General features: G+C 45.0%; 5 protein-coding genes and 1 pseudogene across 17 annotated transcripts in view; 2 read left to right on the top strand and 4 right to left on the bottom strand.

Annotated features, from left to right (window-relative positions):
• Positions 1–1,511, top strand: part of LOC100358478 (uncharacterized) — a 285,002-nt gene extending 283,491 nt beyond the window's left edge. The window contains exon 195 of the mRNA XM_089328728.1: positions 1–1,511. This exon is cut by the window's left edge and continues 1,696 nt beyond it. Within this exon, the coding sequence (XP_089184854.1) occupies positions 1–1,499 (1,499 nt within the window). The 3' untranslated portion in view covers positions 1,500–1,511.
• Positions 1,512–2,021: 510 nt separating this feature from the next.
• LOC138848894 (putative maltase-glucoamylase 2) lies at positions 2,022–3,161 on the top strand (annotated as a pseudogene).
• An 11,877-nt stretch (positions 3,162–15,038) lies between these two features.
• LOC100337852 (putative DBH-like monooxygenase protein 2) lies at positions 15,039–27,920 on the bottom strand. Of its 13 annotated transcripts, XM_089329633.1 has the most exons (18): positions 27,770–27,920; positions 27,101–27,177; positions 26,835–26,908; positions 25,559–25,618; positions 24,101–24,251; positions 23,658–23,844; positions 22,513–22,659; positions 21,828–21,989; positions 21,510–21,593; positions 19,846–20,013; positions 19,582–19,684; positions 19,233–19,399; positions 18,450–18,541; positions 18,078–18,174; positions 17,880–17,939; positions 16,944–17,074; positions 16,085–16,199; positions 15,039–15,789 (listed from the first exon to the last, which is right to left on the bottom strand). In XM_089329633.1, coding segments are annotated over exons 5-18 (1,758 nt in total). In that variant the 5' UTR covers positions 24,103–24,251; positions 25,559–25,618; positions 26,835–26,908; positions 27,101–27,177; positions 27,770–27,920; the 3' UTR covers positions 15,039–15,546. The 13 variants fall into 13 exon arrangements, 12 of the variants coding, with proteins under 12 accessions (XP_089185759.1, XP_089185757.1, XP_089185758.1 ...); XR_016231826.1 differs by lacking the exons at positions 26,835–26,908; positions 27,101–27,177; positions 27,770–27,920 and adding an exon at positions 26,148–26,284 and having other exon boundaries at positions 16,085–16,336; positions 24,101–24,243; XM_089329631.1 differs by lacking the exons at positions 27,101–27,177; positions 27,770–27,920 and having other exon boundaries at positions 26,835–26,966.
• A 2,534-nt stretch (positions 27,921–30,454) lies between these two features.
• Positions 30,455–39,667, bottom strand: PRSS58 (serine protease 58). The gene is made up of 5 exons (XM_008248866.5): positions 39,436–39,667; positions 38,285–38,423; positions 37,820–38,076; positions 33,922–34,061; positions 30,455–33,837 (listed from the first exon to the last, which is right to left on the bottom strand). Exons 1-5 carry the CDS (start codon positions 39,473–39,475, stop codon positions 33,688–33,690), a joined length of 726 nt encoding a protein of 241 aa, XP_008247088.2. The 5' UTR covers positions 39,476–39,667; the 3' UTR covers positions 30,455–33,687.
• Positions 39,668–48,102: 8,435 nt separating this feature from the next.
• On the bottom strand, positions 48,103–56,134 carry LOC100338357 (putative inactive serine protease 58). Its single transcript, XM_089328727.1, has 6 exons — positions 56,123–56,134; positions 55,458–55,491; positions 54,611–54,761; positions 52,914–53,164; positions 48,904–49,049; positions 48,103–48,462 (listed from the first exon to the last, which is right to left on the bottom strand). The coding sequence occupies exons 1-6, from the start codon at positions 56,132–56,134 to the stop codon at positions 48,313–48,315; spliced, it is 744 nt and encodes a 247-aa protein (XP_089184853.1). The 3' UTR covers positions 48,103–48,312.
• Positions 56,135–63,562: 7,428 nt separating this feature from the next.
• On the bottom strand, positions 63,563–68,003 carry LOC100339353 (serine protease 1). Its single transcript, XM_002721843.6, has 5 exons — positions 67,935–68,003; positions 65,972–66,140; positions 65,031–65,284; positions 64,326–64,462; positions 63,563–63,797 (listed from the first exon to the last, which is right to left on the bottom strand). Exons 1-5 carry the CDS (start codon positions 67,972–67,974, stop codon positions 63,648–63,650), a joined length of 750 nt encoding a protein of 249 aa, XP_002721889.2. The 5' UTR covers positions 67,975–68,003; the 3' UTR covers positions 63,563–63,647.
• Positions 68,004–69,675: the final 1,672 nt, after the last annotated feature.

The following is a 69,675-nucleotide window of genomic DNA, read 5'->3' as shown; positions in this document are numbered from 1 at the left end:
GTGATGGTACCACTAGTCCTTCCTCCATGAGTCCTACTAATGAAAGCACAAGTACTGCTGCATCCAATGTGACTACCTCTTCTATAAGTACTACCAGCATTAACACGAATGCTACTACTCCAGTCACAGACCTTCCTTTCCCAACAAGTACTATTGATGAAACAACTAACATTACTGTCCCTGATACATCTGTGCCTTTGGATTCAAGTACTACTCCTCTGATCAGTTATACCACCACTGCTGTCACAGCCACACCATTGACCAGTACTGCTGAGGCTACCACTAGCATTACTGCTGCAGGTACAATTCTGCCTTCCACAACAAGTATTTCTACTGCTAGCTCAAGTGATACTGTTCCTATTACAACCGCTCCTTTCGTGACCAATATGACTGCAGTTAGCAACATTACTGCTGTACTTGTGACCTCAACTGTAGCCCCAACAAATCCCACTGAGTTTACCACAAGTACCTTTACTCCTAACATAACTACTTCTTTCCCAACAAGTGCCACTAACATTAGCTCTAGCACAGTAAATCCTAATGCAACCATTCCCTCCTTTACAAGTACTGCTGTTCCTCTGACAACCAGTTCATCACCTCCACCTCCTAGTGATGGTACCACTAGTCCTGTGATTCCTGATATCACTACTCCTTCCTCCATGAGTCCTACTAATGATAGCACAAGTACTGCTGCATCCAATGTGACTACCTCTTCTATAAGTACTACCAGCATTAACACGAATGCTACTACTCCAGTCACAGACCTTCCTTTCCCAACAAGTACTATTGATGAAACAACTAACATTACTGTCCCTGATACATCTGCGCCTTTGGATTCAAGTACTACTCCTCTGATCAGTTATACCACCACTGCTGTCACAGCCACACCATTCTCAACCAGTATTACTGAGGCTACCACTAGTATTACTGCTGCAGGTACAATTCTGCCTTCCACAACAAGTATTACTACTGCTAGCTCAAGTGATACTGTTCCTATTACAACTGCTCCTTTCGTGACCAATATGACTGCAGTTAGCAACATTACTGCTGTACTTGTCACCTCAACTGTAGCCCCAACAAATCCCACTGAGTTTACCACAAGTACCTTTACTCCTAACATAACTACTTCTTTCCCAACAAGTGCCACTAACATTAGCTCTAGTGCAGTAATTCCTAATGCAACCATTGTCTCCCTTACAAGTACTGCTGATGCTACTACTAGTACTAATGTCGCTATGACAATCAATTCATTATCAACTCCACCTTCTTATGGTGGCACTAATCCTGTTATTACTAATATCACCACTCCTTCCTCCACAAGCCCTAGTAATGATAGCACAAGTACTGTTTTATCCAATGTGACTGCTTCTTACTCTACAGTTACTACCAATATTAATACTAATGCTACTACTCCAGTCACAGTCCTTCCTTTTCCAACAAGTACTACTGATGCAGCAACTAACATCACTGTCCCTGATACATCTGTTCCCTCTGCCTGAAGTACTTCATCCCTACCAACACTACTGAGGCTAGCATTACTATTACTATTACAAATATAACTGTACCTTTCCCTACATGTTTTATTACTAGTAACTCTAATGATACTGTTACAATCTCAGCTACTTTTTTGTGGCAAATAGTTCTGATCCTATCAAAAGTACTGCTGTTGAATTTACCACTACTTCCCCTATAACAAGTCTCAATGATGTTAGCATTAATGTTATTACTTCTAATTTAACTATTTCTTTCTCTATAAGTACTACTAATGTTAGGACCTGTACTATTACTATTCCTAATGTAAGTGCTTATTCTATAAGTACTGGTTATGTTAGTATTAGTACTACTGTTCTTAAAGCTAATACTCCTTTTATAACAAACACTGCTGATTTTAGCCTTAGTTCTGGTTTTCCTGTTATAACTACACCTTCGCCTATGATTCTAGCATTACCACTCCCTCTGATCTGAGTACTTATGGTACTAGCCCTAATGCTACTCTTCGAATTACGGCTACACCTTCTACAATGACTGGTGCTCATGCTACTAGCCCTAGATTCTCTATTAGGACTATTTCTTTCTCTTAAAGTACTGATGCTGTGAATGGTACTGTTGTTATGATAACTACTTCTCCTCTAAGCATTGATGTTACTAGTACTACTACTGATGCTTCTATTACAAATACACGACTCCCTATAGTGTCTGGTAATGATTGCACTAGTAATATTATTTCTATAGTGACAACTCCTTCTCCTACTAATACTCGTGCTGCTAGCACTGATCCTCTTTCTGGTGTGACTAATCCTTTTTCTACAAGTACAAGTGCTGCTAGCATTGGCAATATTGATCCTGTTGTGACTACTCCTTCTTCTATTGATACAAATAATACTGTGTCTGATATGACTACTCATTATCAAACTCCTCCCACCACTCCTACTCCTATTCTTACTTCTATCCTCTTTTCTACTGCCCCAATTTTGAGCACATTTCCAACAACAAAAGTACATTTGCTACTTATATAATCACTAATTTTACTACATCTACTAATGAAAATAGCACTAATTTTAACACTCCAGATACAAAAACTACCATGATAATAGATGCTGTAGTTGCTGCTACCAGCAACAAATATATTACCATGAGTCCAGATACGGCAGTTACTTCTACAGCCAAATTCACCACACATACACTTCCCAATCCACGTCAATGAATTCTGTAAGCACTTTCTTACCAGAAGGAATAAGTGCTACCTACCTGAGCAGTGTTATAGTGCAGTAATACCTCTACAGATCTGGGCCATGACACCTCTCCCATCATAACAATCTCAACAGACAGCCTCAGTCTAGCAAGAACAACTACTGGTACCCTTAGCCCCACAGATACTATCTTTGTTGTGGCAACTACTGCAAACACATTAATACCTACTACTCAAGACTTTATTTCCTCTCCCCCTACCACTGCTGATGCTAAAACTGCCACAACAGACATGACACCATTCACTATTCCACATTCTGCTACTGCTAAAAACACCATCCTTAGATCACACCACATTGACTCCCACAAATTGTTCTAATCTAGGTACCAATAATAATACTATCACAAGTACTGCAGCCACTGCTATGCATTCAGTTACCACAAATATTAACAATATTGCCACTGGAAGAAGCACAAATACAGCTGCAGGATTAATTATAGTTTTTATGATTACAAATTCTACTTCTATAGAAACTACCACTCAACTCATTTCAGCTCCACCTCCTATAGGCACCCCTGGTGACACAACCACAGCTAATGCATCTCCAACTGCACTTCCCAGAAACATTTCCACTCTTTGTTCTACAGATACCCCTACCCATGCTTTAAATGCCGCCTTCACAGGCACTTGAGATACCACCACACCAGTCACTGCCAATACAAGTATTAGTCGTGCAATAGCAATTGTTTCAGATATTAAAGGTACCCACTAAAGACAATCAGTTTATGTTATGTCATCATCACAACTCTTTTCTGTTGTGAATACTTTTTGTATCACTGAGAGTACAATTGTAGTTAGTTCCTAAGACTTTGTCACTCCTCTTGTATAACCACTATAGACACTATTAAAGTTACTCTTGTAACACCATTACAGCACATACCATCACTAGAGCTACACATGGTTTCAACAAAAATTCACAAATTCAATAACAGCTTTTGATAGAGTCCCTATAAACCCTTACCCTTCAGGTACTACAGCTATTCCTACCACCAATACTATAAGCAGTAAAGGACACAGAGTAAATATTACTGATATGGGTGACTCTAGCAGTATTATAGGTAACACTGTACACACTTATATTCCAAATATCACAATAGCTTCAGACAAGATATCAGCTACTGTTCTAGATAAAGAAACTCACCATCTGATACCTCTAAGTTATAGAGGTATAACAGTTGTTATATCTGTAAATGCTGCATTGTGAGAATATATTCCTTAGTTCCTACCATTCCTGTTAGAACAATATGGGATGCTACTCCATCTACTTATATTGTAAATGCCATAAATGATACTCTTTAACCATTAGAGAAAACCAGTAGATATGGAATTTCATGATACCTATGTTTTTGCAAATATAAGTACTCTAACCATAACATTTATGGCTACTCTAAGCTCTGCAGAATTGTAGATAATTGAGATTGCATCAGTTGCATGTTTTTAAGTTTCTTAATCAAAACTTCTTCAGTAAACTCTTAGTTAAAACCAGATCTGGTGGATTGTGAAAGTTCAGCCCCGGGACAGTATTCCCAAATGTGATCCCAGGACATTTTCCAGGAAGCATAAGGTCAAATATATGTTCATAATAACACTAAGCTGTTATTTGCCTTTTATGTCTGTCCTCCCATTGGTATACAGTGGCATTTTCCAGGGACTCTATGCTGTGTGGTGTCACAGTAGATGAATATTGAAACAGATACAAGAGTCTAGCTGTCTTCTATTAAACCAAACATTAAACGGATTTCTTTTAAAATATTATTTAAGTTATACAAGCTTCATATATTTCACATATATAGATTTAGGAACATAGTGACACTCCCCCCCACCCCAGCCCCAACCCTTCTTCCTCCTCCCTCTCACATGCCTTAATTTTTACAAAGGTCTATTTACAGTTTACTTAATGATAAAAGTGTGAGACAAGTCCATTCTTACTGATTGCTTTTTGTTTTGTAAAATGTTTATTTTTCACAAGATATATTATTTATGTTAACACATAATAGGTATATTGTTATTTTCAATTAATTAAAAATAAATATTTTACAGATGACTTCATTTAAATTTCTTTGAAGTTTTATTTTTAAAAGAGAAATACGTAATCGTTGGGTATAACATGGTAGCTTTTTGCATGTATAGTTTGCTTAATGGTCAAATCAGGATAATTAGCTCATCCATCACCTCAATATTTATGATTTCTTGGTAGTAAGAACATTCAAAGTCTTCTCTCCTATCTATATTGATATGTATAACAGAATGTGTAACAGAGTTCCAGAGCTGATTCTTCTTGAACATTGTACCTGTTGTCCAACATTGCCACCTCCCCTCCTCAGCCTCTGGTAACCACCGTTCTATTCTCTATCTATGTTTTTAGATTTCACAAGTGATAAGATCATGCTGTATTTGGCTTATTTCACTTAACACAGCACCTTCCACGTTCATCCATAGCATTGCAAATGACAGAATTTCCCCAATTTTTATGGTTGAATAGTATTCTTTTATGTACATATACCACATTTTCTTTATCCATTCGTCTATGAGAACTTAAAATTTATTTGAAAGGCAGAGACAGGCAGACAGAGAGAGAGAGAGGAGTCCACCCATTAGTTTACTCCCCAAATGCCCATTACAACCAGAGCTAGGCCAGGCCAAAGCCAGGAACCTGGAAATCCATCTGGGTCTCCCTCATGGATGGTGGGAACCCAAATGCTTGAGACATGATCTGCTGTCTCCCAGGGTGTGCATTACCAGGAAGCTGGATTGGAAGCAAAGGCAAGACCCAAACTCAAGAACTCTGATATAGAATACACATGTGCCAAGCAGGGACTTAACCCTCTGTGCCACAATGCCCACCTTATTACGTTACCCTTCGAGGGTCTCCTAACCACTAACTGGCACTTCTCTGTCACAGTAGCCTAGATAAGCATGAAGCTTTTGGACTTTCAGTTTGTGGTGGAATATGGATTCCATGACACTGTGTGGGAAAAGATGATGTAAGTAAAAATCATCCTGATAGCTTTCATTTATGTGACGTCACTGTGCTTAATGTCTTACATGTATTATCTAAGTAAATATGTAAAAATAATCCTATTAGAAATATAAAGGACAGCACTGTGACATAGCAGGTTAGGCTCCCCGCTGGTGCGCCTGAGTGGGGAGAAGAGGATGGCCTGGTGCTTGGTCCCCTGCACCCACGCAGGAGACCCACAAGAAGCTCCTGGCTCCTGGCTTCAGCCTGACCCAGGCCTTGCTGTTGCAGCCATTTGGAGAGTGAATCAGTGGATGGAAGACCTCTCTCTGTGTGTATCTCTCTCTCTCTCTCTCCCTCCCTCTCTTTCTCTCTCTGTCTCTGTCTCTGTCTCCCTCTCACTTTGTAACTTTGTCTTTCAAAGTAATGAAACAAATCTTTATAAAAATAAATATAAAGAAATACTAGGGGCTAGTGCCGTGGCGCAGTAAGTTAATCCTCCACCCGTGGAGCCAGCATCCCATATGGGCGCCAGTTCTAGTCCCAATCGCCCCTCTTGCAGTTTAGCTCTCTGCTGTGGCCTGGGAAAGCAGTAGAAGATGGCCCAAGTCCTTGGGCCCCTGCACCCACATGGGAGACCCAGAAGAAGCTCCTGGCTTCTGGCTTCGGATCAGCGCAGCTCCAGCCATTGCAGCCATTTGGGGAGTGAACCAACGGAAGGAAGACCTTTCTTTCTGTTCTTTCTGTCTCTCCCTTTCACTGTCTGTAGCTCTAACTCTCAAATAAAATACAGAAAATTAAAAAATACTATTGTATTTCCATTTTTAAAGGTAATTGAATCCTAGAGAAGTTAAATTATCAGCTCAGATTTATAAATAAATAAATAGAAGAGATGAGAGACAAAACCATCTCATCTAAAGGGAGACCCAACACTATTGGATGTTATGTCATAGAGTTTTCCCTATATCTGGTAAGATTCCACAGAAGCCAAGCCCAACCAAGTGAAAAAATCCATGGATGTAGGGTTAGCAGCCTGAGTCAACACTGAACTTTGCTTTAAGGAGTCCTCTTTTTAGGTGGCAAGTCAGAAATTTGCCTGTGTGTGTGTGTGTGTGAGTGTGTGTGTGTGTGTGAGGCCTGAAGACCAGCACCTGCTGAGAAAGCTCCAGAGCCCAGCATCTGCACTTCAAAGTCCTGCTCAGACCCTGATGACCTCCCAGGTGGTCCCAGCCCTGCCCCCAAGGAAAGCTCCCAGGAGAATTCTCTCTCCTCAGGACCAAATGGGTTACCTGATAACAAGGGGCAATAAAACCTCCTCAGATGCCCTAAGGGAAGCCCCCCTACTCTGCCCAGCAAATCTGGGGAGGAATTTACTAATTTTCACCCAAGAAGCCCTTCTGCCAGGATTCTCCATCCTTTATCCTGGAGGAGAGGGGGAGGTGGGTAAACAGACTCCCTTAAAAACCTAGGGAGTCCAGATGGACTACGTGCTCAGCCCTCTGCTCTCTGCTGAGCCACCTGCCTGGCCTGCCCAGGTGTATTCTCTCCACTCAACCATGTAACCTCGCTCTCCCCTGGTCCAAGCAACTGGGCAGAGGCCCTCTCTCTGTCCCTTCTGTCCTGAGGGATGCCCTATCCCCAATTAAGCCTTATCACTGGGCTCTCTGTCTCATGCCTGAGTTTCTTTCTTTCTTTCTTTCTTTCTTTCTTTCTTTCTTTCTTCCTAGGCAGAGTGGACAGTGAGAGAGAGAGAGAAAGGTCTTCCATTGCTGTTGGTTCACCCTCCAATGGCCGCCGCGGCCAGCACACCGCGCTGATCCAAAGCCAGGAACCAGGTGCTTCCTCCTGGTCTCCCATGGGGTGCAAGGCCCAAGTACTTGGGCCATCTTCCACTGCACTCCCTGGCCACAGCAGAGAGCTGGCCTGGAAGAGGGGCAACAGGGACAGAATCCAGCACCCCGACCGGGACTAGAACCCGGTGTGCTGGCGCCGCTAGGTGGAGGATTAGCCTATTGAGCCGTGGCACTGGCCCTGAATTCTTTCTTGCATGCAGACAAGAACCCCACGGCTCCCATAGTGACACTTTTACTGTGGGAGGGTCATTGGTTAGAGCTAATCTCATTTCTTCTGCTCACAACCTCTGTCCCTCAACTCTTCTTTCTTATTTTTAAGAGAGCTCTTAGACCTTCAGGAAACTCCGTCTCCAGTGTATTGGAAAGTGCCTCTAGTTCTCCACACCTGACCACTCCTCCCTTCTGCTCCAAACATTGTATGGAAATTATTAAATGTAGCATTTGGCTGATTGGAAATGAGAAAATGAATAACGAATCTACTCTTCAAGAGAGGAGAGTACTTAGTCTTGGAAGTAGACAGAAGTCCTGGAGTGGAAGGCAGGGGCTTGGAATAAATCCTATTTCCACTGGAAAGAGAGCTAACATTACAGTACAAGTCAGGACAATGCCATGGGAATGGAGCCCACCTGGTGCCTGGATAGAAGCGTGTAGGGCCACACATCTGCCTGTGCCAGGAGGCACCGGGAGGGCATGGGCAGTCTCCATTCAGTCCAGGGGGGAAGAGTAGCAGTAGGCATCAGCTTGCTGCTGCTGAGCCTCTTATCAGACCTCATCCGTACAGTAGACTCCGTTGGACCAGATCTAAGAGTTCCATCTGCAGGCACTGTTCCTTTAGACGCACTCCCTCCAGTTTCTGCCTAGGACTGGATAAACATCTGAAACCACACCATGTATTTTCAGTCTGCAAAACACTACACAAAGGATAATTACAACTATTATGTCATTCCCTGGGCGTGCGGATGTCTCTTTCAGCTTTTTTCCTTCTCCTGCCACTCGAATCTCCTTGGGGCAGAGCAGTCTTTCCTTAGTGCTGGTACTTCGTAACTAAGACCATGCTGAGAGTCTTTTTCCAAGCTCAAGTTTTGTAAGGGAAAGTTGTTCTAAGTGGTGTCTCTAATGTGTCTCAAATTGTGCTTCGGGGGAAAAATGAGCTTTTTTTTTTTTAATATGGAACAGAGTGTTTCATTGCTAAATTAAATAACAACCGTCTCGCCTCACTTTACAAAACAGTTAATGGATGTAATTATTCCAATTTTCTATTATTTTTAAATGTTTTGTTCTTCAGCTATTTATGTTCGCTGCTATTCCCATGTTACCTTCTAGGGTGCTCTAGCTGAGAACACACTTTCTGACAAACAACAGACACAAAAGATTCTTAAAGAGCCAACGGAGTTCACGTTGCCAGTGTGCATGTTTGTGATGGACAGCATTTTATATGGAAGACGTATTTTGTCCTTGTAATATTTTCTCTGGTTTGTGTGATGAAATTAAATACATCAGAGATTCATCCTGCTCTTCTTTGTTTTTAAGATTTTATTTATTTGGGAGAGAGAGTTACAGACAGAGAAAGGGAGAAACAGAGAGAAAGGTTTTTCACCCACTGGTTCACTCCCCAAATGACCGCAATGGCCTGAGCTGGGCCCATCTGAAGCCAGGAGCCAGGAGCTTTTTCTAGTCTCCCATGTGGGTGCAGGGGCCCAGGCACTTGGGCCATCTTCTGCTGCTTTCTCAGGCCATAGAAGAGAGCTGGGTCGGTAGTGGAGCAGGTGGGACATGAACCTGTGGCCATATGGGATGCCGGTGCTGCAGGCAGAGGCTTAGCCCAGTAAGCCACAGTGCGGGCCCATCATCATGCTCTTCTAAGGCCACTGTAATTTGGTGGTGACTCATTGAATGAAGGTAGCATGAGTTCTTGGAGAGCTCTTGGTTTGTCTCCTGCCCAGCTGAGATGTGTTGCGATCCACAGTGTTCTTCCAAAGCGTCTGTCTTCAGCACTGAGGTGAGAACAGGATGCCATCTGGGCTTCAACTGCCCTGCCTCTGGCTGTATTTCTGCTCACTTATGTTTTATCAAAATATTATACAAATATTGAGATAACTGTTGGTCTAAATCATAAACACTGCATATCTATAGGGATAATTCTCATTTAAAGTATGAAAAACTGCTGGTGCTGCGGCTCACTAGGCTAATCCTCCGCCTTGCAGAGCTGGCACACCGGGTTCTAGTCCTGGTTGGGGCGCCGAATTCTGTCCCGGTTGCCCCTCTTCCAGGCCAGCTCTCTGCTGTGGCCAGGGAGTGCAGTGGAGGATGGCCCAAGTGTTTGGGCCCTGCACCCCATGGCAGACCAGGAAAAGCACCTGGCTCCTGCCATCGGATCAGCACGGTGCGCCGGCCACAGCGTGCCAGCTGTGGAGGCCATTGGAGGGTGAACCAACGGCAAAAGGAAGACCTTTCTCTCTGTCTCTCTCTCTCACTGTCCACTCTGCCTGTAAAAAAAAAAGTATGAAAAACTAAGAAAAACATCATGGTGTTTTCCAATATATTATATTTAACATTGCAGTTTAAATATTTCAATGATTGTCCCTTCTGTTGAATCTAATATTCTTCATAAAAAAATTAAAAAAATAAGAACCTGTAATCCATGCCGTGACCCATAAGCCATGCTGGATTTACTCCTTGCTTGCTTTTCTCATCTCTACCATGTCCCATCCCATTCCTGTGCATTTCTTGCCTCACACGCTATCTGTCTGTCCCCTGCATGCACTCAGCTTGCCCTATTCTGTCTCTTCCTTTCTAAAGTTTTATATAAGGCAACTAATTTCCTGCATTCGTATATACAGATTCAGGAGCACAGTGACTTTCCCACCCCACCCTCCTCCTGCCTGTGCTCCCATCCTTCTTCCTCCTTCCTCTCTTACTCCCTCTCTTAATTGTTACAATGATCTATTTTACTTCATACTCGTAACGTTAACTCTACACTAAGAGTTCAAGGAATAGTGAGAAAGAAAAAAATAGTGTTCCTTAACTGTGGAGACAGGGGATGCACACAGTCACTGAATCCTCACCAGAATTTATTTTATAAATAAAATAAAATAAAATAAAAATAATTGTTTGCTGATTTCATTCTAACTGGGGTGAGGTGAAACCTCCCTGTGGCTTTGATTTGCCTTCCCCTGATGGCTAGTGATCCTGACCATTTTTCACGTGTCTGTCATTTGAATTTCCTCTTTTGAAAAATGCCTGTTGGAGTCCTTTGCCCATTTCTTAACTGGATTGCTTGTTTTGTTGTTGTTGAACTCTCTGTAGATATTGGATATTAATCCTTTATCAGCTTCGTAGTTTGAAAATATCTTCTCCCATTCTGTTGGTTGCCTCTTCACTTTTCAGAGTGTCTCCTTTGCAGTGCAGAAGCTTCTCAGCTTGATGCAGTCCCATTTGTCAGTTTTGGCTTTGACTGCCTGTGCTTCTGGGGTCTTTTCCAAGAAGTCTTTGCCTGTGCCAATGCCTTGAGTTTCCCCAATGCTCTCCTCTGTTAATTTGATGGCATCAGGTCACAGATTGAGATTCTTGATCCATTTTGAGTTCATGTTTATATGAGATGTAATGTAGGGGCCTTGTTTTTTAACTCCATATTTCTTCCACCTTTGGCTTTGGAAGGGCTTTCCTTTCTCTGCTACTTACTTATTGACTGGCTACTTATTGCAAGTAGCCGCTTCCCTGAGACCCCTACATGTGACCTTCTCTGAGGTCCTCACACATCCCTGCCTAACCATAAGAAACAAAGTATCTCCAGAGCACTTCCCACTGCTGTCCACTCTGACTGACCAGTGGCTTTTCTATGGCTTAACCGTGTGAAACCAGAATGTGACTCCTGTTCCACCCAGGAAACAAGATTTTCAAGAAATCTGATTCTCAATCTTGAATGCATATTGGTAACATTAATAACCCACTAATGCCTAGGAACTGCCCTTGTCACCTGATATTTTTTGAAGATTTATTTATTGGAAAGGCAGAACAATACAGAGAGAGGGGAGAGAGAGCTTCTTCTTGCTGATCCACTCCCAAAATGGCTGCAACTTCCAGGTGTAGGACATGCCAAAGCTGGGAGCCAGGAACACCATTCTGGTGTCCCACATGACTGGGAGGGGACCAAGTACTTGGACCAACTTTTGCTGCCTTCCCCAGTGCACTAAAGCTGGTTTAGGAGCAAAGAAGCTGGGCCTTGAACTGGCATTCAGTAAGGGATGCAAGAATTGCCAATGGCAGCTTAAACTGTTGTGCCAAAATGCCAGTCCATCACCTGGTGATTCTAACGTTAGAGTCCTGAGTTAGTGGACTTGGACACCTTCATGCTCAGGATCAGCTACTAAACCCTGGCAGAAATTTAGATACTGCTTACAACTCTACAAAAGAGGGAGAAGAGACAGTCATCAGTTTCATGAAGGGGAAAGAAAGAGAGAGAAAGAAGTGGAGAGGGAGGTGTGGAGGAGGAAGGAGATTGAGGAAGAGAAAGGGGAGGGGACGGGAGGGGAGGGGAGGGAAGAGAAATGGGGCAAAATAGATGAGGGGTGGTCAAACATTTTGTGGAAAATTCCTATTATGAAAAACCTATGTAAGGATTTCCAATTCGTTTTTAAAATATTTATTTACTTATTCAAAAGAAGAATGACATAAGGAGAGATGGGTAGACAAGGACAGAGAGATATCTTCCATTCGCTGGCTAACTCTCCAGATGGTCACAACAGTCAGAGCTGGGTCAAGCCACAGTGAGGAATCAGGAAGTCCATCCAGGTCTCCCATGTGGGTGCAGAATTTGGGCATGATCTGCTGTTTTTCCAGGCACACTAACATGGAACTGGATTGGAACTGGAGCAAGTGAGACTCAAACCAGCATTCACGTATGGGATGCCAGCTTCTCACGCAGTGGCTTAGCCCGCTGGACCACAACTCTGACCCCAGGGATTTTAAATTCTCTTTGCATCAAAATATATCTCTTCCAAATTTTCATCTGCTTATTTATTTGCAAAACAGGGAGAGGGAGAGAGGACTCCCATTTCCTGGGATGCTCACAATGGCCAGACTTGGGCCAGAGTCCTAAACTGGGAGCCAGGAAGTCCATCCAGGTCTCCCACATGGGTGGTAGGAGCTGGGTTAGTTGATCCATCACTGCTGTCTCCTGAGGTCTGCACTGAGAGACGCTAGACTCAGGAACTGGAGCTCGAGACAGAAACCCAGTATTCCAATGTAGGACACACGTGTCTTAACTGCTAGGCTAAATGCCCACTCCTATACTTTCATTAATTCCATTTCTCATAAAGTCTTAAAAACATTATTTGAAAGACAAAGCTAGAGAGAGAGAGAGGGTGGATGGGGGGAGATGAAGGAAAAAGAGAGGGAGGAACAGAGAGGTCTCCCGTGTGCTGGATCATTCCCCGAAATGGCCTCAGTGAGCAGGGCCTCTGCCTCTGCCTCTCTAACTCTGCCTTTCAAATAAGTAAATAAATCTTTAAAAATAAATAAATCCAGCTGGCGCCGCGGCTCAATAGGCTAATCCTCCGCCCAGCGGCTCCAGCACACCGGGTTCTAGTCCCGGTCAGGGCGCCGGATTCTGTCCCGGTTGCCCCTCTTCCAGTCCAGCTCTCTGCTGTGGCCCAGGAGTGCAGTGGAGGATGGCCCAAGTCCTTGGGCCCTGCACCCGCATGGGAGACCAGGAGAAGCACCTGGCTCCTGCCTTCGGATCAGCACGGTGCGCCAGCCACGGTGCCCCGGCCGCAGCGGCCATTGGAGGGTGAACCAATGGCAAAGGAAGACCTTTCTCTCTGCCTCTCTCTCTCACTGTCCACTCTGCCTGTCAAAAAATAAACAAATATAAATAAATAAATAAATCCATGCATAGTTTTTTCCATAACATGCATTTTCCATGAACTTCTGGAGAAGATTTAAATTATTTTGCCTCGACAAGACATATTTTAGTTCCATTTCCCACAAATTCCTTGAAGTATTCTTGTATAAATGCACCCCTTAGAACTACAGACGTGTGTCATTCCCTGTAAGTTGGGGTAAATTTAAGTCCTTTCCTAATGTTTATGTCCAGACCTCATTTTCATCTGTACTTTGATTGCCTCAGATATCAGGCAGGTGCCTTCAGTCTATTTCCTCAAAGGGACATCTGCATTTCCCTTGCCTGGTGACAACAGAGAAGGCCAACAGTGACATGAATGCCTTGTGAATCAGGTGAAGCCAATTTTTCATAATCAAGAGCTTGGAAAAGCTTCCTTGATTTAAGGACAGCAAGCACCTCTACTTACACGCCATCAGACCTGGAAGTGGCGCCAGTCATTGAGAAGATACAACACAGGGATGGCAGGACTGAACGTGAACACTGAGGGGTTTGCCTAACCTCAGAACGGAGCGTCCAGAATCCTCCAGGGGGAGTGGCTGTCAGGATAACAGGTGTATTGCCTCCCTCATCCCCAGTGCACCTCACCAATCCAGAGGATGGAGATTTCAGGCTAAGGTGACATTAGATCAACGCTTGGCTCCTTAAGAATGACACCGTTTTCTAAGGCCATCCCTCTAAAGGCCTTGGGACATTCAAAATAGAGATCCCTTCGGGAGGGCATGAACAACAAGCAAGGTAACCCATGGTGTAGCTTGGTGACTTTATTTATTTATTTATTTTTGACAGGCAGAGTGGACAGTGAGAGAGAGAGAGACAGAGAGAAAGGTCTTCCTTTTGCCGTTGGTTCACCCTCCAATGGCCGCCACGACTGGCGCACCGTGCTGATCTGAAGGCAGGAGCCAGGTGCTCCTCCTGGTCTCCCATGGGGTGCAGGGCCCAAGTACTCCGGCCATCCTCCACTGCACTCCCTGGCCACAGCAGAGAGCTGGCCTGGAAGAGGGACAACCGGGACAGAACCCGGCGCCCTGACCGAGACTAGAACCCGGTGTGCCGGCGCCGCTAGGTGGAGGATTAGCCTAGTGAGCTGCGGCACCGGCCGCTTGGTGACTTTAAATCCTGAAGGAGAAGATGGTGCTGAGCTTCTCAAGGTGCATAATAAATACAGAAACGCCCCCAGAAGCTCTCCGAGAAGCCACTGCCCTTAACCCTTCCTGGAAACCGTGGTGCAGAATTTCAGCTCCCACAAATCGCTGTACTTGGTTGCTGCTCTGGGAACTTTCTGGACAAGCCTGGGCTCCAGAGGACCACCTCTCTCATGGCCATTCTCCTGCTCTCCGAGGTCAGTCCAGGCCGCTATGCATGATAGGCTCTTCACACCTGGTGGCCTGAGTTCGAGCCGTGACATTCGAGGGGGTAAGCAGGTCTTCTCACAGTAGAGACACAGGGGAGGAGAGCAGGGCTGTGTATTAAATGTTGAATTTGGGATGACTAGGTCCTTAGACTGACAAATCAAGAAAGTACCCAGTCGCCTCCCCTGAACCAAAGGCTGCAAGGAAAGAGATGGCAACAGGAAGCAAATAGAGTTCTATTTAATGTGATGTCTTGAGTATTGTTCCTACACAGGAAGTCCCTCCCTTGACCATCACCCTTCTCCCTGCACTGCACACGTGGGGCCCACAAGGAGGGCTGGGCATGCATGTCAGAAGCAGAGACAAAGAAAGCTTCCCCAAGGGCAGGTGCAGACTAAGGAGGGTTTGGCGTGCTTTCCCTCTGCTCAAGCCCATCCCTTACGGCATCGTCCTAAGGGAACTGGGCACTGGACTTCCTAAAGACTGGACTCACTGCCGCACGCTCAGCCCTGGGCTGGACTGTCAGAACACGTGTGTTCCACAAGTGCTTTTGTGGATGACTTCATCCTGTGTCACCGGCAAGCCTTTAGGGAACATTGCAATGCTCAGGCTGCAGGTTCATGGCCTGGGTCACGGGAAGGAGCACACAGACGGGGACCTAAGAGGAGTTTCTGGTTTGATGATAGGAGAGGGCTGAGAAGAGGGGCCCTGCTAAGTGACGGCAGGAAAGAGCATCAGCCCCTGGTCTGCAGTGTGCCAAGGAGCCGGGAGAGGGCACCCTGCACAAACAAGAGGGCGGTCAGGGGAAGGCACCTCAGGGTGGTAGCACTGGAGCTGGGCAAGGCCATTGGTGCTGCCCTGAAGCCCGCAGGCTTCTTGTCCTGGGGCTCCACTTTGCCTCCAGAGGACTCCAAGCAGGGCCCCCGAGGAGTGGGAGTGATGTCTGGAATCCAGCCTGTTGTGTTTTCCACAACCTCCTGCAAAACAAGGGAAAAAGTGCATAAAGCCAGAAGCCTCCCTGTCTCCTTTCGTTTCCTGAGTCCGGCCTTGGTTAGAGGCCAGAATGCTGACAGAGCTCACAGTCTAACTGGGGGGCTCTGGCCAAATCCACAGCCAAGAGCGGCAACAACCCATCTACCTCCTCAGTCCCCCTTCCCTGACAGGTGTACCCCCAACTGCTATTTGCTCATCTCATTCTGCTCTTTGCCTGTCCTTGTCTGAGACCATGCAACGCCCCTCGACCTAGAGAATGGTACCTCCTGGGACACTCACATCAATGGTCTTGATTAACACTGTCTGCTGGGCCTCCTTGCAGGCCTTCTCAGCCTTCTTAATATTCTCTGGGGTCCACTCAACGTTGTTCATAGCCATCATACCCTCCATGGGACTGCAGAGGGTAAGGATCAGGGCAGCAGAGTACAATAGCTTAGCGTTGACTTGCAGCTTTGACAAAACTTGCATCAAGTACCTCATTTGTGGCAGCCTCCATGCTATGTGGCACAAACCATAAGGGATGTCTTACAGCTTGATGAGACAACCATAATTAATTTGAGAGAAAAGAAATACTGTTAGAACTCAGAGAGGAAAATTAAAGGTAATAAGCGTGGGGTCTTCTGACTCTTTAAGGGAGTGATTCTTCATCTGCGGGCCGTGGAGTCCGAAGGGTGGGCGGAGTGATTGCAGAGATGCTGTAGTTGCCTTGAGGTTTTGTGTAAATGAAATGTGCTGCACAGACAGACGTTTTTCTTAGGAAGTCATCTCAGTGGTCTGCCAGAGTCTCAGAATCCTTACTCCCAGATGATTAAAGAGTCATGATTTGAACGGAAACACTGTCACTTCACACGTGAAAATGGCAGACCGAAAAAAAATACACCAGGACCTGACTTTCAGGGATCTGCTTATCTGCTCCCCTGAATGACCGTGGCTGTGTGGAAAGATTCCTGCAGAACTCCTGTCTTGGGTCAGAACTTGGAGAGCCAGACAGTGACAGGGACACATGTGAAGAAGGCAGGGCTGGCTAGGGTTTCCACTGAGCAATCCTGGCTCACCGGCCCGGCACTTGGTGGTTAGGTCTCCTTTTCTACACCCCACCCCCACCCCAGGATCCCTCCCGCACACCAGGATAACTTACTCTGACACCTCTTCCCCCAGCTCATGGGCCACAAAGATGATGTCAGGGTACCCGTGGCAGCTGGAGATGTTATTCCGGGGATAGTAGAAGAGGAAGATGAGGCACATCTCATTGACAGTGCTGGGACCTCCCTGAAGAAGAGCAGAAAGACGGACAAACTAATACACAAAGGCACACAGAGAAAAGAGCAGGCAGGAAGAAAGTAGTTTAGGAAGCCATTCTATCTGAGAAGTCTTTCTTTTAAAATACGGAGCCAACTCAATACTAATTACCACACTTCAGGCTTTCTCCTCTGTTCCCAGTGAGAGGACAATTATTGGCGTTATTTCCAAAGAAACATCCCATATTTCTGCCCTGTCCTCTGCATCTCCCCTGTCCTTGTCCCGTTCTGGGAAGGACTATCTGTCTCCCCACTAACATCAGTCACCCGTCTGTCCCAGTTGCACTCTGGTCTCCTGTTCCTGACACACAAATTGGGTCCCTTTTTAACAAAGCGACAACAGTTAGTTCTAAGTGAGCCTCCGTTACAAATCCAGGCGTGACTGGGTGTTTCATGTATTGACCAATCTTGTGCGACAGGAAATGGTATTTGTTTTCTTATGAATTAGGAAACTGAGCTGCAACGTTCCGAAGGTTGGAAGGCTACTAACTGCTTGTGCTGACACTCAGACCCAGGCAGCGAGAGCCCAGCTTCCATGGTCTCAGCCACATATAACACATGCATGGTCTTAGTGGCTCATTGACACAGAATTTGGGAATCCCTGTACCCATGTGAGAACATGAAAAAACTTGTGTGAATGGATAAATAGTGATGCCAGTGAAGGAAAGGAGGGGATCCAGCTGGAATAACTAGAGCCACCTAGTAGCCAAATGCAGAGGCGGGGTTCTCTTCTGGGGCTGCGGTCAAGGTGAGCTGATGGCTAGAGGGGTACTCACGAAAGTCATGGAGTCACGGTCCAGGGTCTGGTAGTGACATTCTACCAGCAGTTCATCTCCCTGGTCATTGTAAAAGAAGACAGAGTAAGGAACAGAGTTACGGGCACAATCTCAGAACTTCCCTGGTTATGGTTAACAGTGATGAGCTCTGATCCTGCCTGTCCCTCAGTTCTACTCATTCCTCCCCCAGGACCCCACCGGCTTGATCTCCACTCGAGCAGGTAAATCTCGGGTCTCCTGCAGATTGAAGTCGTAGGAATCATCTTTACAGATTGTTCGGAGTTGTGTTCCATTTCTGGAGGGAAACAAGGGTAGAAGACGTAGATGGGACGGTGAAGTCAGGAGGGGTCTACCAATAAAGACGCAGTGTGCATCATCCAATGGCGTAATTGCCCACATAAATAAACCAAAACAGTTCTTTCTTCCACAGCCCCGCTCCGTCATCTCTACTGTAGGGATAGTTCCAGCTCTTCCTGATTCTCAGCCAAACATAACCTCATGATGCAGAGTAAATAACTCTTCCTCTAACTTATACCCACACACAGAAGGCAAACCAAGGTCTTCCCTCACCTGTATTGCACAGCCTGCAGAGCCCGCCCAGCCAAGTGGGTGTGGAGCAGGTAGCCATACACCTGTATGTCAGGCACCGGGGCCCCATTCATCTGTAACAGGGAGAGGGCACACCCCACTGGGTAAGAATGTGGTCTTTTTTTTTTTTTTTTTTTGACAGGCAGAGTGGACAGTGAGAGAGAGAGACAGAGAGAAGGTCTTCCTTTGCCGTTGGTTCACCCTTCAATGGCCGCCGCGGCCAGTGCGCTGCGGCCGGCGCACCGCGCTGATCCGATGGCAGGAGCCGGGTACTTATCCTGGTCTCCCATGGGGTGCAGGGCCCAAGGACTTGGGCCATCCTCCACTGCCTTCCCTGGCCACAGCAGATAGCTGGCCTGGAAGAGGGGCAACCGGGACAGAATCCGGCGCCCTGACCGGGACTAGAACCCGGTGTGCCAGCGCCGCAGGGCGGAGGATTAGCCTAGTGAGCTGCGGCGCCAGCCTAAGAATGTGGTCTTTACCTGTTCCTCAATTTTCCTCCTTTTCAGCTTTTCCCTCTTATGACTGACGCTCACCCCCTTAATTCTTATTGAACTCTCCTGGCACTATTCCCTACCTCTGTCCTCTTGCCCACAGAGTCCTAACTCATTTTCTTCCCTGCATGACCCATGCTGGGGAATTTTCCTGAGCTCCAGATTTTAATTATTCTCAAAGTCCGGGGCTCAGGTTGTGTGGGCTTCAGGGTTAACCTGGACCTGCGATAGGGAACACGGACCTTCAGGAAGGGTGTACTTCCAGCCTCACCTCTTCAAACTTCTCTGTTTTGCACAGCCCATAGGACATGAATGACTCGGCTCCTGGGGGTATGAAGTGGATGGGGAAGGTGAAGAAGCCCAGCTGGAGGACCCCCATGTCGTATTTGCGCAACTGAGAAGTGTAGTACACGCGGATCCCCGAGGAGTCGTACAAACCTGGTGCAGAAAGTAGCAATGTCAGAAGACAAGGGAGTGGCTCGCAATGCAGACAGAGGCTTGGAAAGGCCTGGGTGGGGCTGTGAGCACCAGCAGCCAGCATCGTCTCACAACATGACCTTAACTACCGAAGGAAGCAGCCAGCCCAACAGCTGCCCTGCCATGGTCCTCTGCAGGCTCACCAGGAAGGTTGTGAAAATTGCTGTAGTGAATCTCCAGCCGGATCCACTGAGGGTCCAAGGGGGTCCCAATAGAGATGCCCACATCATCTGGAAACTGGTAACTCTGGTGGAGGGAGGGGGATTTGGCAGCATGAGAGGTCCAGGCCTCCTCCTAGGTCTCATTGTGCACCTGTCCTCTACTCCAGGCTCCCACAAGCCCAGAAATCCCTGTTACCCAGTCACGTGTATTCCCTTCACCATGCACTTTCCTATCGCAGGACTCACGGTGCCTCCAACAGCCCAGCCGGCGATGACTTGTGAGCAGAGGGAGAAGGCAGGATCTGCCCCGTAGCAGTCGCTGATGCCGGTGGGGAGCACACTGGCATTGCCACAGGCATACAGCAGGATGTGATGCACCATTGTCTCATTGTGGGGTGCCAGCTTGGGCTCAAACTGGGCAGAGAAAGGAGGGTAGAGTGTGGTCAAGACCTCCTTGTCAAATTCTACTTTCCAAGTGCAATATATTCCCAGATAAAACTAGGCTCATTTCCCACCTCTCTCTGTTTCCGTCTCTTTCATTTTTGTCTCCGTTTTCTTCCTGGATTATTGTTGTCCCCAGCTTTGACTCTTTCAACACCTGCTCCTTTAAACCTGTTCCCTGGGGGCACAGCTCCTGGACTCCCTCTGGGGACGCTCCTGGATTCCCGACTGTCTTCCTGGGTGACCAGTCACTGTGTCTAAGCAGGGTAGCCTTCATCTTTGCATTCTTCATAAAGAAAAAATGGCTCCCACACATTTGACACTTATTGTAATGTTATCTTTTTATTTATTTGATCAAACAAATCACTCAGTTGTGGAGTTAGGTGATCGGTTTCAGTCCACTCTAGACAGGCTTTGCTGACTTTCTGACAGTCCTTGACTGCAGTCTCTCCCTGCCTTTACCTTCTCCTGAGCCAAGAGAGCTCAATTCTGGCTTAACTTCTGTTTCTTACAAACAGTTACGGATCAATAACTTTTATGAAAACTTCTGCTGCATTGTGAGGTTTGAACAAAATACTGCTATGAGGTGGTCATTTGGCACAGAAGTCACGATGCTGCTTGGGATACCTGTATCCCATATGGGAGTGCTAGATCTGAATCCCAGCTGCAGTACCAATTCCAGTTTCCTGACGATGTGCTCCCTGGGAGGCAACAGGTGATGGCTCAAGAACTTGGGTACCTAGGCAGGCGCCGTGGCTCACTAGGCTAATCCTCCGCCTGCAGCACCGGCACACTGAGTTCTAGTCCCGGTCGGGGTGCCGGATTCTGTCCCTGTTGCCCCTCTTCCAGGCCAGCTCTCTGCTGTGGCCAGGGAGTGCAGTGGAGGATGGCCCAAGTGCTTGGGCCCTGCACCCCATGGGAGACCAGGATAAGTACCTGGCTCCTGCCATCGGATCAGTGTGGTGCGCCAGCCGCAGCTGAACCAACAGCAAAAGGAAGACCTTTCTCTCTGTCTCTCTCTCTCTCTCACTGTCCACTCTGCCTGTCAAAAAAATAAAAAATAAAATAATAATAATAATAATAAAAAAGAACTTGGGTCCCTGCCACCCATGTTGGAGACCTGGATGGAGTTTGCAGTTTCTGGCTTCAGCCTGGCCCCAGTGCCTACTGGTGCAGGCATTTGGAGAGTGAACAAGCATTTGAATGATATCTCTGTCTCCATTTCTTTCTCTATGTCTCTGCCTCTCAGGCAAATAAATAACAGCACTTCAAGTTCTACTTCCCTGTTCCAGAAATTCTGTAACTACCGCCTCCCCCGAGCCCTTCCTCCCCCCGATCTCCCAGCTACTTCCCTATTACTTCCTGCCAGCCATTCTCCATACATGATTCCTTTATGGTCAGCCATACCCACTGCTCGGTTCAAGCATCTCCCTCCTCCTTGACCCCCCACCCCGTATGGTTCACTGTACCTTGTAGATGTGATGCTTCTTGCTGACAATTGGGAGAGGAAGAAAGGTGCAGGCATATGTGGTGTCATCTTCTGGAATGAGGAACTGGGATAGGGAGGACCAGACTCAATGGGATGAGAGTGAGGCTCTCCAAGAAGCAGGAAGGGACAAGCCAGGAAAGTGGATTCATGCTAGACCAGCTTGGCAGACCTCACAAGACAAGAGGAGAATCAGAGTAACCTCAAGCCAAGGCTCACCAGCAGGTGGAAGAGGAGGGTTTGGCTTGTGAGGGGACAGGGGTAGGGAGCGGGGTGGCTGGGTGAGGCAGAGGAATCTTACATCAATGATCTCCAAGTCATGAATGATGGTGTCCTCGGGGACTTCCAGGTCATCAGGGTGGACTATTTGTAGCAGGAAGATGGACTTGACAAAAGTGCGCTCCCGATCCAGTTCCACAGTGTCGTTCAGACCATAGGCAGCCAGTACCCTTACGGTGTCACCCTGAGGCACAGGAGCATTGAGGCACTGGGACCCAGGAACATCGCCTTGCACCTACGCTCAGTGGTCTGTGCAAGCCACTCACTCACTCCTGGCTGCACGGAGGATGGAGAAAGCTACAGACTGGCGTCAGCATTACTCTCTTCTAGTTGTGCCCCCAAACCTGCTTTCTAGTGTTGTTGGGCAGGTCCTGTTCCCCCTCACAGTCGTTATGCCTATGTCCACATCTGTGAAATGGAAGGGTTGATCTAAACTGAGATCCCAACAATCTAAGGTGCAGTGAGGTCGGGTGGTATTCTTCAGGATGGGAGTATTGGAGAGGGTGGGGTGAGCGCGGAATTGGTGAGAGGTCCTCCTGCAGAGGACTTGTGGGTCACCAGAGGTGGAAGTCTCAGGCAGACTCTGGGAAAGCTGGGTGGGCTAAGGGTCTGAGGCACGGTGCACTGGTGCCTGATGGGAGTAAGTGCACCTCCCCAAGAAGGAAAAACTGCTGTGACAGAATGATTTTGGACCTTCCTTATTTTACCATAATGTCTTGGTCATGAGGGTCACAGGAGCGGAAGGGCCTGGAGAAGCGCATGGTGGTATAGATTCCATCTTCTGTTAGTCCCTGCAGCTCAGCATCCTGGCTCCCGTCTTCCTCCAGGGTGTCTTCATCCACCAGGTGCTGATCCTGGGATCCAGCAGAAGTCAAGGAGGAAGGGCCAGGAAGCCCAAATGGTCAGTCTAGGTGGAATTGGCTGTCCCTTTGGGTCCAGTAGAAGTCAAGGAGTAAGGGCCAGGAAGCCCAAATGGTCAGTCTAGGTGGAATTGGCTGTCCCTTTCCCTCCCCCAGGATACTAAAGCAGCAGAACGTCAGTCCACTGTATTAGGTCACTTCCTCCTGGGCAGAGCATGGCATCAGCGGGTGTTTCCTCAGGAAGAGGGATGATCCCTGTTGGTGGAGCTTCAGCACCTGACCTACCTTCACCTCACCTGTTTCAAATCTCCCCTCTGAAAACCCTAAACTTCAGTGTCCTTAGTTGTTGGAATCTCACTTCTTTTCTGAGCCATTTTTGCCATTCATCCTCTCCCGTGTGGCTCTTAGCATGCTACTTTGTACTGATAATTGACACTTCCCTATATAAGTGCTGTTCAGAGAGTGATTAATGGTTCAGTGTGGGTTAGATTGGGAGATGAGTGAGCTATTTCTTATATTAAAGTGGAGATATAATAATCCATCTTATAGCGATCCTATGGGGTTTAGCGTGCAAAGAATTTGGAGCAACTCTGAGTTAATCAAAAGCATGTAACGATTTAAAGTCATTGTCACTGCCACCGCTGCTACTGTTATTCCGCCTGATTGCATATGAAGGAAACTGAAGACACAGATGGCTCAAACAGCTCTTAGTTTTCCCCAGTGACCTGCGTTTAGTGGGCAATCAGCAACTAAGTAGTGCAAGCCTGGCTCTCACAGTCTAATGACCTCCTAGCAGCCTTGGAGACATGCACCCTGGACAGCTTTGGTAGCAAATTTTACAATGGGCCATTTCTGTAAGGAGAAATCAGCAGCCAGCCAGAGTTCTGGGAGTGCACTTGGATATGTTTGGAGAATACAGATCCTTTATGGACAAAAGCCACCCTCAACCCAACAGCGGCCCACACCCCTGAGGACGTCACCCTCAGACTTACCGAGAAATAGACGTTGCCATCAGGCAAGACTCCTCCAACCACAAGGTCACTGCCCACGAAGGTGTAGCGATTCATGACGCCTAAGCCCACCCAGCCAGCTGTCTGGACCTGGAGCTCAAAAGTGATGATCTCGGCCTCAAGGTCAAAGTCCCAGCGCAGGAGAATGACATTGGACGGACCCAGGAACCTGGAATAACGCAAGCGGGACTTGGGGCCAAGGTGTTTGCCGGGGGAGGGGGCAGTCAGGGCCAGAAGCAGGGAAAGCCTGAGCAGCAAAGCACAGGCCATGGCTCCTGGGGCCTGGAGCGTCTGTTCTGCCGACGAGCCCTCGAGAGCTCTGGGCTTATATGTGCCCCTGCCCACAGCAGGCACCATGCCACAGGGAGGGACAGGCTGGGGCTCCTCTGATCTGATTATCCCGGGCTCAGAGTGGTGCCACTTACATAACCCAGGAGGCAAGGGCTGCCCAGGGAGGGTCCAGGGCGCATTCCTTTCACTCTGGAGCTGGGTCCTGGCATGCAGTTCTCAGGAAGAAACGATTCAGGTTTTCTGCTCCAACTCCATGCAAGGGTCCAGCCAACAGAAGCTACAAAACTGAGATTTTTATTTTCAGTTTCTCCCTGCATCTCTTTCCCTTCCTCTATAACTCTGTACCTCCCCGCCTCCCTTCCTGTCCCCCACGACCATCCTTGGGTGTCATTACTGAAAATCTCCCTCCAGCAAAGGCCGGCACCCAGTTTCCTGGGCATTTCCCATTTTATCTCTGTGTAGACCTGAGGCTCTAGCTGGGAGACAGGACCGTGTGCAGACCCAGACTTTCAGCCTCCAGGGCTGTGTAGGAAGGAGAGAAGTTATTGGGAGGAGCTTTGGGGAAGGCTGTGATTTCGTCTCCTGGAGGAGTTTTTTGTGATTAAGCCCTGGAAGGACACGAACAAGTGAAGGGGCCATAATCAGCCTTCAAGGCAGGCAGGTCTGGATCAGCATCGATGTTCTCACCTCAGTGGGGAGGGTCTGGGGAGTCTAAGCAGAAGAGGGGGGGAAGTCAGGAAGAAGCATCACTTTGCTTTTGGGGTGCTGTGTGCATTTCCTGCTTGGAGTTGCCTTCAGGGAGATCACATTTGAGAGACTGCACCAGAGGGGTACCCCGATTTCTCTGCTTGCAAGCACATTGGTGCTAGGGAAACAGTAAAAGCATGAAGGACTATAGGGGTGCCGTAGAAAAAAGGGACTTTAGGGGCACTTCACTTTCAATCCCCTTAATTTTTAAGTGAGAAATGGGGGCCCTGTGGGGCAATGTGAGTGGTGTGTCATCAGCCACCGAGTCGGAGGCAGAGTTAACACAACACAAGTGCCAGGCCAGCACTCGTTCCTTTGTTCTTTTAGGCCACAGACACCAGGTGGCTGCCTGCCTCTGCGTGGCTCCTCCTGGGGGAGGAGTTGCTGTCATTTGCTGGCTGCTTCTTGGGGAAAGACAACAAGTTCTGACTCTAAGTTCAGAGTGGTTCTTGCCCAGTGACTGTCACAGCTGACTTCCTCTAACCCAAGGATCCTGGTCTCCACTACACAACGGATAGGACACGTGTCTTGAGAGTCTCCCCGGAGACACTGGCCCTTGCATGTCCGCACAGGAATTCAGCTCAAGCCAGGGTGCATAGATGCTGGGTTTTCTACCTACAGTGCACATGTTGAGTGCATGCATGTTATGGTGCTGCCTGTTGGGCTCGTTAAAGCTGCTAACGACCCAGCCCAGGTTGGTTGCTGCTACTGAGAGCATTTGAATAGCAATTGGGGTGCATCGGGGAGAGAAAGCAAATGCCCCACAGAGGCAGCCACAAGCCTGAACCCTGGGCCTGGCAGAGAAAGTCGGGAGCTAGACAGCCACCTGGAAGCAAGAGGCTTACCTTGGCCCAGGAAGGGAGCACAGCCAAGGCCAGAGCAGGCCGGCCCGGGGATGCAGTGACCTTGAGAAGCACAAGGAGATAACCGGAGTGTTGGAGACACTCTGATCCCAATCTCACCGGAGGATTAAGCTAAGCGTCCTAGGTTCACTTATTGTCATGGCCATTGGTGTTTGCTAATGGGCTTTACCCAAAGAAAACTAAACTTGCCATATCTTTATCACAGGAGATAGTTGGGCAGCTTGGTGTAAAATGTCCACTTTCAATTCCGTTAAGCTCCTGAGTTAAGTTAGGCTCTCCTATCTTCTCTTAGAATCTGGGATGTAGGGGCACTGTGCACCCAGATGATCACATTTCAAAGAAATGGTTCAGCCGCTCCTGGAAGCATGCATCTTAAAGCCAGCAGGAGGCTGATTTCACTTTTAAAAATATTTACACACATTTCAAAGGGACGGGGGAGAACTCACAATTACAAGTGTTCCCACATAAATGCTGTGAGAAAATGGAGGGGAGGGGAACCTCTTCCCTGTTCTCGTATTTCACCACGTGATTGCACTCCCAGAATCCAACACAGGGGACTGGACATGCGTACCCGTCGTGGATGCCCAGTGTGGCCCTGCAGTGACCTCTGCGTGCTGTGGTGCATGTCGGTGGGAGATGTCTGTCCAGCGCCACAATCATCAGTGGCTTGCACTGAGACGTTTGAATCCCTGGTGAAGGGTCGAGGCGCAGGTTGGGACCTCTGTTCTGGGACTATCGGAACACTGTTGGGAGGGTGCAGGGCCCAGTCCCTTCACTGCGTCCTCACTGCATGCAGCAGGTGTAGGCATGTACAGCTTGGTGCTCTGGAGGTGGGAACACACTCTTGGGTTTGATGTCAGAGCGTCAGCAAGAAGATAAACAGGATGCTGGGTTTCCTGATAAAGTCCCGCCCCGAGGAGCTTCTGACTGTCAGCCACTGATCACCAGAGCCCAGGCGGGCTCCTGTTCTCTCACTTGGCTGGCCTCGTCCCACAGTCCTGCTGGAGAGAGACTGGGGGTCACAGAATGGTGCAGCTTCCCGTTCTGTGTGGCTGGCTGCTTGTGGCTGCTGCGGATTCAGGTCAGACGGCAAGCTCAGGAGGGGAGAGGGGCCCAGTCGCGGGGTACCATGGGCAGTGGCTCCCTAACCCCTGCCCTGCCACAGCCACCCCAGGCATTACCCCTCACCTTGCCTTCTGCTCTCAGCAGTCTCCTGTCAGCATCAGTCTCGGGTCTCCCTCTGGAGGACTTAACTCACTTATTTCTCCCGAGGATGTCCACTCCATCGATCTTCGACTGGCCCTGCTGTGTATTTCAGATGCCGCTGCAAGCCTGGTGGAGCAAAGGCCCCGGTGGGTCCTCGTGCCCCGTGGACAGTCCAGGACCCTGCACTGCATCCTGAGGGATGCCCAGTACCCCTGGATGAGCTGGTATCAGCAGGATCTCCAGGGGCAGCTACAGAGTCTGGCCTCTCTGCGTAGTCCTGGGGATGAGGAGGCCGTATCCCGTCCTGGAGCAGATTACCTGGCTACACGGGTCAGTGACATGGAGCTGACGCTGCGTGTGGCCAACGTGACCCAGGGCAGAACTCTCTTCTGCACCTGCAGCAAAGACACAACGAGAAAGCTTCCTTGAGTATCTGAGTAAAAACCACATACATAGACGCCAAGCCCTCCTCCTCGGCTTGCAGGCCTCCTAAGCCTGCTTCTTCTCCACGTAGTCTGCCTTCCGGCCTCCTAACCACAAGAGATGACTTCTCCCTTTACCGTTCGTGAAACATTCTCTGCCCGAATAGCAAAGCACTTTGATTCCAGTTCTGGGGGACTTGAGTACGGATCTTGGCACTGTCACCTGCGAGCTTTGGGGAAGTCTCTCTTCTGCCCTGATCTAGTTCTGTGTCTATAAAATGCAGAAAGCACCTCCATCCAGCTCAGTGGGTTGGACAATACAACAGGGGAAGTCTTTAGAATAATGCAGTGGGATAGGACAAATGATCAACTGGCCCGGTGTTGCCCTCCGTGGGATGCATCTCTAAGAAGCATGTTGTACACTGAGGCCAGTACCAGTCCTCAGAGAAGGATTGTGGAAATGCTGGGAGGTCAGAAAAGGGGAGGGCTGGATCTCTCAACACTGCACTCACAGCCCTGGAATTCACAGCCATCTTCCCTGTGAGACCCCATTCTCACTACTTACCCCACTTCAACTTCTTGCACCTCCGTCTCGAGCTGATCTTTTAAAGCGAAGAACTCAGGAAGGACCACAGAGTGCTTTCCCCACACTGAGCTGGAAAGCTGTGAGTCAGAACTGAGTCTGTGCTTGGAATGAGGCCACCCACAGACAGGGGCAGACCTAGGAGACTCCGCCCCCAGGGCAAATTGGTGGGAACTAATGGGAAGGAGAGAGAGAGGGAGAGGAGGACGGGGAGCGGGAGGGGGAGAGGAAGAGGGAGAGAGAAAAACAAGGGCAAGAGAATGAGGCACAGGACCCCAAGCCCTGCAAAGGTGGGAGACAGGAAGAGCTATTGCAGCTAAGCCAGTCTGCTTCCGGCTGGAGCGTCTCTGTCCCGCAAGGTGCATACCAAGTGCTATAGCTGGAATATGAATTGGCCTCCTAATTCATGAAGCTATTTAAACCCTAAAGTCATGTTCATGACACTAAGAAGGCGGAAACAATCCAGTTGCAGTGTTTAGGGGTTGGGCCTCGTGGAGCACCCTTAGGTCGCGGGGCCTTGTGCCCTCAGAAGCTAGTTCTTGGGAGGGGGTTGTGATAAAGGCTGGCGTTAGGCACGGCCATGCTCTCTTTCTGCTTCCTAGCTCATTGTGGGACAGGTCCTCTCCACGCATGCCCCACTGCTATCCGCTGGCCTCACCAGATGCCAAGCCATTGAGGCCACGCAGCCTTGGATTCCAACCCACCAAACGGTGAGCCTTCTCTCTGTTTTAAGGTAGTTGCCTGCGGCGCTTGGCTGCCGTGGTGAAAGCCCAATACTCCAAGTGAGCGTCAGCTGGGAAGCAGAGTCCTGGTGACAGGAGCTCCTCAAGGACGCCTCTGGCTCTGCTGGCGGCGCAGGGAGGAGGGCAGAGAAGCTGCAGGGCTGTTTCCTCAGCGCTTGCTGTGTGGGAAGGGATTTTGCCATCAGGGGGCGCCGTCTGCCCATGGTTCTCCAGGCTCTGTGCAGTGGACGGGTTGGGGTCCCACCAGGCTGTCAGGGCTGCGGCTTCCTTATTCTCCCCTTCCTTTCCTTGTCACCCCGTATGTCATCCCTGGCTCTGTTTTCCCACACAAGGGCTCCAGAGAGGAGAGCCTGTGATGCTGGTTTGGCTCAGGGAGGGATGCCCAGACCTTGTCCTCCCTCGTCCATATTCCTGATCTTTCCTAACATACAGTGTGCTGGTGAGAAAGACGGCCGTTCCTTGAAACATGGAACTCGGAGTTTCTTCCTAGAATGCACCTTGTATGGGAAATGGAGAATTTGGGATTAATCTCTTCATAGTTCTGCTTTGTTTTCACCATGACTCTAAATTCTGAATATCAAACTTTGAGCTGCTTGTTACAGATTATGGGGCCTCCTGTGTCAGTTTGCCAACAAGTTTAGCAGAGACCAGAAATGTCCCTAGACTTAGCTGCTTCTGCCGCTCATTTTCTTCCCTGGAGCGCCCAGGGGATCGCGGCTGCTGGGTTTGAGGGGAAGAAGCCAGCAGGATGGCAGCTCTTCCTGCACACTTCCAGGGTATACTCCTCTTTCCTCTCTCCATCTCCCCTCTCCTCCAAGCTCCAGAGGACACGATGGGGAGGCCTGAGCCTGGCACAGAGCCCTGCAGACACGTGCATACCTTTGTGTTCCCTCTTCCTCCAGGAAGGGCAGCTCTGGTTGCAAATATCATCGCCAGGAGAGCCAGAGTCAGAGGTGCCAAGATCAGAGGAGATGGCAGGTCGCAGGCCCTGGGCCCCTGCTGACCGCTTGTGAACACCCACAGCCAGCCTCTCCATGGCTGGAGCCCTGGAGGCACCAGAGCTCTGAACACGCCTTTCCATCACTCCCTGGAGACCTACCAGAGGAATTCTGCTGCGCCGGACCACAAAGTGTGCCTTCCTGTCACTGCTTACCTGACGCCCTGGTGGTGGCACAGTGCAGGGCCCCAAGCAGTCACAACCTGGTGGGTTTTGTCATCTCCTCATCCTTTGGAAAGAAATACTGATCTGGTGTGTGAGTCTCCTGTTTCATACATTACTAAAGTACATCGAAAAATAAAAAAAGTACAACTTTAAAATGTATTATTTCATTATATATGTATATGTATGTATGTATACACTGTGGAATGACCATCACACTCAAGCTAACTAATGTATCCATCACCTCATCTTTTTATGTTTATTGGTGGGAAATCTTTACATCCACCCGATTTATAATACACAATACAGTAGTCTTCATGGTAGCCACTGTGTTGTACATTAGATACTTAGAGCTTATTAATCTTGCATAACTCAAATTTTGTATTCATTAACATCTCCTCATCTCCCCCTCCTTGAACCTATGGCAACCACTATTCTAATCTCTTCTCCTGCTTCTAAGAATTTGACAGTTTTAGGTTCAATATATCACTGAGATAGACCATGCTGTTTGTCTTATATTGTTGCAAATGGCAGCAATACCTTCCTTTCTACAGCTGAATAATGTTCCAGTGCACTCATATGTGTGTATATGTGTGATGGAAATTTAGATCGTGTCCATATCTTGGCTATGGGGAACAATGCTGCAATGAATATCAGGATGCAGTCATCTGTCTAGATGCTAATTTCATTTTTTTGGCTATTTACCCATAAGTGGGAATTCTGGGTTATGTGGTTGTTTTAAGTTTTTTTTTTTCAGTTTTTTTTAACTTTTATTTAACAAATATAAATTTCCAATGTACAGCTTTTGGATTACAGTGGCTTTTCCCCCCCGTATAACTTCCCTCTCACCCGCAACCCTCCCATCTCCTGCTCCCTCTCCCATTCCTTTCACATCAAGATTATGAACCTCTACACTGTTTTCCATAATTGAAAATGTTTTATATGCCTGCTAACAGTGCACAAGTGCTTTCTTTTCTTCACATTCTTGCCAATGCTTGTTATCTTTCTTCTTTTCCTTAATAGCTAATACAGCAGGAGTGAGGTGAGGTGATTTGGATTTGCATTTCCCTAGTGTTTGCAAGGCTGAGCATTGAATTTTTGCAGGGCTTTGTTTGATCTATTTGTACCAATGACAAGTGTACTGCTGAGATAGCAAAAGGTGCCCTGAGGGAATCTAAGAGAACTCTTAGGAGACAGTTCAGTCAGGATATCTGATTGTTCTCTTTCCTGAGGTTAACAATTCATATGGCTTTCTTGAAAGTGTGTGCTGCTCTGCTCTGATCGGCACTGAGAAGGAACAAGATGGGAGGGTGGAGAATTAACTCTTGGGGAGAAGTATCACCTAACGCAATGAGATTTTTTTCAGGGCGAGGCTAGAGTAGGAGAATAATTGTTCTCCATGAGAATTCTCACTAAAATGCTCTTCTTCAGAAGAGTTTAAAAATCACATGGACAGGATGATTTGGTCTGAAGTCTTCCTTCATCTTTCTGAATGTTTGTCTGATGGCTTCATAAACAAAGTGAATAATGGGGTCAAATATGGGTATACCTGTCCTGGATAGCTCAGGCTTACTGTACATCTAACCTGACTACTGCCACTGTTGTAAACCCAATTTGCCAGTGTGAATGCCCAAACTCAGCTCAATATAGAATGGATATATTACAGTCTTCAAGGTGTCCCATCAGCCAGGTGGTAATAGACAGTCCCCTTCCATCACAGAGGAAGTATCTTTGAAATATGAAAAGACACGGGCCGGCGCCGCGGCTCACTAGGCTAATCCTCTGCCTAGCGGCGCCGGCACACCGGGTTCTAGTCCCGGTCGGGGCGCTGGATTCTGTCCCGTTTGCCCCTCTTCCAGGCCAGCTCTCTGCTGTGGCCAGGGAGTGCAGTGGAGGATGGCCCAAGTGCTTGGGCCCTGCACCCCATGGGAGACCAGGAAAAGCACCTGGCTCCTGGCTCCTGCCATCGGATCAGTGTGGTCCGCCGGCCGCAGCGCGCTGGCCGCGGCGGCCATTGGAGGGTGAACCAACGGCAAAGGAAGACCTTTCTCTCTGTCTCTCTCTCTCACTGTCCACTCTGCCTGTCAAAAAAAAAAAAAAATATGAAGACACATTCTGGACTGGGACTTGCTTTGTTGTGGCATCATCACTGTCCTGGCATTCTCAAACTACCAAAATGTCTTATTATTACACACAAAATGCACGTGTTTGCAGCCAAGGAAGTCACCTCCGGTGCTGGCAGTGAGGCCCGTGGGTGGTGCCGATGCTTTAAGTTTATCACCAAAATTAGCTGGCCTTACATGATATCAATATGGTCTTTCTGAAACCAGTACAAACTCAGTCAAGGAAAAGTCTTCAAAGGCGAGATGCCCTACTTAATGCTCTTCATCTCTCCCATAACTAAAATTTCAGTTAACATAATAAGCAAGTCGTAGATCTCACAATTACACTTAATCTTTGCGACACAAAATACCAGCACTGTGGGTTAGGGTTTGTGGGGAGCAATCCGGACTAGACTAAGTTACTGGAATTAAGACTTATTCTATGCATCTGCTCTCCTCTGTGGGGAGCAGCTCGGACTAGACTAAGTTACTGGAATTAAGACTTATTCTATGCATCTGCTCTCCTACAATATGGCGCTGGGAGAGAAGTAAACAGCTTCCGCACAGCTGCCTCCAGTTCAACCAATAAACTGTAGGACTTGATCCTGATTGGAGAGCAGCGTACTCGGCGTGTGGGCAGCCGAGTTGGGATTGGCAGAGGAGGACTATAAAGGAGGAGAGAGACGGCATGCACCGGGAACATCTATAGGGAACATCTAGCTGAAGGAACACCTGTGCAGCCCCCAAGTAGAGCCGGCCGGCGGTGTGCCGCTCCCCTGCGGAAGTGGGGAATGCGGCCAGGGGGAACTGCCCTTCCACGGAGGTGGAAGGGATAGTAGCCAACCCGGGAAGAACCAGCAGCAAACCCGGGGAGGGCCGAGCAGACAAAAGAACAGCGCAGGGTCCTGTGTCGTTCCTCCACGAAGAGGGGGAGCGACAGGGTTGACTCGTCTGGTGATTGCAGAGCCCTTGTGAGAACAGAATTTACTGAGGCTTTGCACGTGCTTCTTTTGAGGACGTCCCTTCTCCCTGCACTGGGCTGAACGTCTCCTGCACTCCATGGGCAGCAGCCACCACCTGAAATCCTTTGTTTCTCTATGTTTAGCCCTCACCCAAAAGAAACTCCTCTTTTAAAAGCGTCAGCTAAAATTCTCTGGTGGGGACTGAAGTTGCAGAAGTAAGGTGAAACTAGGAGGAAGGAAGGAAGAAAAATGCTACAACGACAATCCGGAGGGTGGAATCCTGGGGCAGCTGGATTACAAGTGTGAATACACAGAGCAAACGTGTGTTATGGGAGTCTGTCCTCAACGCCCTGTTTTTGTCCGCTATGTCATAGGCTCCTCAGTTATTAACTGATCATGTCTCAAGCTGGCATCCAGAATCCTGCAAAATGAGTGACAAGAATCTATCTATACCCGTTGAGAGTTGCCTGGACAAGGAAATACCAAGTGCAATACCTCCCACAGTCTCCACCCTTAAATCCTTTCCCCGATCTGTGCTTCTGTGTGGGTCACTCCTTGGCAGACTTCCTTTTCCAAACACATGCATTTAAGTCACCCAAAACACATGTTGTCTAATTTAGTGCAAATAATAGGAGGTTTGGCAGCCAGAACAGCTATGGAGTGGGCTTCCCTCCCCCTGTCCCCACCATATGCCAGTTGTCAATTTGTTAGAATAAAATCCTCACGTCATAAAATGCCACGTCCAAGGAGTTTTGTTTCTCATCTTCATTTACAAAGGAATGTAATGAGCCATGCTCAATCAGCATTCTCTTCAACAGAAGTGAGACAGACACTCATGGTCCAATTTAGTTTAATTCAAGTTGGCACCCACCAAGTTGAATTCTAGGCTGGCCATGACAGGGTGCTGCAGGGCCCAGAATTCCTGCTTGGGAGCTCAGTTGCTGTGGATTGTGTTCCTAATCCAGGTCATGTAGTGAAAGATGTTGGTATAGATGCCAACATCAGCTCTCAAAATACATCCATCTGCGTAAGTCAGGATTCCATGAAGTACCCCATTGCAGACTGCGGGGGCAGCTGAGACTTCCTGCCAGGAAATTGGAAAGTAGATCACCTTTCTGGCAAAAGGTAGGAGGAACAAAAGGAGGACATCAAGGAACGGGGCTGTTACCTTGCAGGGCAGCCTCCTTCCTGGCACAATGCCCACACAAAACATGCCTTCCGTGATCTTGTGAGACTTATAGGCATCGCGACACTCCGATTTGGAGATAACCGAGACGTTCACGTTCTGCAGCGAGTCAGGCTCCTTGGCTATAAGAAGAAGAGAAATTGACCTTCTTTAAGAATTCTCTTAGGGAACAAATCTTCCCTGTCTCCTTGTTTTCCTTCTTTTGTCAGAAAGGAAAAGAGACCAGACACAGAGAAAGATCAGAACCGGCAGTTAGGACACGCAGGACACTGGAGGTTATCAGATTAGCAATTTCTTAGGATACCAGTGTCCGTTTCCTTACGAAAGTCATTAAAGTTGTTGAAGTTATATGTAAACATGAGACGTTCCTGAAAGAACATGAAACAAATTGCTTCGATTTTTTCCAGTCATTTACACATTTAAAGACTTTCCTTTGACATGGAAGTCAGAGTTTGAAGGAAATTGGAGATATCCAACTTAGCTTTTCATTTCTTAGGTCAAAAATATAAGTATTCATTTAAAAAATCTCAAAAATCAATTTTCTTAAGACTGTGTAACTAGTAAGTGGCAAAAAACTACAATTTAAAATTGAGTGTACTGGGGCAGGCATTTGGCACAGTAGTTAAACTGTCACTTGGGACACTTTCATCCCATATCAGAGTGCCTGGGGTTGAATCCACTCCTGACTCCAGCTTCCTGCTGATGAAAACCAGGAGAGGCAGCAGATGGTAGTTCAAGGACTTAGAACCTGCTGCCTCCATGAGAGACCTGGATTCAGTTCCTGGCTCCTGGTTCCAGCCTGGCCCAGCCTTCCTGTCGTAGGCATTGTGGAGTGGACTTCTTTCTCCTTCTTTCTCTCTGTGTGCCTCTCTGCCTTTCAAATCAATAAATAAAATAAAACTTTTTTAAAAAGTTGAGTATCTGATTCCTAATTTAAATTCTTTCCTTGGTATGGTCTAAAAATACTGTGAACTGTGTATATCCATGAAAAGTTTCAAATGGCAGATATTCCATTCTGAAAGAAAATGGAGAAAACAAGAACCAAGTTGCATCAATAATGTTGTGTCATTTTGTTTTCTCTACTGAAGGTGTGTGTTTATTTTAACATATTATTATTCATTTATTTATATTTTATTTATTTATATAAATATACATTATATAATGTATAAAATATATATTATTTATATATAAATATAATTATATATAATTATATATTATTTACAAAATATATTAAGTAATATATTTTATATATTATTTATATATAAATATATATTTATATATTTATTTTCTAATCCAGAAATAATTTCATAATTCTACATTTCTTTAGGCAGTAGTTCTTTAGGAAATGTTTATTTAACTGAACCAGATCAAAATAAGTTGTGATTTTTTTATAGCCACATCTCTTTTTGACTCAAGTGGCATAACCCAGAGGAACCAAACATTGCTAAGTAGAAAAACAAAACAAAGCAAAAAAAATTAAATGACCTACAAAGGACAAATAATTTCTACTTCTTGATGTAATAAAGAAAATGTACCCCCCAAGTTCTGAAGCCTTAGCTAAATAGTAGTTAACAAAAAATTGGCAAAGTGTAGAACTGCCCTGGCTGCTATAGAAAGTAGAGAGGGATGGATCTAAAAGGCTGATGAAAAATCAGTCTCTTTTCCATACAATGGTGTCAGTTGTGTGATGAATGACACTTGCATACTCAAATAAACTTACTCATGAATAAAGTTGCACTCATAAATCTTCATAAGGAACACATCATTATTCTATCTTGGTGATAGCTAATCAACTTCTCTCCCCTAATACTCACTATTAACAATTGACAGCTACAGGCAGTTAATTAGGGATTGTATAAGCACTTTGAGATGAGGTGGCAGGCAGACAGGGACTTAGAAAGCAAAGCTATCTTATGTTGCTCAAAGTCTGTTCATGAGATTTGCAATTAGAGACATAGGAGAAAGCTTAGTATCTTGTTAAATATTTTCAAATTATATATAGAAAACTTTACTAGCAATGATAATGGTAATCTCTTGTCAGTTTTAAGATTTATTTATTTGTATTTAAAAGACAAAATGACAGAGAAAGAAGGAGAGACACTCAGAGTGAAAGCATCCATCTGCTGGTTCCCTCTCTAAATGTCCTGGACTGGATCCGGTTGAAGTCAGGAGCCTAGAACGACATCTGGGTCTCTCACATGGGTGACAGGGGCCCAACTGCCTGGGCCACCTTCTGCTGCCTGCCATATGCAATAGCAGGAAGTTGGATCAGACGCAGAGCAGTCAGGACACAAACAAGTGCCCAGTTGTCTGTTTTCTGAATAAATAAATAATGTGGAGTGTGTTGACTCAAAACTCTTGGGGTTTGGCTTGGCAGTTCAGACGCGGCTTGGCATGCCCATGTCCCCTGCGGGCGTGCTTGGGTTGAGTCCTGGCTCTGTCCTGTCTCCAGCTTCCTTCTAATGCAGGCACGGGGTGCAGCAGGTGGTTGCTGTGTAGTTTGCTCCCTAACACTCATGGGGGAGACCCAGACTCGTTCCCAGGTTTGGCTTCATTCTTGCTCAGTCCTGGCTGCTGTGGGTATTTAGGGAAGTGAATCAGTGAATGGGAGCATACTTTCTTTTTCTCTCCTTCAAAAACACATACACACAAGCATATAGAGTTTTAAAATGTTTGTTTCAAAAATATTTTTCCTCTGCTTTTAACTAGGTATCCCTGCTGCAATCTTTCAAAAGGCAATTCTGATTTAACACAATAGTATGTATTTCTTAGGTGTAGTAAGTTAATATTTATTTCTTGATTCTTATGGGCTTTTAGCTGATTTATTGCTTGAAATCGCTTGAAAACACCTGATATAGCATTGCGTCTCATTTGAGAGTCAAGGAAAGTGATGCCCCAGCTGAAAATAACCTGGTGTCTCACAGCAAACTAGTAACAGAATACAAAAGGCTTGTTTCCACTGGAACCACTTCCAACATCCACGGAATCAAAGAAGACAGAAAGCTACTATGGGGAAACACATTCGAAGGTTTCTCTCAATGGTGCACAAGAAAAGAGAAAACAGATGAGAAAGGTGATTGAAGATATTAGAAGACAGCCTTGCTGGGTGGAATTTCAGAAGCTAAGAGTACAGAAGATTGGGGCTGGTCTTGTGCTGTACTGAATTAAGCTGCTGCTTGCGACGCTGGCATCCCAAATGGGTGCTGGTCGAGTCCTTACTGTTCCACTCTCTGTGCCTGGAAAAGCAGTGGAAGATGGCCCAACTGTTTGGGTTCCATACCCACATGGGAGACCCGGATGAAACTCCTGGTTCCTGGCTTTGGCCTGGCACAGCACTGGCCATTGCAGCTGCTGGGGGAGTGAACCAGCAAATGGAAGACTCTATAACTCTGCCTTTACGTAAATAAATCTTTTTAAAAATGAGTTCAGGGCCGGCGCCGCGGCTCACTAGGCTAATCCTCTGCCTTGCGGCGCCGGCACACCAGGTTCTAGTCCCAGTCGGGGTGCCGGATTCTGTCCCGGTTGCCCCTCTTCCAGGCCAGCTCTCTGCTGTGGCCCAGGAGTGCAGTGGAGGATGGCCCAAGTACTTGGGCCCTGCACCCCATGGGAGACCAGGAGAAGTACCTGGCTCCTGCCATCGGATCAGCGCAGTGCACCAGCTGCAGCGCGCCGGCCGCGGCGGCCATTGGAGGGTGAACCAACGGCAAAAGGAAGACCTTTCTCTCTGTCTCTCTCTCTCACTGTCCACTCTGCCTGTCAAAAAAATAAATAAATAAAAAATAAAAATAAAAAAATGAGTTCAGAAGACACTAGAAGCATGTTTCAATTCTGGGAAACATCATCTCAAAGTCAACAGACACATGGAACACCTTGCACTCACATTCGTCACATATGTTGTAGGCCCAGGTGGAGACAGTGCACATGGTATTCACAGGGGCAAGTCGGTAGGGCAAGTTGACCACGTTCACATAATCACTGGGTTCAATCACTCTGTTCAGCTTGATCAACATGAGGTCATAGTCAGAAGAAGAAACTGAGAAATATGGGTGGTGGATCATCTTCTCATAGCCAACGACTTGCACATCACTTTCTTCCGTGTCTGCTGGGATTGTAAGCCCCAACATCACCTGAAGCTTCCTGGAACAACATGGATGTTCAGAGGAATCTTTGTAGATGGCATCTTCATTGTCATGGCTCTTCACCCTCCCAACAGACGTTTTCTCTGCCACTGGGTGTCCCCCCAAAAGTGTTCTGAATCCCCTGTAATTGGGAGATGGCTGCAGGCAAGGGTCAAGTGTGTGTCCCACCTGTGAACTCAGAGTGGCTTTGAAGGCTTAAGACTCACGGTAGGTTGCAGTGTGCGGCTGTGAGCACCCAAAGTGGGTGGATCAGGACCCCGGTGCAGGGCAAGTAGTCAGACTTCAAGTAGACCAAGTAGGGTGGAGTGAAGCCAGTTGTATAATCTGGATTAAAGGCAAAGGAAACTGGAAAGAGAGGCAGAGACAAGACATTGTGAGATTTTTCAGTAATCACTAGAAAAAACAAAGGAAATATTTTAATTTAATTCCCTCTCTCTTCTCTAGCACTTTTATCTAAAAACTAAATCTATAAAAGGACTTACTTCACTGTCTTCGTAGAACATGAAGAAAGTGATGTTTACTCCTTGAAGTTTGGCAATAAATATTCTTCAAATTGAAACACAAGGTTTCTTAAATACCTTCCACAATTCCGTGAATAGTGTGGTAAATCCACTCATTTTTTAAAAATTTTACAACTTTAAAATATTTTAAATAGTCTTATACTTTCTCGGGGCTGGTGCTGTGGCACAGTGGGTTAATTATCCACTTGCAGCACTGGCATCCCATATGGGCGCCAGTTCTAATCCCGGCTGCTCCTCTTCTGATCCAGCTCTCTGTGATGGCCTGGGAAAGCAGCAGAAGATGGCCCAAGTCCTTGAACCCCTGTGCCCATGTGGGAGACCTGGAAGAGGCTCTGGCTCCTGGCTTCAGGTCGGTGCAGCTCTGGCCGTTGTAGCCATTTGGGGAATGAACCAGCGATGGAAGACCTTTCTCTCTGTCTCTCCCTCTCACTGTCTGTAACTCTACCTCTCAAATAAATAAATAAAAAATCTTTAAAAAAAGCTCTTATACTTTCTCCCAACAACAACGTATGCTGGAATGATATAAGTGTCATTATAAGAATAATAAAATGCTAATGAAATCTAAGAAGGGAAACCATCCATTCACTCTGCAAATAAAACAAGGAACACCCAGCGTCCACGGCTCTCCTAAAAGCCCGCACATGCCATCAAGCTGAGGAGAGTCAGGTAGGCAGTGTCACAGGAGCAAATACGGCAGGGACAGTGACAGTGGCAAGGGGCAGAGAACCAACCCCACACTTGAAGTCTGGGGCGGGGTCTCCTGTCTTGATACATCTGCCACGCTTTCCCCAGGATTTCTATTTGGGGAGGAAAGAGACCAATGTGCAGACACTCACCAGGCAGGTTCAAGAGAGCCCAGAGGAGGATATACTTCATGATGATGTCTTTCCAAGGGATGTGGTTCAGCTCAGGATCTCTTGAAGTGTGTGGAGAAGGCAGAGAAAGAAACCAAATGAGAAAAATCAAGAAGGAGTCCTAGAGCTGGAAAAATATATATCTGCTGATTTCTTCACTGGTGGGACCGCTCCAGCAAAGGTGTCGTTCAGTCGGATGATGGGGCGGTGTCATCTGTCAGAGAAACAAGAACAGAGGTCAGAGGTCAGTGATACAGGAGATAACGGTTCTAGAATTCAGAGCAAAAAATGACTTAACCTGAGAGTTGAAGTTTGCTGAGTCTCCACAGCACCCCTGTCTCTGGTCTCCCCCTTGTCGAACCCTGAGGGAGGTCCCTCTCTGAGCTACATGTAGGGTACTGACCGCTCCCACCTCTGTGATGCTAGCCCCCACTTGTGTGACACTGCTGTTCATCTCCAGTGGACAGAGCCCAGCCTGCTGGCGCTGACTTTGCTCTCTCTTTGCCTGACATCAACTTCTCTTTTAAATGTGTTGGTCCCTTCACGTCACTACTCATCCTTTATTTAAACCAACCACCCAATAGTGTATATTGTGTGTCTTACTTGTATTAAGACCTGCTTTTGCTGCTGGAGAGGTCTACAGTTAAAGACTACACTCCTTCCTCTCAGAGCTTTTAGACCAGTGGGAGTGATAGGTACACAAGTAGACACTTAGAAAAGAAACCAATCAGAAGTAAAAATTGAGGTATGCCACAGAATAGGTGAAAATAGATTCAAAACACGTGTCTGCTCAAGAATTTATATCTAAAATGTATAAAGAAACCTAAAACTCAGTAATAAGAAGGCAAAGCCAATTTAAAAGTGCCTCCCAGAGCAGAGCATACATCTTACCAACTCCATTAGTCTGCTTGGGTTGCTACATAAGATACCATCGTCTGAGTGACGTAAACTACAGCATCTGTTTTCTCACAGTTCTGGGGGCCGGAAGCCCATGATAAGGGGTTGGAAATTCAGCTTCTGATGATGACTCTCTTCCTGGGTTGTTGGCAGCCAACTTCTTGCTATGTCCTCATATGACATTTCCTCTGGCAGGCAGAAACACACACACACTACTCCTGACCCTAGGTCAAATGCTGGAAGTGATCCTGAAAAAGAAGAGTTCTGAAATAACTACTGCTGGGAATCACACAAGTGACTGACTTGAAGACTACCTGATTCTCAGTGAGTGCTGAAGACAGACTTTAAGAACTGTAAATGCCGGACACCCCAAGCCAAGATTATGAAGATTATGAAGATGATGAAATGGAAGAAATGCAAGATATGGATTTCAAAAAATTTATGATAAGAACATTTAGAAGTTTTCAAAAACAAATGCTTAAGCTACAGAAATCCTTACTCGACAGGATAGAAAATCTCTCTCGTGAAAATGAAATCTTAAGGAGGAATCAAAATGAAACACAGAAACTAGTAGAACAGGAAAATGTGATAGTGAAGATAAGTCAAAATGAAATGAAGAATTCAATAGATCAAATGCCAAACACATTAGAGAGCCTTAAAAACAGAGTCAGTGAAGCAGAAGAGAGAATATCGGACTTAGAAGACAGAGCACAGGAAAGTATACAGTCAAACCAAAGGAAAGAAGAGGATATTAGAAATCTAAAAAATATTGTTGGGAATCTACAGGATACTATTAAAAAACCCAACATTCGGGTTCTAGGAGTTCCTGAAGGCATAGAGAGGGAGAAAGGATTAGAAGGCCTTTTTAGTGAGATACTTGCAGAGAACTTCCTGGGTTTGGAGAAGGACAGAGACATCCTAGTACAGGAAGCTCGTAGAACCCCTAGTAAATATGACCAAAAGAGATCCTCACCATGACACGTGGTAATTAAACTTACCACAGTGAAACATAAAGAAAAGATCCTAAAATGTGCAAGAGAGAAACGTCAGATTACTCTCAGAGGATCTCCAATTAGACTCACAGCAGACTTCTCATCAGAAACACTACAGGCTAGGAGGCAATGGTGAGACATAGCCCAGGTACTAAGTGATAAAAACTGCCAGCCCAGAATATTATATCCTGCAAAGCTATCATTTGTGAATGAAGGTGAAATAAAGACTTTTCATAGCAAACAGAAATTGAAAGAATTTGTCGCCACTCATCCAGCCCTGCAAAAGATGCTTAAAGATGTGTTACACAGAGAAACACAGAAACATGGTCATCAATATGAAAGAAGGTAAAGGAAGGAAACCTCACAGCAAAAGATCACAGGAAGTTCAAAGCATATATTTCAAAATATCTTTGGCAAATGCCAGGGCAAAGTTACTACTTATCAATAGTCACATTGAACATTAATGGCCTGAACTGTTCAGTTAAAAGACACAGATTTGCTGAATGGGTTAAGGAACAAAACTCATCTATTTGCTGCTTACAAGAAACACATCTTTCCAACAAAGATTCATGCAGACTGAAAGTGAAAGGCTGGGAAAAGATACACCATGCCAACTCAAATGAAAAAAAGAGTGGGTGTAGCCATCTGAATATCAGACAAAATAAACTTTACCACAAAAACTGTGAAGAGAGACAAAGAGGGGCACTATATAATGATTAAGAGATCAATTCAACAGGAAGATGTAACAATTATAAATGTATATGCGCCTAATTACAGAGCACCAGTTTATTTAAAAGATTTGCTAAGGGTCATAGTCAAAGTGGAAGTTCTCTCCTCCCTTCAGAGAAAGGTACCTCCTTCTTTGATGGCCCATTCTTTCCACTGGGATCTTACTCACAGAGATATTTCATTTAGGTCTTCTTTTTTTTCCCAGGGTGTCTTGGCTTTCCATGCCTAAAATACTCTCATGGGCTCTTCAGCCAGATCCGAATGCCTTAAGGGCTGATTCTGAGGCCAGAGTGCTATTTAGGACATCTGCCATTCTATGAGTCTGCTGTGTATCTCGCTTGCCATGATGGATCGTTCTCTCCCTTTTTGATTCTATCAGTTAGTATTAGCAGACATTAGTCTTTTTTGTTTGATCCCTTTGACTCTTAGACCTATCAGTGTGATCAATTGTGAACTGAAATTGATCACTTGGACTAGTGAGATGGAATTGGTACCTGCCACCTTGATGGGATTGAATTGGGATCCCCTGGCATGATTCTAACTCCACCATTTGGGGCAAGTCCTATTGAGCATGTCCCAAATTGTACATCTCTTCCTCTCTTATTCCCACTCTTATACTTAACAGGGATCACCTTTCCATTAAAATTTAAACACCTAAGAATAATTCTGTGTTAATCACAGAGTTCAACCAATAGTACTCAAACAAAACAAAGAAAAACTACTAAAATGGATAAAGTATTACATTGAACATCAACAGTCAGGACAAGAGCTAATCAAGTCACTGTTTCTCATAGTGTCCATTTCACTTCAACAGGTTTCCCCTTTGGTGCTCAGTTAGTCAGGGAGAACATATGACATTTGTCCCTTTGGGGCTGGCTTATTTCACTCAGCATGATGTTTTCCAGACTCCTCCATCTTGTTGCAAATGACCAGATTTCGTTGTTTTTGACTGCTGTATAGTATTCTATAGAGTACATGTCCCATAATTTCTTTATCCAGTCTACTGTTGATGGGCATTTGGGTTGGTTCCAGGTCTTAGCTATTGTGAATGGAGCTGCAATAAACATTAATGTGCAGACTGCTTTTTTGTTTGCCTATTTAATTTCCTTTGGGTAAATTCCAAGGAGTGGTATGGCTGGGTTGAATGGTATGGTTATATTCAGGTTTCTGAGGACTCTCCAGACTGACTTCCATAGTGGCTTAACCAATTTGCATTCCCCCCAACAGTGGGTTAGTGTCCCTTTTTCCCCACATCCTCACCAGCATCTGTTGTTGGTAGATTTCTGAATGTGAGCCATTCTAACTGGGGTGAGGTGAAACCTCATTGTGGTTTTGATTTGCATTTCCCTGTTTGCTAGTGATCTTGAAGTGAAATGGACACAGTGACTTGATCAGCCCTTGTCCTGACTGTTGATGTACAATTTAATACTTTATCCCTTTTAGTATTTTTTGTTCTAGTTAATACTATTGGTTGAACTCTGTAATCAGCACACAATTATTCCTAGGTGTTTAAATTTAACTGAAAAGTGATCCCTGTTAAGTATAAGAGTGGGAATAAGAGAGTGGGGAGATGTACAATTTGGGACATGCTCAATCGGACTTGCCCCAAATGGTAGAGTTAGAAATGTGCCAGGGGATTCCAATACAATCCCATCAAGGTTGCATGTACCAATGCCATTTCACTAGTCCAAGTGATCAATCACACTGATAGGTCTAAGAGTCAAAGGGATCACACAAACAAGACTAGTGTCTGCTAATACTATCTGATAGAATAAAAAAGGGAGAGAATGATCCTACATGGGAAACGGGATACACAGCAGACTCATAGAATGGCAGATGTCCTAAATAGCACTCTGGCCTCAGAATCAGCCCTTAAGGCATTCGGATCTGGCTGAAGAGCCCATGAGAGTATTTTAGGCATGGAAAGCCAAAATACTCTGGAGAAAAAAAAAAGAAGAAGACCTAAATGAAATATCTCTGTGAGTGAGAACCTAGTGGAAAGAACAGGCCATCAAAGAAGGAGATATCTTTTTCTGAAGGGAGGAGAGAACTTCCACTTTGACCATGGCCTTGTCTAAATAAGATCAAAGTTGGCAAACTCAAAAGTCTTCCATAGCCTTGGTAACTCATGACTAGAGCCTAGGGAGATTACTGATGCCATAAACAAGAGTGTCAATTTGTTAAGTCAACAACAGGAGTCACTGTGTACTTACTCCTCATGTAGGATCTCTGTCCTTAATGTGCTGTCCAATGTGAATTCTATAACTAGTACTGAAACAGTATTTTACACTTTATGTTCTATGTGGGTGCAAACTGATGAAATCTTTACTTAATATATACTAAATTGATCTTCTGTATATAAAGATAATTGAAAATGAATCTTGATGTGAATGGAATGGGAGAGGGAGTGTGAGATGGAGGGTTGCGGGTGGGAGGGAAGTTATGGGGGTGGGTGGAAAACCATAGTAATCCACAAACTGTACTTTGGAAATATATATTTACTAAATAAAAGTTAAAAAAAAAGAAAGAGTCCATAAAAAAAGAACTGTAAATGATCAGTTGAGCCTTTTTATTGAAAAAATAACTCTTTCATAATTGCAGATTTGACCCTTTAAGAGGGCACTGGCACACTAGACAGTGTATCAGCGGGAGGAAACAAAGGGAATGGGCATAAGTCTGTGAGAGAAGACCACAGAGGTGTTTGTAGTTTGGAAAGAGACCTAAAAGGAAAAGATGCACATATTCCATTAATTTACCTGCATATATGGATTTGAGAACCAATATGATCTGGTGTATGTGCCAGTTATGCCAATACCTATTTATTTATGTATTTATTTTGCTTTAGAAAAAGAGGATAAACATCCAGGCTAAGAGGATATCCAAGAACCAACCTGTTATAAGTCTGCAGACACTCTGAGTTTGCTTCCTTCCCCATGGGATGGAACTCCAAACGTCTTTTTCTTTCCACAGTATGTTTTACATGTTTTCCCATCTCACTGACTCTCTGTCCATTTTGGCTTTTTAAAAAATTTTCATTTTATTTGAAAGGCAGAGAAAAAGAGACAGAGATCATCCATCCATCTATTGATTCATTTCTTTTTTTATTTGTATTTATTGACAAACAAAAATTATACATATTTATGGGGTACAATATAGTATTTTGATGCATGCATACATTTTAATGATCAAATTAGGATAATTAGCATCCATTGGTTCATATACTCAAGATTTCTTTGTAATGTGAACATTGAGAAGTCTTTCTTCTAGTTATTTAAAAAAGTGCCATATGTTATTGTTAAATATTGTTACCGTACTGTGCAATAGAACACCAATAGGATTGTTTTTAACATAAAGAAAATACCTTTTAATTCAATAAAAGCAAACCTTTCTGAGGTTTAATTTATATTTTTTGCGAAAAGTAACTTTGAAGAAGAACCCAAGAAAGGTGTATCTTTTGCAAGCCCTTAGACATTACTATAGCTTATGAGACATAGATATTTCACTTTATACATTAAAACAAGATAGATCTTTGCAAACAATTTTAGTAATTTTAGTATTAACTCTCATGATCCAACTCTTTGAGGACAGAGGTCCTGCATGGGAAGTTAGTGCATAGTGACTCCTGCTGTTTATTTAACAACTAACACTCTTATGTACAATGTCAGTGATAACCCAAGGCTCTTCACATGAGCTGCCTTGACTGTGGAAGCCTTTTGAGTCCACAAACTCTGTCAAGTATTTAGACAAGGCCATATGCAAAGTGGAAGTTCTCTCCTCCCTTCAGAGAAAAGAACTCCTTCTTTGATGACCACTTCTTTCTGTTGGGGTCTCATTCACAGAGATCGTTCATGTGGGGCATTTTATGCCACAGTGTCTTGGCTTTCCATGCTTGAAGTGTGTGCATGGTTTTTTCTGTAGACCAGAATACCTTGAGTGCTGATTCTGAGGTCAGAGTGCTATTTAAAGTGACCGTCATTCTATGAGTCTGCTTGCAGTAGCCAGAGCTGAACCAGGGCCGAAGCCAAGAGCCTCTAACTCAATCCAAGTTCCTCATTTAGGGGGTGGAAACCAAAGCATTTGAGACTGTTAGGGTGCATATCAACAGAAAACTGGATTGGCAGTAGCTGCAACAAACACCAAGCACTCTGATATGGGAGCTGGATGTTCCAAGTGGCAAATTAACTTCTGTGCCACTTGTGTGTTCTCTTTTGCCTTTTTAGCAGAGGACCCCCATGTCACATTGCCCCTTTCCTGCCTGTTTCTCCATGGTCCCCCATGTGACACTCTGAACCCCAACGTCTAGGTCACTAGAGTCTGTTTAACTCTACTGCAGCTGTGTTGGCCAGTGGACTGGGATATTCTGTGTTTCCCGACCCTGTGTCAGTGTGAGAAAAACGCTGAGCACCTGCCACAGCTCTTCTCAGGAGCAAAGCGTCTTTCCAAAGCCTGAAGCAGCTACCCATAAGTACTGGACTGCAGGTAGCATCTGAGTTCCACATCTTTTTCTCCAGTTTCCTTCCAGCTAGAAATGACTGCCTCCATGCCCTTCAAGGATCTCAAAAATGGCATACCGCACATCTCCTGATATGCAACTATGATCTCCCCCTTTTGCACACAAAATCACTGGTTCTTCTCAGATTATCTTTGGAGATTACTGTTTGCCCAGTTGCCCAAGTCAGAAACTTGGGCATTACCGCTGATGTCTCCCATTCTTTTTCTTCTCACAGTTGTTACATCAGAGTCTTGTGGGTTCTGCTTCCTCGGCAGCTCTCAACTCAGAAGTCTGATGATGTTTTATTTCCCATAATGGCTTTAATGACATGCTATTCAATGTCTACAAGAGGAGAATCCAAATTCCTTTGTAGAGTAGGTCAGCCCTTCTCTGCATGTAACCTTTGCCCACACACATAAAACATGTTTATTAAAGCTTTTTTCTGCACCTGTGGATGTTTTTTCCCTCAATTATTGTTTATTTGCATATATTTTCCAGAACATGCTACACTTTTATATACTTTTCTATCCTCCCATAGTTTATCCACCTCTTTTTAAAAGAGATTCATTTATTTATTTGAAAATCAGAGTTACATAGAGAGAGAAGGAGAGGCAGAGAGAGATTTCCCATCCACTGGTTCACTCCCCAATTGACTGCAGTGGCTGGAGCTGCACCAATCTGAAGAGAGGAGCCAGAAGCTTCCTCTGGGTCTCCCATGCAGATACATGGGCCCAAGGACTTGGGCCATTTTCTACTTCTTTCCCACGCCATAGCAGAGAGCTGGATCAGAAGTGGAGCAGCCGGGACAAGAACCGGTGCCCATATGGGATGCCAGCACTACAGGCGGTGGCTTTACCTGCTTTGCCACAGTGCCAGCCCCTGTCCACCTCTTTGATGCTACTTTTCCCCCTGATTCTGCCATCCTGTAGGTTTGGTTTTATGATTTCATGGAGCTTATTTCTGATAACCATTATAGAAATTGTCACAAAGTATTCTGCAGTTGGCCCTTGAGCAATATGGGGCGCAGACACTTCTGCAGAGTTGAAAATTCATGTATAATTTTTGATACCCTAATAATGCAATAGGTGGCGGCTATGAAATTAACATAGTAGTGCATTCTGTACTACAGTCATTTTATACAATTATGTTTTAATACTGCACATTTATATTTGTTTTCATTCCTCTCTACTGGGAATGGTGCCATGGACATTGTGTGTTTGCGTGCATATATTTTGAGAAGTTCTAGCTTTTTATAATAAACCCATTTATATTTTAAGGTAGTAAGTGATAATGTAGACTATCTACATATATTTTATGATATACCTAGCTTCTTAATTTTTTAAATATATATTGGCTATGGGTTTCATCTGTGAGGTTTTCCAGATTGTTGCAAATCTCCAAAAATAAGAAAACAGAAACAAATATGCATTTAAGTGCACCTTTGTCATTCAATTCTGTGCTGTTCAAATAAGTGTAATTAGCTAGCCAATGACAAAGACCATATTCTATTCATTCATGTATCCCTAGCAAATGCAGCACTTATTAGCAGCTGACAATTAAAACAAATTTTTAAAGAGTGGACAAATTGTTGGGATGTTGTTAAATTTCTCATCACTCTTGGAACTTGCATGATAAAAAGAGTGGAAGTCATGGTATAGGTTCTGTCAGTTTTTATTGATGCTTTCTCGTTGGATCTATTGTGGGAATCATGAAGAGATGACTTTGAGCGTATGGGAGAACAGGGGCGTCTCAGTTTTTACTCATGATTGCCATGATCCATCTTGCGTAGGGATGAATTTCTGTAAAGAAACCTTCACTTCCTAGGATGATACTGCCTTTGGCCCAAGACAAGATTCCCTGCAGCCTCCCATTGCAGATGGCTGGCGCCGCTGGTACTTCCTGCCAGAGAGGACAAACGAGAGGTCAATATGGCTTTGTCCTCATGGAACAAGAGCATAAGAAGAAATGCCAAGAACTGATGTATTGCTGCAGCAAAACCATTCCAAGGTATGGACCTATTTTTCTTAAAAGGAGACAACCCTCTCTTCACATCCACAGAGGTCTTACCTCTTTGTTCAAGATTGACTCAACCTGAGTACAAACAAAAGGGAAGGGGTAGGTGGCTCCAGTTCAAATCTCTCCCACGTTAAAAGCATGGAGGAATATTCATTAAATAAAAGTTAAAAAAAACCTGCATTATACTTCTCACAAGAAAAAAAAAAAGCATGGAGGAGGAATGAATTCCAAGCCCAGAGACTGAAGGGAGAGGGGAAAGGGGCCTCAGCTCTGTGCTCCTTCTGCTGTGTCTGCCTGTCTCCCTGTGGGAGGAAGCAGCAATACCTTAATATCAGATATGGGAATCAGAGGTTTGCCCATACACATGATGTTCAAAGTCATGTCTTGTTGCTGTTTTTGGAGTACATTCAGGCATTCTTGTGTGGGAAGTGCATGTTCGTTTATCCATGTCAAGATGTCAGCGTCACTGTCTGTGGGAAACAGAAGACGAGTGAGCTCTAGTTACCCTCCTCATCACAGGTGATTTTGTGACAATCCCCCGTTTTGTAAATAAATTCATCCCTGAGACTATCGAATGCAGGTCATGGCAGAACTCCATCCTTGCTAACGTTCCCAGATCAGAATCTTTCTGTCAGTGACGTGAATTCCCAAATCCTGCTTCATCGGTCGCCAGGTCTGTCACTGTGTTGTTCCCATGCATGATCTGTAAACCTTTTAAATAACTGTGGGAAGACTGTGTGGCACCACAAGGAGAAAGACCGTAACAAGGCCATTGTCCCCAGAATCCCCCTTCCACTTTGGGGCATCTAATTCATCATTTTTACATTTAATTATAAAGGGAGAGACTATTTTTCTGTGTACATAGCTGCTTTTATTTAAACAGCTTATCAATGGTTTCTCTGGGAGTGTAAGTGTATGTATGCACATAGATGTAATATTTCCCTCACGGATCAGTTCATTCGTCTTCGTCAGACAATTGCTCTTATACCAGCGACTTCAGGATGCAGAGGCTGTTATTAAGGTATGCTGTAATGTTCATCTCTGATAGAGAGCGTCAAGGAGGAAGGAAACCAGAGACTTGACCAGAGATTGCTGGAGTTAAGCCAAGTGTCACTTACAGATGGATACGCATGCATTTCCAGTCAAGCGCCCTCAACTAGGTTAGACCCGAAAAGGTCAGGTCATTAAGAGAGAGAGAGAGATGGGGCCAGCACTGTGGCATAGTGGGCTAAGCCTCTGCCTGTGTCACCGGCATCCCATATGGGTACCGGTTCTAGTCTCAGCTGCTTCTCTTCCAATCCAGCTCTCTGCTGTGGCCTGGGAAAGCAGTAGAAGATGGCCTAAGTGCTTGGGTCACTGCACCTGCATGGGAGACCTGGAAGAAGCTCCTGGCTTCGGATCAGTGCAGCTCTGGCCGTTGTGACCATTTGGGGAGTGAACCAGCGGATGGAAAACCTTTCTCTCTGTCTCTACCTCTCTCTGTAACTCTATCTCCACATAAATAAATAAAATCTTTTTTGGGGGGATTATGTTCATTTGTAATTTTAAAAAACATTTATTTATTTATTTTGAAAACTCAGAATTAACAAAGAGAGAGGGAGAGTCAGACAGAGAGGGAGAAGAGAGATCTTCGAGCCATTTGGTTCCGCCCCGATGGCTGCAATGGTTAGTGCTGACCAGAAGCCAGGAACTTTACCTGGGTCTCCTACATGGATGGCAGGGGCCCAAACACTTGGGTCATTTTCAGTTGCTTTTCCCAGGCTATTAGCAGAGAGCTAGATCAGAAATGGAGCAGCCAGGACACAAACTGGTGCCCATATGGGATGACTGCATTGCAATCTGTGGTTTTACTTGCTACATCACAAAGCCGGTCCCCAGTTTGAAATTTTATGGGAACTAAGTTAAGTGTAACAAATTATGTAAAATTAACTTAACTTACTTGAAATAATGAATTCCTAATAAATGTTGGGAGTTCTGCATCAGAATTTAGGGGTTTAACTCGTCACTATGATTCTGACATGCAGAGCCTACATAATAAAACTTTTCTAGGTTCGTTTTCAGATGGTATGTAATCAATTATTGTGTAACATATGAAGTGATCACTTTATTTTTTTTGACAGACAGAGTTAGACAGTGAGAGTGAGAGAGACAGAGAGAAAGGTCTTCCTTTGCCGTTGGTTCACCCTTCAATGGCCGCTACGGCTGGAACTATGCCAATCCGAAGCAAGGAGCCAGTTGCTTCCTGCTGGTCTCCCATGTGGGTGCAGGGCCCAAGCACTTGGGCCATCCTTCACTACATTCCTGGGCCACCGCAGAGAGCTGGACTGGAAGAGGGGCAACCGGGACAGAATCCGGCACCCAAACCGGGACTAGAACTGGGGGTGCCGGGGCCGCAGGCGGAGGATTAGCCAAGTGAGCCGTGACACCGGCCAGAAGTGATCACTTTAAGATATACAAAGACAAATATCATAGAAACTGCAACTTATTCACAATATACATTCATTTAAATTTCCAGGCACTTTGTTTATAAATTGAAAAATAAAGTTATAAAATACTGAGAACATGCAAGTTTCCACTTAATAATTCATTTTTATTAAATTGGTGAATTTTAAAAGTTCTCCCTTTTTGTTTCTTTTTGCAAAACAGATAAATTGAAATTTTATGGGAACTAAGTTAAGTGCCAAAAGCAGGGTTTAAACCTGATTAATACAGGACAACTTGTCTCAGTGAATACAGCTTTAACAAGCCAGTAAACCAATTTTATCCCATCACTTCATTTTCTAAATAAATAAATATTTATTTATTTGAAAGGCAGAGAGGATGAGGTGAAAGAGGAGGAGGTGGAAGAGGAGGAGGAGGTGGGAGAGGTGGAGGAGGAGGAGGTGAAAAGATATTTGCTGATTTACTCCCCAAACGGCTACAGTGGCCGGGGCTAGGCCAGGCTCAAGCCAAGTGCATGGAATTCCATCCGGGTCTCCCACATGGGTGGCAGGGACTCAAGTACTTGACCCACCATCCCCTGTTTTACTAGCACGTTCGCAGGGAGCTGGATTGGAAGCAGAGCAGCCTGGACTTGAACAAGCACTCTGATATGGAATGCCAGCATTACAGACAGCAGCTTAGCTCCCTTGGCCACAATGCTGGCCCAGCCCATTCCTTCTTAAAACTTGTCATTCAGGTATAAATGCCCTCTAATAAATGTATCTCAAAGTGCCAGCCAGGAAATAATCATGTTTCTGCATATGTAACCCATGTACGCCTCTGAAGTCCTCCCGTCCTAAACTCCAAGCTCTCTACAGCTCCATGAACTCACCAGCTTCTGCTGTGCCCAGTGGTACTGAGCCTGGTCAGAACTGTTCTGCCTTCCTACAATAAGCAATAGATTTAATTTCACCATTTTATTTCAGATGTCATGTGGTAGTTCTGTCATCCTTTGAAGATACCTGAAGAGGGCATGATTCGTTAGCCCCATTAAGTAACAGCCAACAGGGACCAACAGATGCATTACAAATCTACTTCCTTTTAAAGCCCCTTGACCAAACAGGTTGCTGCAGGCAGCAGCTCTCTGAGCTCATTCCAACTCGAGCTCACAGGGGAGCAGGATGTGTGTCTACAGCATGGGCAGTGACCATGTTTTCCAGGAGGTATGTCAAGCCAGAGGGTCACCAGCAATGTCATAATAACCAACTGACTTCACAATGAACCTGCCAAGTCTCCGCATCTGAGTGGGCACTCTTGGCTGCAGCAGTGAACAGGACAATAGCCCTCGCTCTATGGAAACTGCCCTGGTGACAGAACAAGTGATTCCCTCACCGTCTTCCCTCCTGCCAGGCTCCGTGGGAATGATTCACCATGTCTCTGCACAGGGGTGGTGTTCCTGTGGTAGGGGGTGCAAGCATCTTTTTATTTTTTATTTTTTTTGCCTCATCATATCATGTATATATTGCTTTTCTTTTCTCCACTGCTCTTACTTTAATTGAATGGTGGGGTTTCAGGAATTGTCAGTGTGTAAGTCACCCATCCACAGGATGTCTTAATACTCTCTTTGGGAGTGAGGACTTCTAATGTCTCTACCTTTATCTGAGCTGCATTCCCCAGGCCTTGGTGTTGAGTGCTCTAGAGATATTACTCTAGTTCCCTGCTCCATTTGTGGTGTCAAGTTGGCTACCATATATAAGTTTCTTTGAATGTATGGCTGACCTCCAGTCCTTGTATAAGATTCTTCGATGGTTGATGACGTTATCTCATAGTAGTTGTTTCCAACAAGTATATCTCAGCACTTTTTTCACATCTCCATCACCCCCAGCATGAAGAGTACAAAGTCAAATACTTACTATTTCTATATTCATTCCAGATCCAGGTTGGGATAAAGCAGGAATCATTGTATGGCATGGGTTCCATGGCTATGGCTATTGTTCCCACATTGCTGTTGATATCAGCAGCCTTGGAGAGTTTTATCATCATCAGATCATTTTTGAGGTATTTTGCATCAAATTCGGGGTGGGGTACAGTTAACGAGTAATTCCGTGTTTGTTCTTTCTTATTTTTGATGCTTGGTTGAATAACTCCCAGTCGGATATTAATACTTTGAAAGAGAGAAGGCAGAAGAGATGGAAAGGAATGTCAGGTTGCAAGAAATACCAGAGATCACCTTTTCCAATTATATTTCTTTACCATAAAACTGAAGGGACCTCCTCTGCTTATAAAATAATAATAGTTGCAGGATTGGGGTAAGCACATGCATATGTAAAGCCCGACATGATGTATGGAGCACTGAGAAATCTCTCAAAGCAGTCGAGTTACTGAGATTTGGGTAATCTTAGTTAGCAGGTACCAGAGGTGGCACCACAATCCATGCCTGCGCAGTTCTTCGTCTGTTCTACACTGCCTCAAGCAAATCTGGAGCAAGCCTATAGTCACCATTGTTTATGGATAGGTAGGGCCTTTCCCTGCTGTTCTAGGCGAAATCATTGTATTTGCCATGTGTTGCCTACATTTAACAGAACCTCACAAGAGTAAGGAACCAATTTATCAGTTCTCCAAATTACCATCTCCCATTGTATTCCCTGGAAAACTTCAGATCCTCCCACTTCCACTGCCAACATACACACGAGTCACTCCCTGCCAAAAGCAGTTCCTGTGATGGGTATGGATGAGAGAAAGGATCCATGATTGGGAGACAGGAACTGCCTTTAATTCCTGGCTAGTTCCAAAAAGGCACAGAGCAGTTCAATCGTGCTTGAGCATCAAGATGACTAAGAGTTGTGATGTTGAAATGAGTTTTGTACTCAAGATACTCCTCAAACTTTGAATAGATCTCATTCACTCACATACTCCCACATAGGGCAGGAACCCTGACATCTGCAAGGAACTGTGTTATTGTGTGCAGTAATCCTTTGTCCTTCCACTGTTACCCACATTATATAGCTTCTGCCTAATTCTTCATCTTATCCCGGAAATACCCTCCCTACCAATTATGCTCAGGCAACACTGACCTCCTGACTATTATTATAGGGATGTTATTATTCCTGTACCCTGGAAAATATCTCCAGGCTTTCTTCTTCTGCCTGTCTCCTCTTCCTGTTAATCTCCCTGTTCAGGGAAGACTGCCATGACCAGCCTAACTAAAGCAGAACTCTTGTTTCATTCTCATATATTACAGCTTAACAGTCATTTTCATCCTTGGTTTTTGGCCATTTATTTGCTCTGCCTTTCTTTATCTACTACAATGCAAGCTCCATAAAGAAACACATATTTCTTTCTTGTTTCCTCATTTTTTTTCAGTCTCTTTCTGTACAGTTCAATAAGTATTTGTTGAGGAATGCATGTAATTTATTCTCCATGACAGTCTTTGGACACCTATGAATCCTTTCTTAAACTACCCAAATGTGTTCTGTTTGCCATCTGGAAGAAGACTTTCCCTCCTCCTGGATCTTCCAATCTCATTAACAACATACTGAAATGCTTGGCCAGATCTACTTCGTTTGAATAGATTCCTCCAAGCTCCTAAGACAAACAACAAGGTACTTACGGTAAGGAGCAGTGAGCAGCCGTCAATACCCACTCTGGGTGGATAAGAGACCCTACACAGGGTCCTGACTTGGACTGGAGATAGACCAGGTACGGAATAGTAAATCCTGCCGAGTGTGGCTTTTCTATAAGGTTATTGTCCAGAGTGGCCCCTGGAGAAGCAAGAGGGTCATAGGTAGAAAGAGAGACAAACAATTCAAGAGACCAGAACTGACTGTGATAGTTTTCTGTAACCTGTTTTCAAAGCTAAAATCAAGTTCTTTTTGACATTTTTAAAAATCAGAGGAAATCATGCATGACACCCCAAGCTACACATTTTCAGGAAACTGACAACTGTCTTTGGTTGAGATGGAGACTAACTCAAAAGCTCATCACCCAGGGATCAAACTCTGGCCATGCTATGTATTACTTTAAAAACATTTTAGATATTAAATTTGGCTAAGAATGGGGGTAGAAAATCGAATGCTGCCTCACTCTGGTAGCGAAAGGAATGGAAATCTCGGGGCTTCCCAAGTCCCCAGCCTTGCCCATTCTCCTTTCCAGGGCTGATGACCTCTAACGGTCACTGCCCTGGCAAAGAGCCGTGCAGTTGTGCTAGAAAGTGGCAGCTTGGGAATAACAGGTCAGGAGGTTGGCCGCAGCATTGCAGGCGACAGAGAGGCACGGGCGGTGTCCTGGCATGCTCTCCAGACGCAGAGAGGCTAAGGGAGCCTGTCGGTCCCTGGGCATTGAGCATGCTCCCTCTGTTCTGACAGTTGATGATTTTGAAAACGCTCTCCCCTCCCTGTCTGTCTTAGTTGGCAGGCTGCTTGTCTTTCCAACCCTTCATCTACTACCCTGAGTCTCACCCCAGGCAGACCCAAGGCCCCAGACTCTCACCAGCTGCAGACAAGAGAATGAGCATGAAGTGGCCCTTCATGGCAGGCCACACTGCGGCCTGCCACAGATGAGTGGATCACGCCGTGAGCAGTTCTTGGGGAGACAGGTAGGGAAGAAACACCAGTGCAGGGAGAGGAGAGAAACGAGGAATTCGTTAATGTCTTCAAACCAGTTTGTATCAAGACCTGAATAGATAAGTGCAGCTGGGAGCTACCTCTGTGTGGGTGAAAGAGAGAAACACACAGGCCAACCCAAGGTCCTGTGGTCTCCTCTCTGATCCTGAAAGTCCCTGCAAGAGCATTATATATTTGCTGACCCACTCTGGCCCCTTCTGTGACATGGTCTGACTCTGTTGTCCCCTCCTCCCTTTGTGACTTTAAGCTTAACTCCTTAAGCTCCTCTCTCCTAGACGTCCTCTGCTCTTCCCAGAGACCTGCAGATTGGGGTAAAAACACATTTAACACACTTTTGCCTTTTTTCTTTTCTTCTCCTTCTAGAGATCAAGAAGTTGTGGTCCCCATGGAAGGCAGTGGCAAAATCAGAACTCAAATCTAAGTCTGCAGACTCCCTGTGACAAGGTTAGACTTCACCTGAGTTCTATGCCCCCAGGAAAAAATGGCAGTTCCGTCCTCACCTCCACCGCCATTTTGTGTTCTGAGAAATGAATTACCACAAAGGTGCTCCCTTCCCAGGTGACTTAGAGTGGACCTTCTGTCCACTCTCTCTCTCTTATGACACCAAGTAAGACTTCAGATTGCTCTGTGGATTACCTGTGACAACTGTAAAGAAATAAAGTGGTGATTTTAACAGCTGTTATTTTTCATATTTCCGTTGCTCTTTTCTGTATTTTTCTCAGTAAGTGTTGGATTTTGTCAAACAAAGCTGAGATTTGTTTTTTTTTTAGGGTTTATTTATTTATGTCTAAGTGATTTTTTTCTTTTAGATTCTGTTTATTTATTTGGAAGACAGAGTTACAGAGAGGCAGAAGGAGAGAGAGAGAGAGAGAGAGAGTCTTCCATACGATGGTTCACTCCCCAAATGGCCACAACAGCTAGAGCTGTGCTGATCTGAAGCCAGGAACCAGGAGCTTCTTCTGGGTCTCCCACGTGTGTTCAGGGGCCCAAGGACTTTCCCAGGCCATAGCAGAGAGCTGCATGGGAAGTGGAGCAGCAGGGACTGGAACTGGTGCCCATAAGGGATGCCGGCACTGCAGGCAGAGGCTTTACCTGTATGCCATGGCACCGGCCCCAAGGTTTATTTTTAAATGAAATTTCTATGATGTTTATTTCACAAGTTATATCAGGCTTTACCCCTTACAAAAATCCTTTTATCCACACCAGTCTCCGTGGAGAAAGCCAGCTGAGAGCCAAGGCAGCACAGCCGGGGAGGAAGCTTGCCGGGTGTGGATCTGCCCGCCCCACCTTGCCCTCTGTCTTCTTTTCAAAACTTTACATAGTTGTTGGCTGTCCCAAGTAAAGCTTGGTTAGGACTAGATGGACTGCTACTTTCTCAGCAGAGACAGCTGTGTTGGGCCAGGGAAACCTTGATCTCTCAGAAGTCTGCTGCCTTCAAGAGTAACCAAGATCCAGGGCAGCGCCAGAGCCCAAAGTCCCAATTCTGTGAAGTGGGAAATATTTGTTTTCCCTTGATAGAGAACTCAGGATTCATTTCTCACTTCTACGTAGGTGAAAAATGTGGTAGTAATTTTACTATTTATTAAATGTTTTCTTAAATGATCACGTGTAGGTACTTTCAACTAATATTTCCTCCTCACACCTGTTGATATATGTAGTAATAGACCTCCCACTTCATAGCTTAGCATACTGAGAAGTTTGAAGTGGCTGTCTTTCTCTGGATAAGGCACCAAGTAAGTCAGGAGTAACTTAACCCTATCAGATTGACTTCAAGACCAAGCTCCTCAACACAATGTTAACAAAAACATGAAAATGTTAGAGATTAAAGGAATTTATGAGAATATTTGGAAAATGAAATAAAATGAAGTCCCTGAAAGTCTGGAAAATATGGGAATGCTGAAGTTAGCCATTTTATTTAGCCAATATTTACACAAGTTTTGCTATTTGTCAAGAACTAGGACTAGCATTGTGGCACAGTGGGTTAAGCCATCGCTTGTGATGCCAACATCCAACATTGGAGTGCTGGTTTGAGCCCTGGCTACTCTATTTACAATCCAAATCCCTTCTAGTGCACCTGGGAGAGCAGCAGAAGATGGCTCAAGAACTTGATCCCTTTCACCCATTTGGGAGCTCCAGGATGGAGTTCCAGGTTCCTGGCTTTGGCCTGGCCAAGTCCCAAATTTTGTGGCCTTTGGGGAATGAACAAGCAGATGGAAGATCTCTTTCTCCGTTTTTCCCTTTCTCTTTGTCACTCTCCTTTCAAATAAATAAATATTTTAAAATGCTCTACACTACTTTGTGAATGTTACCTCTTTGATGCTCCTGAAAAATCTGTGTGATGGGATCCCAATTTTAGACAAGGAAACTGAAACACAGAAGTTAGGAAAGCTGCCCAAAGTCATAAGGTCACAATGTGTGTGCCACAATCAGAACTGTATAATCCAGTTTCAGAGTCTATCATGAGAATTGCACATAATATGACTGATTCACATGTTTGCTTAGTGCCCTTTAATCCATCTTTCAACATCCTTCTTTTCCTCACCCCTCCCCAGACTCTGGTAACCACAATTATATTCTTTTTAAAAAATATTTCATAATTTTCATTTATTTTTAAAAAGATCATTTATCATAATCAAATGTGATTTATCTGAGAAATGCAAGGGTAGTTTCCACATTTCCAAGTCCATAAATATCGTAAATCACATCAATAGAATGAAGAATAAAAATCACATGATTATCTCAATACATAAAAAAGCATTTATAAGATTCAACACCATTTCAGGTAAAAACTCTCCACAATTTAGGTACAGAAGGGACACACCTAAAAATTATAGAGGCTATATATGACCAGCCAACAGCCGACATCATATTGAAAGGGGAAAGCTGCAAGCATTTCCCCTCAGGTCTGGAATGGATGGCCACTTTCACCACTCATTTAAATATTACTACAAATTTTAGCAAGAGTCATTACAGAGGAGAAAGAAAGAAAAGACAGTGAAATTGGAAAAGAGGGAGTCAAGTTATCCATGTTTGCTGATGACATGATGCTGCACATGGGAAAACCTGAACACTCCACTGAAAAGCTGTTAGGACTGATAAACCAATTCAGTAAAGTTGCAGTTTACAAAACAAATACACACAATCAGTCACTTGAAAGAGAAATCAAGAAATAAATCCTATTTGCAATAGCCACAAAAAATCAGATAAATAGGATAAATTTAACCAAAAAATTGAAAGATCTTTACAATGAAAATTATCAAGTGAAATCATCAAGGACACACAAAAATGGAAAGATATTCCTTGCTCATGGATTGGAAGAATCAATGTCATTAAAATGTCTGTACTACATAAAGCAATCCACAAATTCCACGCCGTCCCTATCGAAGTACCAGTTGTTGGGGTGGGCAAATGAAAGGAGAGAGATGACCGGGGAAGTTTTCTTCCGAAAGTGCCGGCAGGCCAACTCAGCGTGTTTCCTTCATCGATAAGGATTACAACAGTCTATTGTACAGCACGTGTGTGTTCATATAACTCTAAGGTTTCTCCAAAACATGTTTAGCAAGACATGTTGGATAAGCATGTCTGGGAAAGTGGCTGCATGTCCTTGTGAAGCCAATGTTCTCACAAGGGCTCAATGCTCTTCTTGTTAGTAGATCACAAACTATCCTTAATCGGTCCCCATGGTCACCCTCTGTGTTCTAGGCAGAAAATACCTTCACTAGGAGTGCATTGGCAGAAACCTTCTTCTCCACAACCAATGACATTCCTTGCAGAATTAGAAAAAATCCAAAACTCATATGTAATCAGGAAAGTCCCAGAATAGACAAGGCTATCCTAAGCAAGAAAAACCAAGCTGGAAGCAGCCCAACACCAGGTTTCAAAGCATACGACAAAGCTGTAGTAATTAAAACAGCATAGTACTGGCATAAAAACTGACACGTAGATCAGTGGAACAGAATAGAGAACCCAGGAATTGATCCATGTACATAGAGCTGACTGATTGTTAACAAAAACTCTCAGAGCATGCACGGGAGTAAGAATGATCTCTTCAACAAATGGTGCTGGCAAAACTGGATGGATATACATAGCAGAATAAAATTAGATCCATGCTTCTCATCACAGACAGAAATCAAATCCAGATGAATCACAGACCTAATTTGAAGACCTGATAGTATGAAGCTACTGGAAGAAGATATAAGAGAAGCACTCCAAAGCCTTGGTGTAAGGGACTACCGCTTGAACAAGACCCCCACAAGCACAGGCAGCAAAAGAAAAACTAAACAAATGGGATTATGTCAAACTCAGAAATGTCTGCACAGTATAGGAAAGGGTCAATAGAGTGAAGATACATCCAACAGGATGGGAAAAATATTTGCAAGCTGCCTCTCCAACAAAGGATTAATTAATATCCAGAATATATCAGCAACCTGGGGCCTGCATTGTGGTGTAGCTGGTACAGCCATCACCTGCAACACAGATATTCCACATGGGAGCTGGATTCGGTCCTTGTTACTCCACTTGCAATCCAGCTCCCTGCTAACGGCCTGGAAAAAACAGCAGAAGATGGCCCAAGTGTTCGGGCCCCTGCTACCCATGTGGGAGACCCAGATGAAGCTCCTGGCTCCTGGTTTTGGCCTCTCTAGCCCTTGTGGCCAACTGGGGAGTGAACAAGCAGATGGAGGATATCTGTCTCTTCTTCTCTTTCTATAACTTTGACTTTCAAAATAAATAAATCTCAAAAATATTTTTAAAAAAGCAACTTAAAAAACTCAACAACAAAAAAAGCAATCAATCCAGTTAAGAAATGAGTAAAGGACCTCCATAGACAGCTTTCAAAAGAACTACAAAAGGCCAACAAATATATGAAAAAATGCTAAACATCACTAACTGTGGTGGAATGAGAGGGCCATGCCAAAATGGCTGCTGGCAACAGAAACTGCCTGGCAACAGGCTATGATTGGATGGTGTCGGAAAACACATGACAATGGAGCTACTGACAACAGGCTGTGACTGGATGGCTTTGAAAACTGCCTGGCAACAGGGTGTGATTGGCTAGGGCATAGACCGCCCCTTGACCGGATTGGCTGCCTTGGCTATATAAGCTGCTGTAGCAACTGAAATAAATGAGTCTGCAGGCAACTCACCTCAGGCCTGCTTTCACCCGATTCCCAGGGTCTGTGTGGTGACTCCGGGCCTCTTGCCCCCACCACACTCCTCCTCTCAGAACGAATCCACAGCAACAACTAGCCATCAGAGAAATGCAAATTAAAACCACAATGAAATATCACCTCATTCCTGTCAGAATGGCTAAAATACAAAAGACAGAGGGAAAAACTGCAAGCACCAGATGTGGAGAAAGGGCAACATTTATATACTCTTGTTGGGAATGTAAATTAGGGCAGCCTGTATATATATTCCCACTAAGCTAGGATCTTCTTGCTTTTTACTCATTAAATTTCTTATTTGATAAAGCATTAAAAATTTGTACTGTAATGTAAATTTAAAAGATATTGGCTAAAAAACTAAAAGAAAAAGAAACAGGTAAGAAGAGAGAGTTAAAGGGAGAGAGCCAGAGGGAGGGAGAGAGGAAGGAATACCATTATTAGTCTTAATAGCATATCTACGAACTATATTGAATCTGTTAAAAACTAATTAAATATTTGTAAAAGATGAATATTTACAAACAAAAAACCAGAAAATTTTTAAAAATTTGTGTTAATATTTAAAACAAGGGAGATATATATATATATATATAGAGAGAGAGAGAGAGAGAGAGAGAGAAAGAGAGACATCTCCCACCCACGGGTTCATTCCTCAAATGTCTGAAACAAATGAGGCTGCACCACGCAGAAACCCGAAACCAGGAAAATAATCTGGATCTCCCATGTGGACAACAGGAACCCAAATACTTGAAACTTCCCTGCTGCCTCCCAGGGTCTGCATGAACAGGAAGCTGGAATCAGTTGTAAGCTGAACCTAGGCAGTCTGATATAGGATGCATGTGACAAAAGTGGTATCTTATCCATGACACCAGATGTCTGCCCCGCCACCATTATATTCATAACTTCTATGACATCACCCTGTCTTTAGACTCCACATATTAGTGAAGTCATGTGATCCAGTCTTGTGCTTGGCTTGTTTCACTTCATGTAATAGTACCTACAGACCCAGGGGATTGAGACAGATTAGTTTTTGCATTTTCTTTCTCTCTCTCTCTCTCTCTTTTTTTTTTTTTTTTTGACAGGCAGAGTGGACAGTGAGAGAGAGACAGAGAGAAAGGTCTTCCTTTTCAATTGGTTCACCCCCCAATGGCCACTGCAGGCGGCGCGCTGCGGCCAGAGTACCACGCTGATCCGAAGCCAGGAGCCAGGTGCTTCTCCTGGTCTCCCATGGGGTGCAGGGCCCAAAGAATTGGGCCATCCTCCACTGCACTCCCTGGCCACAGCAGAGAGCTGGCCTGGAAGAGGGGCAATCGGGACAGAATCCGGCGCCCCTACCAGGACTAGAATCTGGGGTGCCAGCGCCACAGGGGGAGGATTAGCCTAGTGAGACCCGGCGCCGGCCAACATTTTCTCTTTTTTAACCTGCTACATCCACTCTAAAGCATCTGTGCTGAGACTCCATCATGTTTTTCCCTTGTCCAGTCCTAGGTATGCCTGGCATCAAGTGTAGGGATGTCTATTGCAACCCTGGCAGTGCGTGATCTACTAAATGGTGGAGATGTGGGGAAGAGCTGTTGGAGAACTAAAGCACAGTGGCACGCCCTCCACATAGAGGTCAGGAGGACAAATGATGCCTCTGCAGCCAAGACCTCTATGGCCTCAGGGTTAGCAGCTCTGCATCTCTGTGTTCTGCAAACTAGTCTACATTTGAACTTGTTTTTGATTGTGGTTTAAATTGGTACATAGTCTGGGCTGGGGCTTGTAGGGAATGGTGTTGGAGAGGTACTAAAGCTGTCCCCAGACGCATGCCTGCTATGGAAATGATATTGTGGTCAGAAAATAAGAAAGAGCTTGGAAACTGGAGCACACAGGTAGCAAAATGCAAGAAACCTGTGATTTTTAGCCCTTTCTGCTTCTAGAGATTTGTTTTTACCAGCCTTAGAGTTTCAGATAGATTAAAGAAAAGTAGAGTGAGCAGTCTGTCACAGAAGTAGCAATGCCTTGGAATAAAGTCAGCTTGTACATCCTCTAGCTATGCTATGAGCTGTTAAAATGACTGGGCAATTGATGCTAACTTTCTGCATGTAATTATCATTTGCAACATTGTGAACATGATCTACCATTAAAATACATAATAGAATATGTATCATAGCCAAATATTACAACAGCACTTATCTGACACATTAAGAATATCCAACAATCAGTCTGCAACAAAACCATGATGTAACAATGACTGCCCACCCGATACATCTTAATATTCTCAGTGTGTCAGAGTTGGGAAGGTAGTAAATGGTCAGTAAGTCTCCATTGATTAGATTAAATGACTGACTAAAGGATATTTTCAATTATCTCAATACAATATTTCATATCTTGATGCTCTTTCTAAAGCTTATTTTTATTTATTTGTTAAGTAATAGTGAAAGAGAGAGAAGGAGACAGAGAGATGTTGTCCCCATCCACTCGTCCAACCCCTAAATAGTCGGAAAGTTTGGGATTGAGCCAGCCTATAGCCAGGAGCCTAGAATTCCATCCAGATCATCCAAGTGGAAGGCAGGGGATCAACCACATGAGCTACCCTCCATTGCCCTTCCAGGCACAGTAGTAGGGCGCTGGGTTGGACGTGAAGGAGCTAGAACTCGAACCAGTGCTAGATGTCACAAGAAGTGGCTTACCCCACTGTGTCACAACTTCCACCCCTCTGTCTCCCTTCTTACTCAGAATCTCGTTCAAAAGAAAGTTCACCAACACTAAGCAAAGACCATTCTTGGACATATGTGATACGGAACAAAGGGTTTTATTTAGTTTCTGTGTCCAGGCACAAAAGGAAATTGACTAATGGGGGGGTTGTGGAGAGAAAAGGGGTTTAGTTGGCAGCGATGGTCTGCCGAATCCAGCTCACGTAGTTGCAGACCTTGGTGTAGACTCCAGGCTTGTTCTTCTGGGCACAGCCGTAGCCCCAGGACACAATGCCCTGGAGTGCTCCGTTGCAGACCACGGGGCCACCAGAGTCACCCTGTGCAAGAGAAGAGACAATCAGGGCTCTTGTTCATCAACAAGACATGAGAGGCAGGTGCTCTTTCCCATGCCGGGACCATGTTCTCAGCTGCTTATTCTCCATGGAACGCCTTCTTTGTCCTGCAAATCAAGCCTGCAGTCTCCTTACCACATCCATAGCCCTCCTACCCTGCTTCTAGTCCCTTGTCTTTCCTTAGGTACCTAGGAGACCAAGAAGAGCGAATCCAAGAGAATGCAGATGCTTCCTAACTAGCTCTTTGTAAAAGGGTTCTCTTCCACAATCTCCCTCCCTAGAGGGTGTCTGGCTATACGATCTGCACAGCGTTTTTGTGTCTCTCTGTGCAACTGACCCCAGCTATCAATATCACAAAAAGAAAATTCAAGATTGGTCCCAAAGCTGTCCCCTGCCTCTCAGCCTTTTACCATCAGTCCAGTGATAGTTTTATTATCTTCTGTGTTTCAGAAAAGGGAGAACACAGTGGAGAAGAGCAAGACGGAGTGGATGGAGGCATAGACAGAAACTCACCTGGCAAGAGTCCTTTCCGCCCTCCAGGAAGCCCAAGCAGAACATGTTGCTAGTGATCTGGTTTGGGTAGGAGCTGCGGCAAGTCGAATCAGAGAGGATGGGAGCCTTCAGGCACTGCAGGAGATCGGGGTTGTTGGCTGTGGATGGCAGGGATGAAAACAGAAAACAATTAGCCACAAGGCTCTTGAAAATTTATTCCTCAATATTTCTTCCTTTATCAATATTCCCACTCTTTCTCTCAATTTTCCAAAAACTTCTAGGTTGGGTAGCAGCCTAGAAGAATTTCCTGTGTTTACAGAACTCTTGAAGTGGTTATAGAACACTTTCCAGGTGGTTCTAATAAACAAGTTGTTCTTTCTTTGGCACTTGTATCACTTACCAGAGAATTCTAGCCTTAGAGACGTCATTTCCCATATAGGGATGTACTCTTTTAGTGACATATTCCTTGGCCTCTGTTCTTTCTACCTCCTTAGTTTTTTCCCAACACTCATCATGCCTTGATATCTTTATAATAGTTCAGGTTGGGGGATTTTATGCATACTATCAGCAAAGGAAACTTCCTGATTCAGATTTAGATATTCTCCATGACTCTCTAAATCCCTAAACTAGCCTCTGGGGCTCTCACCTTCAGTGAGACTTTGACCCTTAGCATGCCTTTCTCTCCTAGTAATCAGACTCAGCATTTCTGTCCTAGGAGATACTTACTGCCACTGCTCAGGGTGTTGCCCCAGCCAGACACAAGGCACTGAGTACCAGCAGACGCACAGGAACTTGGCAGAGACACTGCGGCCACTTTGGAGTTGAGGGAGGCAGCGGACTTCAGTTTAATCAGCATGATGTCATTATCAATTGTGGCTGAATTATAGCTGGGATGGCGGATGACCTTGGAAGAGCTAATGAATTGCTCACTGCCCTCAGTGACCTTAATGTTGTGTTCTCCCAGACGCACCTGGATTTGGCTGAATTAAAGGATTAAATGATTCTTCAGTGTTCAACTTGAGCTGCTTCTCCTTCCACTGACCTTCCAGTCATGGACATAAACACCACCCTCTTCAGACACTGACTTACAGTCTTGAGGTGCAGGTGGAGTTCTCCTTAGGGGAGTGTCACTACAAGTGCAGACTCATGGCCCACCAATTTATTGGAGTGGTCAGAAACAGGAATGGGAACTAAGCTCCCGGAAAACAACTGGGGATGAGAGGGGAGTTGGTGGAACTTTCTCAACACCTGCCATTTCTCCTCTTGATAGGGTCACTGATTATCATAGGGAGAAGAGAGGAGAGTAAGCTATATGGAGAAAACCAAGGGAGAAGAATGAATTATACTGCTTTTAATCTACTGGACACTTGATGCATTTTTGTTAATTCTACAGCCATTTTCTCTAGTTGAGCTATGATGATTAGGGTTGTGTCTTGATTAGACCCTTTCTAAGGAGACTTTCTCGCCCATTGCTTCCCTCCATGTCTTAGTACCATCGTTTGGGAAGATATCACAGAATTCTAAGGGTACCCTCTGTGCTCATGTCCCTCAGTGCCTAACACAATGACTGAAGGCGTCTCTCCCAAGGGCAACACTCTAGCTGACCCTACAGAGAGCTCTGGGAAAGATAGAGAAGCAGGTTAGGAATGTGAATATTGATTACTTACGACTTGTAGCAATGAGCTGCAGACACCACCCACTGGCTGTTGATGAGGGAGCCCCCACAGAAGTGGTAGCCAGAGTTCAGAGACACCTGGTAGGGGACGGAATTCGCCTGACAGGTGTAGCCACCTACGATCTTATCGTCATCGTCATCACTACTGGTGGGGAAAGCAACTGACAAGGAAGAGTTGAGAGAATTCTCTGTTAAATAAATCCATCTTGCAATTTCTACTTCACTAGTTCTTTCAAATCAGCATGAAAAGTACAATTTCTCTTTTCTTGAATAATCAAGGAATGGTAGTTTTGAGGTAATTTTTGGAAACTCCACTTTTCCTCACCATTTAGATACCTATATTATTGAGTGTATTTAATTTTTGATTTATGCTTTAAATTTGACAATTATGTTGTTTGTGCATGTATCAGTTCAGAAACACACACGCAAACATGCGTGTTCACAAACTCACAAAGATTGGAGCACTACGAACTGAGGATGCAATGAAGAGCAGCCATACAATTGGGTGTAAAGCATTGCAGTATTCATAGTTGTATTTGTGGTAGTTGGTAGGGTGTTGGTATGTTCTAGATAGTCCCAAGAAGTGACAGAATGGAAGCTTTTAGATGCCACCCGAGAATGCGCTGGCCAAGAGAGAAATGAGAACTTAGCTCCTTTATTCCCTCAATTTCTCTCTTTGACTCTAGTCTACAATTTTCTCTAAATCATCTGACAGAGAATTTTAAGATTTCCTTCTCCAAACCTTACACTTAGCTCAATTATCTTTCTGATGTTTATCAATTTGTTCAGGATGGCAATGTGTAGGCCACTGATTTATCAGGATTTGCCACCACTCACAAGTTTTATATGAGCCCCATTATTCAAGCATTTAAAAATGATTTTAAGAAGGAAATTTCTAAACACATGGATAACTATATTGACTCTGTATCTTGCCAATTTGGGAAATCCTATTATTAAGGATTTTAATAATATAAAATTCAGTAGTCTCAAATAGAAGTGGCATTTTTCTATTTTTTCCTCATTGAAAGACATGTTGCTTTGTATAGGAAGGACTTCAAGGCCGAGATGTCATGAAGCGTACCCAGGGGCAGGTATTTGCTGCAGTCGTTAAAATGTTGCTTGGGACATCTTCATCCCATATCAGAATGCCTGGGTTTGAGTCCTTCTCTGCCCCTGATCCTAGAATCCACTAATGCATGCAGGTGATGGCTGACGCAATAGGGTCCCTTCCACCTGTATGGGAGACCTGGATTGAATTCTGGGCTCCTGGTGTCAGCCTGGCACAGCCCTGGCTGTTTGCAGACATTTGGGGAGTGAACCAGCATATGGAAAATTCTCTCTCTCTCTCTCTCTCTCTCTCTCTCTCTCTCTCTCTCCTTTTCTCCCTCTCCCTCTCTCTTCCTCTCCTTCTCGTTCTCATTTTCAAATAAATATAAATAAATAAAGGATTAAAAACTCATCCTTGAGACTTTCCTTGTGACATATAAAATATCCTTGCTTGTTTAAACTTCTGGGTTCTGAATTATCTTCCCTTTATTATACCGGAGTCTGGCTTTGATGCTCATAACAGCCTCACAAGGAGAACAAGATTAGTCCAATTATTAATTTTAAATTCTTGTAAAAGTTAAGACAAGCACCCCCTTAATATGGACCATCCTTTCCTTTTCTCTCTTTCTTCATAGACTTCAGCGGAGCAAGTTCTGCCTCTTTATATCTTCTATCTGAGCATATCTGCTCACCAAGAATTTCTTCCAACAAATGAGATTCTAAGTATCTTTAAACATATAGGCTATACACCACTGTTTCAATATTTTAACTTCTTGGGGACAAAGACTGTCTTCAGCATTCATTGTTAGCTCTCAGGGCACACACTTACATATATGATAGACATTTTACTGATTCCTGTGTCAGAGATGCAGCAAAAATCCATCAAAAATCAATTGTAAGAGACTCACCAGCAGCCCCCAGGAAAGCGAGGAAGAGGAAGGTCTTCATGGTTGCTTACTGGACCTGGACTGGAGGATAGATTCCAGCTTTCGTCTGCAGGTATTTATACTCCCAGCCTATCAGGGCGCCAAAGCCTAAACACGTTGAGAGGGACTTCACTGGAAACACCTAATTCCAAATTTAGAATTCGATTCTTTAACAGATGGAAAATAATCCAGTCTCAAATTTAAACAACAACATGTGTCTACTTTTCCAGAAGGTTATGGGAATGGAAGGAACAAACCACCTGGTGGGAACTGTTTGCCATAACAAGAAGGTAAGTAGGAATAAGGAAAGCTACAGGTGTCCTGATTCCCAGAGAGAGATCTCCAGTGCTTGGCTGTCTCAACTGTGACCTTCTATTCTGACTCTCCTGGTGAACCCTGACCCTGGAGGTTTCACATTTGTTCTTTTCCAATTATAATCTTTGTCCTGTGATTCTGATCTAGTACACGCATGTTAACTTTCAACTGTTAGTACAAATGCTTTGTTGTCCCAGAAAATAACATTCTTATATTTAAAATTATAATAGTCAAAAAGAGAAAAGTAAAGTAATTGCAACAACAATTATCTAGAACTCACTAAATGTCAAAGACTCAAAGTTTCCCTTTCTTTGTGATTTATTTTGCTTTTCATAATTTCACCCATGAGCAATCACAGTTTGAAAACATTAATTGAAAGACCCTTAGAATAACTAATTTGCAAGTTTCAAATAACATTTATTACAGCACAGGTTTGGTAAGCTAAACTTTATCATAGGTATGTATTCAGAGGAAAAAGTCTTAAATACAGTGTTTTGTATTACACATGGTTTCACGCATTCCTGTGGGATCTTGGAACATACCCCCTCTAACAAGGTGCGGTGGAGACACTGTATTCCAAGTCCCTTACCTATATTAATTTAGCAATCGCCATAGCACCCACATAAGATACCAATCATGATCTCCTCTTTACAGATGAGAACACTGAAGCATCGCTAGTGCATCACAAGTACATGGTGGGATCAGGATCCCAACCCAACCTCAGAGTCCATGCTCTTCATCGCTAAGCGTCACTTCCTTAGGTCGCCACATGCTAGACTCAGAGATACTACAGAATTCTTGGACAGCGACCACACCACTGAATTTACAGAGTGCTTAGCATGTGGCACACACCGTGGAAGGGGTTACTTGCATCAACTCGTTCAGTTCTCAAAAACAGCGCTATAACTTCTGTGCCAGTTTTCATCATTTAGAATGTGAAGAGGGAAAGGTTAGAGAAGTCAACTGTTCATTCTCCAGTGTTGGTGGCTACAGCGTGCTCAATTCAAGGTCTGTGCCCTCAGCTGTGATGCCATGAATAGGGAAAGGGACAGCAGTCTGAGTTCTTCCAAGCTAAGAGTCCACTTCGTGGAATTTATGGGATCCTGGAAAACACAAGAACTGGGATTCTGGGCAGGAATCGCCAGATTTCTAGGGGTACAAGAGAAATACTCTGAGTAAATGATCCTCTTTGATTAGTAACCTCTAGCCCACAGTAGCAGAGCAGCCAGGACTTACATCGACACGATAAATACGCATTGATCTGGTAGAATGTAATTGCTGCTTAAGCAAGTGACCATCAGGAAGAAGTTTCTATCGCTTTTACATTTGAGATTGGACTGCTATCAAGGCAGAGTTTCTGCACCTTGGCGCTATTGACATTTTGGGACCTGGGGAACTGTCCCACCTG

Source organism: Oryctolagus cuniculus, chromosome 3, assembly GCF_051225735.1.
Source record: "Oryctolagus cuniculus isolate XC-2025 breed Fujian yellow rabbit chromosome 3, ASM5122573v1, whole genome shotgun sequence".
In the NCBI taxonomy this organism is placed as follows: Eukaryota; Metazoa; Chordata; class Mammalia; order Lagomorpha; family Leporidae; genus Oryctolagus; species Oryctolagus cuniculus.
This window is presented reverse-complemented; position numbering and strand designations above follow the sequence as displayed.

Coding starts and splice junctions, on each gene's coding strand:
- LOC100337852 (XM_002721840.6), bottom strand. CDS start 24,032: ATGGTGCCTGCTGTGGGCAGGGGCACATATAAGCCCAGAGCTCTCGAG. Junction 21,594..21,827: donor ATGACTTGGAGATCATTGAT/GTAAGATTCCTC, acceptor TCCCTATCCCAG/TTCCTCATTCCAGAAGATGA. Junction 19,685..19,845: donor GCTGGGCTGTTGGAGGCACC/GTGAGTCCTGCG, acceptor TCCCTCCACCAG/AGTTACCAGTTTCCAGATGA.
- PRSS58 (XM_008248866.5), bottom strand. CDS start 39,475: ATGAAGTATATCCTCCTCTGGGCTCTCTTGAACCTGCCTG. Junction 38,077..38,284: donor GCCGCACACTGCAACCTACC/GTGAGTCTTAAG, acceptor ATGTTGTTCCAG/GAAGCTTCAGGTGATGTTGG. Junction 34,062..37,819: donor CTACAACATATGTGACGAAT/GTGAGTGCAAGG, acceptor TTCTTCTTATAG/CCAAGGAGCCTGACTCGCTG.
- LOC100338357 (XM_089328727.1), bottom strand. Junction 53,165..54,610: donor GCTGCTCACTGCTCCTTACC/GTAAGTACCTTG, acceptor TCTCTTTCAAAG/TATTAATATCCGACTGGGAG. Junction 48,463..48,903: donor TTCCCATATCTGATATTAAG/GTATTGCTGCTT, acceptor CCTCTCTGGCAG/GAAGTACCAGCGGCGCCAGC.
- LOC100339353 (XM_002721843.6), bottom strand. CDS start 67,974: ATGAAGACCTTCCTCTTCCTCGCTTTCCTGGGGGCTGCTG. Junction 66,141..67,934: donor CGCTTTCCTGGGGGCTGCTG/GTGAGTCTCTTA, acceptor CTTCCTTGTCAG/TTGCTTTCCCCACCAGTAGT. Junction 63,798..64,325: donor GCGGAAAGGACTCTTGCCAG/GTGAGTTTCTGT, acceptor TCTCTTGCACAG/GGTGACTCTGGTGGCCCCGT.